The sequence below is a fragment of the Miniopterus natalensis genome, chromosome 19 (genome assembly GCF_054644295.1).
Source record: "Miniopterus natalensis isolate mMinNat1 chromosome 19, mMinNat1.hap1, whole genome shotgun sequence".
In the NCBI taxonomy this organism is placed as follows: Eukaryota; Metazoa; Chordata; class Mammalia; order Chiroptera; family Miniopteridae; genus Miniopterus; species Miniopterus natalensis.
In genome coordinates, this window is record NC_142099.1 from 5,793,748 (window position 1) to 5,854,695 (window position 60,948).

The following is a 60,948-nucleotide window of genomic DNA, read 5'->3' on the forward strand; positions in this document are numbered from 1 at the left end:
CTGGCTTAGCCCCTGGAAATGTGATTTGTGAAGTAGAAAAGAATAAACCATGGCATGGAAGGCGGTTTTTGAGGCAGGAGTTTAAACAGTAGGCGTAGGGCCAGGCTGTGTATGAGCAAGGATGTCCGTCCTGAAGCTGGCCACGGCCACTAAGCACATCGCGCCTACCCCTCGGGGTCCAGGTCGGCAAGGCCACGCCAGGTCTAAATCATCCAGTGCTTCAGGTGTGTGACGATCCAGCTTAGTGGGGAAAGGACAGCAATACCATACATTTTTAAACTGACTGGTGCCATGTCAAATTCAATCCCAAAATCATGGTCAGTTTCGGAAGCCTGAGAAGCTGGTGCCACGTGCCTCTGTCCTTGGTGCTGAAACAAAGCCCATTCATGGAAGCCCGTGTCCGGAAGATCCCAAGTCCCTGAGTCGAGGGGGTGGGTTGGGACAGTGGTGAGACACAGCACCCCACACCACCTTCACTGGGGATGGTGTGATCGATGTTAAAATGCCCAGATGTGTGTTAGATTGACACTGATGCCTGAGAGCGGCTGGAGAAGTCAGCCTTAGCTCTCAGGCCCCTTTATGCCCCTGAAATAGCCTGTGCTTAGCTCGAGAATGGCTCTTATTACATATAGTGAAACTACAAACACCCAACCTGACTCTAAGGCCACACGCTTTCTTCCATGCACCTTGCAGCTGCCACTCTGTTCTGACTGTGATTTATATTGGAAGGACTCAGGTTGACATGTTTATGGATCTTTCCTACAACGTAATGAGTCCTATTAGGATTTATTCATCTTGTCTCAATACCTAGTATAATATTGGCACTGGGGGGTGCTCAATAAATTCTTTTGGAAATAGAAATAAACAGTTTACACTGGATTCTCTGTGGGAAAGATCTAGAGAAAAGACCATTGACGGGCAAGATCCCATTTTCCTCCACACTGTCTTCTCTGCACAAAATGATGGACAGTGGTGAGTCACATCGGAGCTTTACCATATCCTCACCCCTCTCACCGCTCTATCGCCAGACTGAGGGTTTGGGCTGTGGAGAGAAGCCCAGGAAAGTCGGCCAATGCGCCTGAGAGAATGATGTTAATACTTCACGTTTGTGTTTTCCTTTAAACTCTTCTGAAGTGTCATCATATCCAACTCGTTTGTCATCCCAACATGCAGAGGAGTAGACAGACTGGGCATTAGGATCCCTATAAATATATAAGATGAGGCTCAGAGGCATTAAATGTCTTGGCCAAAAAAAAACAATGTAAGTTATAGCTGATCTTGAAAATAAAATTGAGGTCTCTGGAACTCCAACCCAGAGTCCTCTTCATGGCCTGATAGGGGGCCAAGGCAAGAGTAAGACAGAAGCCTCAGACTCTTAGCTGCTCTCCTTGGCAACCCTCATATGGTCAGTGGCAATTTGGGGACTTTTTGGGGGGTCTCCTGATAGAAACCATCCCCTCCCAGTTATATATATGCTCTTCCTTTCATGGGTGCTAACAGAATTACCTGTTTGTGCCTTTACTCTTCTTGGCAGGCTTAATTTATTCCAGGTAGGCCTTGCCTTCTGTCTCAAAGCCAGGTCACTTTATATATATATATATATTTTTAAAGTTTTAGTTATTTGCCTTGGTCATTCTTATATTCAGGACTATTGCTGTGGACTCTTTTAAAACTGGCCAAAAAATAAACAGACTGAATCTGTACTAAGTACCGAAATAATGACTGAGGGAAAAGTGTTAATGATATTTTTCCTTGTTAAGTGTGCATGATTTCTTGTGGGAAAGCTGTGAGGGGACCCAAGGATAATTAATTCTCAAAGGGACTTACAGTATTGTTGGGAGACACGCTATAAACCTGTGAGATGTTGACTAATAACAGGAGCAATTTAAGACAAGAGTACAAGAGCTATCACAAAGCAGCGCTTGATTGATTGCGAAATCAGTGGTGCAGACAAGAAGGCTCTGGTTCTGAGATATTAGTCATTGATTTCAGGAGATTGAATTGGACTGGGTATCGCTCAAGGGGTAAACTGGTATAGAGGAGGCACTAATGAACATTTCCACCAAAATGCAACGAGAAAACTCCCTTGTCAGGCAGGTATCGGGGAAAAAGAGTAAGGGAGAGGGGAAAATGCGAGTTTATCTTGAATTCAATCAAGAAGAAAGAAAAATTGTATGGTTATAAGACGGAAGTAAACTATAGTTATAGTCTCTCCAGGATTAAGTAGGAAAAAATCAGAGACACAGACATTTTTTAAAAAAATCTTTATTGTATTTATTTTGTTATTTTCTCCAGGGCCAGGAATCCCATGGTGACCCCAGTGCCTTGGCCCCTGCTCCCTTGGAGCTTACAGAATAAAGTGGGGATGCATAGGGTGCTATGGAGGCACAGAGGAGAGACTGTCCCGCTGTCTTGAAGGTTACTAAAGGTTTCCTAAAGAAAGTGACCTCTTTTTTTAATGTTTTTATTGATTTCAAAGAGAGGAAGGGAAAGAGAGAGATAGAAACACCGATGAGAGAGAAACATCGATTGGCTGCCTCTTGCACCCCCTTTCTGGGGATTGAGCCTGAAACCCTGGCGTGTGTCTTGACTGGGAATGGAACTGGCGACCTCCTGGGGCATGGGACGACACCCAGCCAACTGAGCCACACCAGCCGGGCCATGACGTTTTTGTCGAGACCTAAAGTTCAGGCAGGAAATAGCTAATTAAGGGGACTTAGAGGAGAGTTGGAAAGATTGTTGCAAGCAGAAAAAGCAACATGCGTCATGGCCCTAAATCGAAAGGGCATGTGGTCTGTTTTGCAAAAGAGACATTTAGGTGGCTGGAGAAAGAAGCAGGGGCCAGATTATGATGGATCTTGGGCTCTGGAGGTAGCAGCAGAGCCTGGGAGGCAGAGGAGGAGGGTACATTCTTGGGGTTCTATTGGGGGGAATGGCGTGAGGTTTGCTCTTATGAAAGGTCTGTGTGGATGCTGCGTGCAGACCAAACTGGAGGGGCAGGTAGCCAGCTTGGGAGGCCGTTGCAGTCAGCCAGGCAGAGACGACAGTGCTGAACTGCAGCAGCCGCCTGGGGATGGGGAGAAGCGGGCGGGTTTGAAGGTACTAAGAGGCAGGCCGTGTGACACTGATGGGCCGGAGGGGAGCGGCGAGCACGCGCCCGGCTCTCGGGCTCTCGCTGCTTCGCAGTTGCACTCGGCCCGTCATTGATTCATTGAGTGAATTCATCTGGGCGTGGGCTGGCTAAGTGGCTTTTTGTGCTGGGTGATCTACGAATGAGCACACACCTTTCCACCCCCGTCCCCTTCGCTGCTCTCGTCTCTGTGTGCCGTATCATTTCTCTCCCGAGACCTTACCCAAATCCCAGAAAAACGCAGATAGATGGGGCGGGGGGAGGCAGTGGAGGGAGGAATAACTAGATTAAAGTTGGCATTTTATCCCACTTGCTTTATTTTTTGTTTCCAAAGGACACATTTTTCCCCCTGCCTTTGGTCAGATCCCCAGTATGAACCCCCTTTTCCCTATTTGTCTGCTGCTCGCTGTGACAAGCCAGGGCTCCTCGGAGAAATCAACAGATAATTCCCCGCTCTGCGGCCGGCGAGGAGGACCTGACCCTCACTGCTCAGCGGCTGAGACAACGGGACCTCCTCCCTTGCTAAGTTGTGTCCGCGATCCTTCCTCTACCAGACTGGAGGAGGGAACCCCCGGGAGGCCGGAGCTGGCTCTGGGCAGGGGAGTTCCCCTCCCCCCACTCGGCTGAAAAACCTGTCAGAGGGAAAACAAATCAGCAGAGCCGGCAGCCCCCAAGCTAATGGAGTTGTGTAGGGGAGAGAGGAGCCAGGCTCCTGACAGATGGCTGCGCTTCCAAGGGACTGAGAGGGCACCTGGACCCCGGCGCAGAAGCCAGGGAAATTATGTAGGTAATTAGGCGGTGCTCAGCTCGGGCTCAGGTGGGCGCAGGCAGGGGGGAGCTTTGGGGACAGCTTTTTAAACAGCACCTTCAACCTACTCCAATTATTTTAGGGAAAGCCCCATTTCTCTGGCCTTTCCCTTCCTGCATTAGACGCCAGGGGATGTAGCCCTGAGCCTGCAGCAGAAACAGCAGCAGCTTTGTGCCTCTGAGACTGGCTGGCATCCCCCCACACGCTGGGGTGTGACGTGGGACAGAGTGTGACAGAGGCCCTTGTTTCCATCAGCTTCTCAAAACATTCCCCAGAAGCTGGCCCCTGCTCGGCAGGAGCGTCTTGCGGGCTGTGGTGATGCACGTAAGGAGGAGCCCCCATTTCTGAGCTGCTTTTGGTCTTGGTGGCGGGTCTCAGGTGTCCCACCGTTAGCCGGGCTGGGAGAGGTTTCCAGGTCCCTTTGCTCCAGCGGGCAGGCGGGGGGCAGAGAGGCTGCTGCTGGGGGACGACAGTGCCGGGCGACCGTGTCTGATGGGAAGGCTCAGCCCGTCCTCCTGTAACTGCGGTGAGCCCAGCGCTGGCCGGGGCGGGGCAGAGCCCTCAGGGTGTCCTGGGTCACTCGGCAGCGTGCTACGAAGGGCACGTCCGGGCCAGTGGGCCTGGGAAACAACCAAGGTCCTCTCCTCCCTGCAGCCACGGCCGGGCTGCAGAGCTCCATGAGGGTTAGCCTGTCCCTCCCCGCCTTACCTTGGGCCTCAGAGCAGAAACTGAGGATGGGGGGAGCTAGGCGCGCCCTTTATAGAGATTTTAAAGCCCAAACACCACTTTTCTCCAACTTTGGCTCATATCTCGATCATCTGGAAGATTTACTTTCAAAAAGTAGATTTTTGGGGCCTCTGAATCTGAGTCTCCAGGTCGGGGACAGACTGCCTGTATTTTAACGAGCACTTTGTGTGCATGAAATGCACACGGAGGTTTCAGAACCATTGTGTTTATTTTTATTTTTTGTTAATCCTTGGAGGATATTTTTTCAATTGATTTTTAGAGAAAGTGAAAGGCGGGGAGAAAGAGAGAGAAACATCAATGTGAGAGAGACAAGACACATGGGTAGGTTGTCCTCCCCACGTGCCCGGCCAGGGGTGGTATCGAATCTGCAACCCAGGTACATGCCCTTGACTGGGAATCAAACCGGTGACCCTTCAGTGTTCAGGCCGACTCTCGAACCACTGAACCACACCGGCCAGGGAGAGAACCATTGCACTGAAGCAGTAGGCTCCTGAGAATTCTGCATCCCTCAGGCGCAGGGGAGGCCACCAGCCTGGAGGGGGGGGAGGGCTCCTCTGCGGGCGGGGGGGGGGGGGGGGGGTTCATGCAGAGGCGCAGGGAGCCCAGGGCCCAGAACAAAGGGCGCCGCTGGGTGCCGCCAGGTCGCCGCTGGGGATGCGGAGGGAGCTGCCAGGCCGGCTCAGGCAGCCCGAGCGCAGCTCTGATTGTGAAATGTCATCGCCGCCCAGGAGAGCTCTCTGGAGAGCAGCCGGCTCCCAAAGCGTGAGATAATAATTGCGTTGAAAATTCCGGAGAAGCAGAAGGCTTGTAGAACACACTGGCAGTTTTAATCACTTTCTCCGAATGGCGGTGATTAACATTCTTTCTCGCCCTTCCTAGGTGTGTCCTGAGCCTCCCTCGCTCCAGCTGACAGGTCGTTAGTGCTCTGGTTTCGATGGAGGCACAGCTGCTCAGATCCAGGAACACAGTGCGTGCCAGACTCTGCACAGACTGAATTCTGCAAATGGAAGGGACCGATCCTGTCCCCGCGGCCCATGTCCCTGTCACTCAGGGCCCCTGGGAGCACCCTGTAATCAAGCACCTGCCATCCTCCCACCACCCAGGGTGCCCTGTGGTGACTTCTCCCCTGTGAACTCCTCTTTCAAGGCTGAGCTCAAACGATCCTGCTCCAGAGTGTCCCCAGCCCCCTGGCAGGATGACACCCTCTGTACTCACCTGTCAAGGCCACTTGCGAAAGGAGGCAACACCTCTGGCAGGTGGCAGCGGCTCGATGACTATCTGTCTCTTTAGCTCATCACTTCTCTATCTGTGCGCCTGTCTCCCCTTCGGGATGAGACATGAGGTCATTCTTGGTTTTCGCAATAACTGTACAAAGTCCAGGCTAGTAAGTGCTCAGTACATGTTTGTTGAATGAAAACAATACGATCCGTCAGAGACTGGAAGGGGGGAGCGGAAAGCAATGACCTGCCATGCCATCCTGGACCCCCCCAGGACCCCGAAGTGCTTCAGATTTAATCTAAGCACCCTGTGGTGGGAGGTGTTCTCATTTCAACAGACGCCACTAAGAAAACCCTGGTTTAAATGTTGCCCTTCACTTCGTATCTGTTTATGGTTCAGGCACTGGCCTCTTCATGCCTCAGTGTTTCCATCTGCAGTGTGGGCTGGGGCACATCATGAGCAAGGCCGCCTCCCCGCTTCTCTGACACAGCTTTAGAAGAAGACAGCTGTCACTGGGGGCGGGTGTGTATGGCTCTTTGGAAAACAGAGCCGTTTGTTACATGTGGCGAGGAGTGTGAAGGGCAGGGCTCGAGATGGAGAGCGAGCGAGAGAGAATCAGAATTGCTTTTTCCTTCATCTTTCTCTCATGCCACAGCCTGCATTAATTTCCCTCCCCTGCAAATAAAAGGAGAGAAATGGGAGAGCAGCCCCCGTGGCCCTGCTGGCGCATGACAGAGCGCCTTCTGCTTCCAGAGGGACCCCAGACCAACACGTGGGCCCCGCCTGGGAGCTTCTTAAAAATGCAGCCTCAGGCCCCACCCAGGTCCACTGAGGCAGCCTTGGGATCCTAATAAGATCCCTAGGTGACTCACCGGCATTAAAATTTGAGAAGCACAGGCATCGAGTAGTCTTAACATTTGTGCAAGTAAAATGAGACACTAGAAGAACAGATGCAGGCGACGTTAAAAAGATATTCTACCCATCAAGATATGGGGACACGGAGGAAAATTTCCCATGAAAGTAACTGGAAACCCGCTGTGGGGAGGTGAGGGGAAGGAGGGAAGGGGCTCATGTTTAGCCGCAGAATCGCTCAGGGCCTTGACAGAGAAGAGGGAAACATCCACGGGCGAGCTCAGACCTCGCAGGGCCCCTGGCAGAGGAGCCGAAACAGGGCGTGGGGGGGAGGTGGCAGCCCTCCTAGTCTTGCCACCTCCTCTGGTGTCTGTCCCCAGATTTGCCCAGTCGCTCACCTGCCACAGCGAGGAACCAGTGACCTCGCCCTGGGGACGATGGCGGTGGGGCGAGGGGGCCTTTGTTCCAGTTCTGTTTCACACTGAACCCTCCTGTTTTCATTTAGGCCGGGTTTTGGACTGAGTCTCCCTCCACACAGGCAGGCGGTGGGCCCACAGGCTGGGCCTGCGCCCTGGGGATCGAACCCACCGCCTCTTAGTGCACCGAGGGGACAGGAATTTTTAATATCTATAAAATACAATGATTTTTTAAAAACTATTTATGAAGTATCGTTTATGAAGTATCACTTTTTCTTATATGCCTAATGCTTCCTGTGTCCACAGTAACCTTTGCCCTCCCCAAGGTATAGAAGAATAGAGTTCTAACTGAATGGAAGGGGGTGTCCTACATCTGTACTTCCCAGCTCTGTAAACCTGGCCCGTTAATTAGCCTTTCTGTGCCTCTGTTTCCTCTCAAATCACAGACTGACAGAATATTGACAGGCTAAAATCAAATTTGTCTAACTCTGTCACCTCTTGGTTTTTAAGGAGTTCTAAAAGTAGCAGAATAATGACAGAGCCTTTAAAAACCACTTTGAATGGAATTCAGCTAAAGCTATTCAGAGACTTGAGTTTAAATCTTTTTTCCAAACACGTCATCTCAGAAAAATAAATTTATCATAGGTTCCAATGAAGAAGCGTTACTACTAAAAGCAGAAGTTGGATCTGCCTAGCGTTGGATACAATTCCAGTATTAAATGGTTTTAAACACCCTCGTTACTTACCACGTATTTTTGGCTTAATTATTAAAACAACTTGGCATAAATATTAGATAATCTGGCCGCACATTCCCTGTTTATAACAAACAGGAAAAACATTCTCTTCTATTCGAGGACGTGATTTTATAATTTTAAAATGAGCGTGGCTATATAAAGAGACTTTGGAAGCTGCTGGAACTTTTGGTTAATTATTTCAGGAAGATTAACAAACAGAATTAAAAACGGAAGAGTAGAAATTTATTCTGGGAAACTAGGAAGCAGGGGTACAGGGTAAAGAATTGAAGGATGAGTCATTCAATAATATTTATTGAGCACCTACTGTGCGCTAGCCACCATCCAAGTCCCTTGACACAGAGAGCCCTGCTCTGGCGGAGCTGACATTTAAGTTGGGGGGCATGCATTCAAAGAGGTTTTAATAATGCTGAACCTCAAAGAGAAGGATCTTCCCCCTTAGCTCCCTGGGGCTGCTCGGCCCTGAGCAAACGTCCTCAGCCTCTTTCTGCCTGAGCTCCAGGGGTGGAGGTAAATTAGGGGGGGATCGTAGTCAAGCACCGAGCAGGTGCTGCTCTTACTTTCTTAGGGCCTGGGGCGCCTGCTGCTCTTACATTTACATAAGCAAGAGGCTGCTTAAGTAACTCCTCCCTGGACAGAAAGGTACCTCTCGGGTGACTGTCTACCTGCACTGAGAACGGGCCGGCAGTTTTCCTGCTAAAACTGTAAGACAAATAATAATAGCGATAATAGATAAAGGAAAGCGAATACTTCCTGTGTCAGCAGGTATCTCTGTAACACATTTATCTCCAAAGGATCACAGTGAAAGTTAAAGAATAATGGGACACGCCTGGCATGAGGTCAGTATTCAAATCTGTCTCTCTGTCTCTCTCTGTCTCTGTCTCTCTGTCTCTGTCTCTCTCTCTGCCCCTATGGAAGAAGTACACTCGCTGCCCCTGCCTCCGCGAGAAAGTAGAAATCAGACCATCCCTCAGCACAGGCCGTCAGCCCCACCTCTTTCATCTCTGTGCAGAGCATGTGAATCCCTCTTTAATCAACTCACAATAAAGGCATTTCCGACCCTCGTCGCAGAATTCCACCAGGAATTGACTGCAGTGCAGCTCTTGCCAAAGGCTTGCTGGGGACAAGCAGGTATCTGAGAGAAACGGCCTAATGGAGATGCCATTTGCGTGCCTTCTTCCTCTGAGCTTTTCCTTGGAAATGAGAAGTCATCAGAACACCTAACTGGGCTACATTATTGCAGTTCTCTCTGAAATCCCTTGTTAACTTAAATTCTCTAAAAAGTGGATAAAGGAGCAGCACATTTTATCTTAAAAATACGTGCCTAGCATGGGACCTGGTCCACAGTAGGTCCTTAATAAGTATTTGAATTCAGTAACAGGAAGACGTGATGTGTCCAATGCATTTTTATTGAGCTTCTGCTTTATGCAAAACACTTTGCTGATATAATAGAGATCTTTGTGGTCCCTGCCACTAAGGAGTTCTCCATCAGGTGAGGGAGACAGGCATATTCGAGGTGATTTGGATCCCATGTTCTACTAGCTGTACAAAAAAAGTGCTCAGGGGAGTGTGGGCGGAGTAATTCCAACACGGAGAGAAAGGAGGCTTGTTGCTCGAGGTTCGCTTCCAGCGGGTAGAATGTTAACAAACGGGGGGGGGGGGGGGGGGGGCACAGATGTCAGTCTGAGAGAATGGCTGTCACCCGAGGGATGGAAATCACCCAAAGCAATAAGGACTAGAATAAAGTATTAATTCCTTTACTACTCTGTGACTGAGGTTTCTGGGTGCATGGCCTATGTTTTCATCTTTGTATCCACAAAGGCCTCGTATGCCCTGGCGTGTGGTAACCTTCCAATAGACGCTTGTTGAAAAATGAAGTGTATGGCTATAGGGGTAAATAAGACCCGAGAGGAAGGTTGAAACCAAGTTAGGAAGGACATAGTTCTGCTCGTTGTGGGTTGACGTGAAATGGCCTCGAGTTGGGAGGGATGCAATCAGATCAGGTGACCTGTGACGGGTGACAAATGAGACGAGGGGAGCAGCCGGCTGGTGCTTGACAGGCACAGGTGAGCTAGCACCGATGCGGACTGGACAGTGCGGCTGGAAGGGGCGAGGAAGGGCGCAGGGCCTTCTGGTTTTAGTTGGCGTTTCTGCTACTTCTGTTAAAAATCACCCAAGGCAGTAAGGACTAGAGTAAAGCACTACTTCCACCACTTGTTAAATTAGAAACCATACATAATCCCAAGCCACAAAGATATAAATACTGTACGGGATGTTGGGAACTGACTTAACAGAGCAGAGAGAGCTTAAAAATGTAAGGTAAGTGCCTGTGGGTGGGTTGGCAGCGAGACCAGGCCCACCCGACTCTGAAAGCCCAGGAGAGCCCGGAGCCCAGAGGTGCCAGGTGCGAGGAAGGTGGGCGTGGTGTGGCCAGGCCGGGGAGGGGGTCAGCCTGCAGAAGGGTTAGTTAGACCGTCGGGACCGACTGGTCAGGCAGTTAAGGTCCACCACGTGAAACACAGGGGAAAGAAACAAGAGCAAAAGAAAACTGGCTTTAAAGAAAACAATGAGCGTCCTCGGGGAGGGAGGGAGGGTGCTGCGGACAGGGGACAGTCCGAGAGCGAGCAGAAGCCCGCACACCAGCCACGGCCCTGAGACGCGGCGCTCGGAACTGGAAGCCGGGCACAGGGACAAAGACATGGGTGACAAGAGAGAAAACAATAAAACGGGAGGGGCCGCCCTCTGATATCAAACCAGTAGGGGCTGTAGAAAAAAACAGAAAATGGATGGGAAGAAATCCTCAAAGAAATAATTTGTGATGATATTTTGGAAAAGCAAAGTACAAAAGCATCTAGATTAAGAGCCCCTCCCAAAGTAATTTTTAAAAGCTGCACAAAGACACACCCTCGTGGGATTTCTGGGGTGAAGAATTAATAGAAAGACATTCCAGAGGGAACAGGCTATGTACAAAGGGTTAGTAATTAGCAGCTGCCCCGGAAGCCAGGGGACACTGGAGATCAACACTTAGTGTTAAGGAAAATCATTTTCACTCTAGGAATATACAATTAGCCAAACTGGCAAGATGATAGAATAAAGGTATTTTAGACATACAAAAAATCTCAACAAACCTACCACCAATTTATCATGTTTGAAGAAGCCAGTAGGTAATATACTCGCCCAAACAAGGAAAGACAAAGCATGAGGTCCAAGGACAGGAGAGGGGCGGCGGAAATTTCCAGGCTAGTGGAGAAGGGGCGTCCCAAGGTAAGAGCCGCGTGGCTGACCTAGGGAGTAACCAGTCCATAGAACTCCAAGAATAAAGGCTCAGGAGGTTTGAGTGTGTAGATGCTGCTCCCGAAGTTGAGGTTTACACAACCTGCCCGACCTGACGCAGCAGCTCTGCCTCCTGGGGGCAGGACCAGCTCTGGGGCAGGTTCACCGGGGACTGTTCTATTCAGTTATAAACATGTTGGCGCTATTTGCCTTTTAAAATTATGAGTTTGATTTTTTTAAAAACGTAAAATAAAGAAGGAAGAAGAGGCTAGATTGGAGACACGCTTCTGAAATGGCTCACTGGGATTCGGCAGCCTCTGAGGGGTAGGCAGGTGAGAGCTGACAATAATCAGTTAAATAAGAAAAACCAGAGGAATCTAGGACCCTAGAAGCCAAAGGCAAAGCGTTGCCGGGAGGTAGCGGCCAACAGCGCCACACGCTGGTGGAGCAGGAGATTATAAAGCCTTTGGCATCGGAAGTCCTGGGGCTGAGCTCCATCACCTTCTAGTTGGTAGTTTCCTCGTTTTAAAGAAGGTGGCGAGATACCAACCTGTCAACGCCCTTTTGCTGCTGCTTTCATGAAAGATAGAGCACAAGCTTGCTGGCGTCAGAAATCATTGTCAGCACCCAGTTTTACATCTTGGCGAGTCCCTTCTCAAGCTAATCTGAGGATTATCTGGGCAATGAGCGCTGTTATTGAAAATTAATTCTATTTTCAAAGTTATATTAACTAATCCCAAAGCCCTTGGGAAGATGCTGTTCGTTTAAACCTGCCTGGGGTTAGTCTCCATTTCCTTGTAGCTCGGAGCTGCAGCTGGGATTCCTGAGGCTCTTGGAGAAGCCCATGGAAGTCTCCTGCCCTGAGGAGTGGCTTTAGGGGACTGTCAGGCTCTGGCCAGGTGGGTAGGATGACTCCATTCTGCTGCACAGCTCTAGCTGCAAGGCGGGCTCCCCTTCCCCTGGGAGCAGACACACACAGAACGGGGACATCCAACTGGTGCTGTCTCAACTCAGTCCAGGCCTGGCTTTCAGAGGAGACAAGTTGGATCCCCCAGCCTGGAGACATCTAGCCCAGAGCCTGAACCCACAAAGGGACTAGGAATATCCCGGAGGAGGAGCAGCCTGGAGCGGAGCGCTGTTCCAAGCTCACCAGCACCCCTGTTCCCTCCCAGCTCCAGGAAGGGGCCCCTCCCGGGGACCAGACGCTGTCAAACCACACGGGGCTGTGGAGGAAGCCCCTGGCTGGCTGTCTCCCAGTATCTCTCAGCCCCGAGACAATGAATGCCTCTGGTTTCACCTGCTGTTTGGACCTTAACAACAGCAACGATAACTGTGGAGCACACTGTATGCCAGGCACTGTTTTCAGCTTTTGACTTACATTAACTTTTGTACAGATGAGGCACCAGGAGGCTAAGCAACTTGCCTAACGTTACAGACGAGCAAATATCAGAGGTCTGTCCTGGGTGTCCACTCTCTCTGTAGCTAAAAATAACAGAACTCTGACTTTTAGATGGACGGACACATTATTGATGATCTAAAAGATAATGCCTGTGGACAATCCTGGTGGAGCAGGTTCCCTCTCTTTAGATGCTACCTGAAGACCACGGCATTTCTCTCTGGGAACATTCCTGCCACCACAGATCAGCCGTACACACAGCTTCCCTCTCTGTCTCTGTCTTTGTCTTTCTCGGTCTTTCTGTCTGGCTCTGCCTCTCGTGCGCTCTTTGTGGGACTAAGAGACAAACATAGGGGACAGCGAGGAAGTGAAGCCGAGTGAAGCTTCTAGGGATGTCGGGCTCTAGAACTTTGCAACAGGCGGCATCTCAGCTGCTTAAATGGACCTCTCTGGGGATTCAGCCAGAGGACCGCTTGCTCTTTTTAGGTTCTCCAAGCACTTTCAGAATTCACCGACTTGTGCCAGTTTCTTCCCTTGACTGAAGTGCTCCCTTTTCCCTTATTTGCTAGGAAAACTTCTGCCCTTTCCTTCAAGGCTCAGCCTAAATGTCACCTTCTCTGAGATGCTCCCTCTGGCCCAGTTAGACGGTCACCCGTGCGGAGGCCAGCCTGGTACCCGCTGCGGCCGTGAGCAGCTTTCCTGGACGCGCGCCCAAGAGGAAGGCTGTTCTGATCAGCCAGGAGATGAGCCAAGGGAGCCTCTGCGGGGATGGCCGCAGCTCCCCCGCGCTCCCAACGGGGAGCCACTGGGGGGCCCATTGAGCCACCGACGGGATGACCAAGGACTCGGTGCCATTGAGTGTGGCCATTGTAAAGTTAGCGGAGAAAAACACGAAGCAGGCGAAACTCCAGCCTCGGCCGTAACAATTCTCAGTGGGATCTTCGTAGAGCATTCGCCCTCCAGCGACCCCTCCTGACGCGTCCTTCACGATAAGCCGATTATAACGGACGCGCTCCCGGAACTGGAGAATTAACTTGCTGCTCATGGTTGTTAGTAGGTGCAGCTGAAAGCTGGAGGATTCCTGCCCAAATCGGTGACCTGTAGAAATGGTGATCTTTTAGCCTGTAATTAGATACTAGACACAGTGATCAATCAAGGATATTCCTAATTCATGACATTAATGCTGTGTAAAAATTTAAAATTGTGGCATATGCATAACACAAGATTTACCACCGTAACTGTTTTCCAGTGTCCAGTTCATTGGCATTACGTACACTCACAGTCATACAAGCATCACCACCACGCACGTCCCTGACTCTCTCTATCCTGCCGAACGGAAATCTGTGCTCGTTAAAGAAAATCTCGTTTCCCCTCTACCCAGCCCCTGGCTACCACCATTCTGCTTGTTGTCTCGATGAAGTTGACGACTCCAAGTTCCTCAGAGAGGTAGAATCATGCAGTGTATGTCTCTATAACTGGCTTGTTTCACTTAGCACAATGCCTTCCAGGTTGGTCCGTGTCGCAGCCCGAGTGGGAACCCCCTTCCTTTCTGAGGCTGGGTAGGATGGTCTCTCTCACATCTTGCTCGCCCACCCACTCCTTCCTTGGGCTGCTTCCACGTTGCAGCCTTTGCGAACAGTGCTGCTGTGAACGTGGGATCGGGATCCTGCTTTCGATCCTTCTGGGCATAAGCCCAGCAGCGCAGTTGCTGGCTCCCCGGCAGTGCTACTTCCAGTTTCTCCGAGGCACCGCCATGGAGTTTTCCACAGCGCCTGCCCCATTTTACATGCTCACCAAGGGCTCCAGTTCTTCCAGTCCTCACCGACGCGTGTTTCTTTTATATAGCAACCATCCTAATGCGTGTGAGGTGGTATCTCATTGGGATTTGACTTTCGTGTCCCTGGAGATTGGTGACGCTGTGCGTCCTTTTGCCATTTTAACATAAAAGAATGCTCTCTTCGTGTTCTCTTTGTTGCGATTGGAATGCCTGGGTATCACACCAGTGTTATTAGTCACTTGTCAGTTTTTTTACAGCCCACAGCATAACCTCGTTTATCTCACTCCGTTTGGACGGCGCTATTAGATCCATCAGATCACCTTCCAACTCTTCCAGCTCTCACGGCAGCGAAAGGTGTGTTACGCACAGACGTCAATAACCAGGGGCCACCATCCGGATTGTGCAGCCTCTCTTGTGACCACGTCCTGTCCGCAGAGGATATGAGGTGCCCTTAGGTGCTCTCCTGTGGCTTTGGATGTTTTTAAGGCCGTGAGAAGTCTGTGATAAGTTAGTGTGACAAGTCCTGGACGGCCTCCTCCGACTCCTGCTTTACGTGGTTCTTCCTAGTCGAGCAAGGCGCCAGGTTGGTAAGTTCTGTATTTGCTAGAACCCAGTGCAAATAAAATTTTAAAGTGATGGCAATTCATTCAGAGGAGAAACCTCTCCTTTGAGGCATCTGAGGTTTAAAGATCTTTTGATTGTAACAGCTCAAACGGAGCTAGAAGAAAATGGGTGCATTTGTTGCTAGTCCCCTGACCCCCCCAGCAAGCTCCTAAGCACATATGGGCTCCAGGGAAACTGCAAGAAAGGGCCAGCACATCATATAATACGATATAGGCAGAAATGTAAGTTGCCCTGAATTTTATCCCACGTGCTGCCTAGCTTCAGTCCCGCTCGATTTCCAGGATAAAAAGTTCGGCAAGGGTTTTAGTTTTTCGTTGGGATTAATAAATCGGTCTCTGAAAAGAATTAGCCACAGGGAACACGCATCCTGGGCGGGCCGCCCCCCCTGGGAACTTCTCGGGCACCCCCCATAATCCATGTTGAGACGGGCGAGAGCGGCTGGGGCGGGCCTCACCCTCGCGGGGAGGGGGCCGCTCCTGGAGCAGGGGGGAGGGAAGAGGGGTGCTTGCCACCCCCCCCCTTACTTTAAACGCACGCTGCGGGGCAGCGGCTATTTTGAGCTGTGTCTGCAGGAAGTCATTCCATGGGCTGGGATGGAAGACTTGGCAGCTCTCGCCGTGGCTTCCTGACGATTGTCCCCTCTTTCCTGACATTCTTCCCGGTCCCCTAGCTCTAGCACTCGGACGCCTTCTCACTGGGAAACTTGGGCTGTGAAAACCCCCCCAGGAGGAAGCTGCTTTTCCGGGCCAGCGGGTCGGGATGTGCCTGGTTCTGTTCCCATGGGCACAGCTGTCCCCCCCCCCCCGCTGGGCCAGTGCCTGTTCTCTTCACCCCTCCAACTCCAGAGTTGCCAGGAAGCCATCCTAAACCAGTTCCATAGATGACGTTACGATTCAGTAATTTATCTGTGCATTTCCTAATTCGTTTCCTATTTCTTATTCTACAAATATCTACTTAGCGAATATTTATTGAGTGCCTACTATGCTAAGAATATGGCAGGAGGCTTAGAAAGGTTGCTTCTAGCATGAATGCTTCATTTTATAGGTGAAGGGGTGGGCCTAGAATTGCTCTCTCCAATACAATAGCCACTAGCCACATGTGGCCACTTAAAGTTAAATTAAAATTAAATGCCAGTTTTTGAATCACGTTGGTCACATCTCAGTTTATCAGTCGACTCATGAGTATGGCTACTATACCGGACAGTGCAGATCTAGGACTCTTCCAAAGGGCCTGTTGGACCATGAAGGTCTTGAGAGTTAAGCAAATTGCCCTGGATCACATCACCACTCAGTTGTTCAAATCAAACTCTGAACAGTCATAATTTTCCCACGTCTTATGTTTCTGCCCAAATATAAATGAGACTGAGAATTATTTCAGTCATAAATACAAAAATACTTGGGAGAAAACAGAACAAAAATAGAGATGCATATATAGAAATATCTTTTGAAAATTACCAGGTAGTTGACTCCAACTAGAGTAAAAAAATATCCAAGTGTCTGACTCAATGTTTTTATTCATAAAACAAGTCACTAAATACAATCTTGAGACTGAATTACTAGACAACATTTATGTTCCCCTTTCTAACATCGGTTAGTGCTTATGGAAAGCGGGTTATCAGTATCACCAAAGACAGTGATAGGGCTCCGTCTTGGGTCCTGGTCTCTGTCTGTCTACCCCGTGTAATTCCACGCCATTCCTGGGCTTTGAAATCCATCTATAGGCTGATGATTTCCAAATGCATTTCTCTCCAGGCCTGACATCTTCCCTGATCTCTAGATGACTTGGACTCTACCCCTGGAAGCCTAACAGGCGTCTCAAGTTGACTAGTCCAGGTAGAGTTTTTGATCCGATCCTGCACCCAGACCTTTGCCATCTCCCCTATTCCAGCAGATGGTATCACCCTGCAACAAGAAACTTCAGTCAAAACCTACAGATTAAGCCCAGTTCTATCTTCTCCCTGTCACACCCAATCCCGTCACCTCTACCCCCAAAACACCCCCCCCCAGTCTCTCCTTTCCGCCTTCCCGCCGGCTGCTCCACACCAAGGCCGCTCCACCTCTGCCCGGCGGCCCTGCGCGCTGCTTGGTCCCTGTGCGCCCACCCTGGCGAACTTCAAATCAGTGGGCAACGCATAATTCCTCGGCCTCCGCCTTTCAATTAAAAAAAGAGAGAGGGAGAAAGTGAACAGAAAGACGGGAGGAAGGGTTTAAGTTAGACTTAAAGATGAAACAGTCTCTTGTCAAAATAGTGATTTCTTGTGGGAGGGGGTGGGAGGGGTATTGACAGAGAAGCGCGACGGAAACTTCTGGGCTGCCAGGAATGTTCTCCGTCTTGATCCGAGTGGTGGTTATGTGGGTGCACACACAGATGCCTAGAAGTCAGACCTCCGTTTTCAAAAGTTAAAAAAAAAAAAAGGAAGGAAGGAAAGGAAAGGAAAGGCCTCCTTGCCAGGATTCTAGAGACGGTTTGGCAGCACATGAAGGGTGTTGTGGAATCTGCTTTCCTGGCTGCGTTTCAGGCGGGATGGAGTCCTGGCTGCCTGGGGCGCTCGGAGCCTCGAATTAAAGAGATGCAATCAGAAGTCACATTTGTTCTGCTTACTTCTACCCCTGGCCCCTTGCTAGGTGCATCCTGATGAATATTTAACGTGTCACCAAGCATTTCGTCACAGAAAAATATTTAAGGACACGATGAATAATAAATACGCGGAGTGGAGAGATGTTTGAGCGCCTCCAGCCTGGGCCAGTGTGGAACCAAATGACGGCGGGACTCCGCGAGGTCCGACAGCCGTCGGCGTCAGGCCTTTCCTGGATGAGCCCAGGTGCTAGTGTCCTTCCAGTTCAGAAGTGAACCGGCCCAGGGCCATCCAGGCTCTGGGGATAAAAGAACGTCTTGGAAATGGACACTTATGGGGGAACACGGTCTGTGCCCCCCAAAGGGGCCAGGTTGACAAATGGTCTTCCTGTTCTCAACGGGACGACTGACCAGCTCGCTGGCATGCAGCTGAGTAGACATGGCCCCGGTGTGTCACCGCCTGCGAGCAGGTGCTGTTCTTGCGGATTGGGGGGGTGGGTGCGCAGGAGGGGGAGTCCTGTGCATGTGCCCCAGAGCTTACGGCCCCCGGGGGCCACTTACGAGGTGAGCCAAGTTCTGAATCTCTGTGCCTAAGGTAACCAGGGGCAACAGAGCCAACCTCGCGGGATTGTGTGAATGGTTTGGGGTGTTAATACATTAATTAAAACAGTCCTTGGTACATAATACAGTTTGTACAGATATGGGAACGATGGATAAGCTGAATAATCTGGTAGGAACAGGTCACAGCCCCAGGCCCATTTGACCCCAAGCCTGTGTTTGTAACCTTCATGCTACCTACCCTCTGAAGGCGCTGGATCCCGACAGAGGAGCACTGGGGGTCAGGGCCAGGGCCAGGGCCAGGGCCAGGGCCAGGGTCAGGGTCAGGGTCAGGGTCGGGGCGGGCTGACACGTGGTCTGCAGGGAAGGAAAGGAGGCCTCCTGACATCGATCATAGGTGTATAATGTGACCCACGTTTGGGGGCATGGAAATGCCATCCAGAGACCTGAATTTATGTCCTGGCCCTGTCACCTCCCAGCTGTGTAACCTTGAGCCCAGCACACTCCCCCGTTGGCCTCGGACGCCTCAGCTGTGCAGTGGGAAGCTGGACCAGAGCCTCCGAGATGCCTCTGACCTTGACATTTCGAGGTCCTGAGCCCCTGCACTCAGCTCTGCCCACAGCGGGTGCTCTGGTTTGAGTAAGTGGCTGTGATGGGGAGACAGAGGCTGTGTGAGCACGTTTGAAGGCACCTCGAATGACAAACGTGTCTGAGCAGATCTTTCTCCTGTCCTCGGCAACATTGATTTTTTTCCAAGTGTGGGACCGACGTGCTGCCGAGATGGGCAGGGTAGAGCACCCGGTGTTCGTCCCTGGGACCAGAAGGCAGGCCCTGGCGGAGCTGCTGCGACAATCGCCGGCCTCCTGCCTCTTCCTGGGGCTTCTGAAGACACTGCCCCGACACCATCGTCTGGAGGGGGCGGGGGAAGAGGGTGAGGAGGCAGTTTCCCTGGCTTAGAGGCCAGGGACAGATGCCACCTGACTTCGAGTCGCAGCGTCACCACCTCTTGTCTCTGGAGCCCTGAGTCAGCCCCTCTCAGGGCTCGGCTTCCTAATCAGATCTGAAGCTAGTCTGGAATATTAAAGGGCACGCCGTCAACTTCACCAGATGGATGTGTCTCCCCTCTTCTTGGGAAGTTTCCAGGGCTCGACAGGGACCACTTACAAACACCTCCAGGCTTGGGGGTGGAGACTAAAGCTTTGGTTTCCCAGGAGCACAGTCCTGCCAGAGCAGCAGGGGGAGCCAAGAGCATGGCCGTGACTCTGCTCGCACCCAGAGCTGAGTCTAGGGGAAGCGCGTGTAGATACACGGCGGCCTGAGCCCAGCAGGGAGCGTGGGATGAGGGCCGGGCACTGGGCTTGGGGCTGGATGGGCCGGAAGGAAGGCAGGCTGGTTAGACAGGGACAGTGGGATGGGGGAGGGCAGGTGCTATGGGCGTGTGGGGCAGGGACAGCAAGCCCAGGAAGGCCAGCCGGAGGAGCACGGGATCTTCCCAGACAGGGAAGCCCTGAGGGATCAGGAGTCAGCGGGGAAATGCGCATTTTAAGAAAGGGAACTCAAAGCAGGCGTGGAGGGCAGGAAAGAGTGGCTACAGCTGTGCCGACAGGCCCTGGAGAATGGCTGGGGTGCAGAATCCCGATGCAGGGGGCACGGGGGGGGGGGCACGCGGGGGGAGAAAGGAGCACCAAGAGAAGCAAGGGAGCAGAATGGAACTTTCTTCTGACTTCCAATTTAAAAATACCATAAGCACCAATTGGGTAAATAATTTGCCCAAGATCGTATTGGAAAAAAGTGACCCAAAAGCGTGGTGAGTGTGAATGGGGCCGAGACACTGCTCTCGAGATCTCTGCCCGAGGTCTCCCCGTGCGTGGCTGCCCGAGGTGATGGTCACAACAGGAGGGGTCGGCAGCGGTGAGCAGAGCGCTGGTGTGAGGCGTTTCCTGCGCCAGGAGAAGCTAATTAAAGGCCGGGCGGGAAGCGCGAGCCCCTGCGCACAGAGAGCGAAATGGGCTAACCTGGCATCTCACCCTCTCCCCTGACCTTGGCAGTAACCCCCATTCGGTGAAACTCGGCTCCTCGTGACTCATTCACACCGACCTTCCTGAGGCCTGAGCAGCCATCACTTAGAAACGGAACAGCCAAATCCCAGACTTTAAAAAATCTCCCCTCCCCAGCAGTACTGCCCTTCAGAGCAAATGTCACTTTCATATGCAAGAAACAAAAGCCCGGGCCGGCTTAGTAATTTCCCCAGAAGGGAGCAGCAAGGCAGGGGCAAAACCGAGGCTGGAACCCAGCTCCCTGTTTCCTGGCCCAAGACGCTTTACCCAGGCCTCAGGCGCTCCCTTATCCTGCCTGTGTGTGGGGAAGCCAGAGGTTATGTCAGGTGGGTGGGACCACTCTGGGCCACCTATTCCTTCCCGATAGGGGCACTAGAGTCCAAAGACTTCTGTCACCTCCACCCCAAACCCCACTCTGCCCTGTTTTCATGATCAACATGACTTAAAGGTAGAGAGATGGGGGTCGGGACATGGGGGTGCTACTTTAGGAGTTACGCCCTTTCTGCCCACTAGTAAAGGAGAGCCCAAATGCGCTCCAACTAAATCCGCCCGGGCGAGAGCCCTCAGCCAGAGCCAAGGCTCCCAGGGGTCCAAGATGGGGAAATGTGGCAGCGACAGAGAGGGTCAAACTAGCCCCTCGTCTTGGTTTCCCTTCCTTTGCATCAAACGGACATGCTAAATATCCAGGAGGATCAGGGAGTGACATTCCCTGTCCTGGGACGATGCTGGGCTGATAGCACTGTCCCTCTGCCTAACCCCTACCCCCCCATCTCCTCCCTCACCCCCTTTCCCCTTTGTCAGGCAAGTGGCAGCTGGGACAGAAATGTCTGGACACATGCATGGACACGACCTCGGATGAGGGGCCTGAGCGGGCGGAACGTCTGTCATCATAAACTGATCCCCAAATTCTGGGCCGCGCCCCAGCGAAACTGAACAGGAGGAGCTGCAGCCGGGCTTTTCGGGGGATTCTCCCCAGAGCTTGGTCATTGCGACTCAAGATTTCTCGTGGTGACGCTCTGCCCCCTGGTGGCGGATCTGTGGAGACTGCGTCTCCTTGGATGCCTGACTTCAAGGGCATGTGCGACTGGAGCTCCAAACCAGGCCCGGGTTCTCTTGACACCCCCCCCCCCAGTGTTCCGGCAGGCAGGTGGGGGAGACGGAGCAGTGCTGCACTGGGCGCCTGGGCGCCTGGGCCCCTGGGCACGCGGCTCCGCTGGATGAACCACGGCTGGCCCTCTCTAGGGGAATGGTCTCCCCTAACTCCCACGGTGCCGCGGGGGGAGTGAATGTTCCCAGGGAATGGAGTTAGTGTGGCCTTTCCCTGCCCTTCCCACCTCCCCCGGTCCTCTCAGGCCTCTCTTCCGTCTCCTAGGACCAGGACCTGTCAAGGCGGCGCCAGCGAAAGCCATTGGTGGAGGGAAGAGCATGATTTTTAGCCACACTTGCCGGAGGATGGCTCCAGGCCGGTCAGGTGGACTCCATGCTACGCTGACCCTCTTTAAAGTTCGTAGTAATCATAACAGCAGATTCTCCTCTAGCGCTTATGCTGTGCCAGGCCACATTCCCGACTATTGCTACGGTTCCTCGTTTAATGCTCACAGCAGCCCTAGGAGGTGGGTACTGCCTTGTCCCCATTTCACAGATGAGGGGAGAGATTCAAAAGCTCGTCAGGGAACAAAAATAAAAAAAAAATTTAAAAAAAAAGCTTGTCAGGTAGAAGCAGCAGAGCTGGGGCTTGAACCTACAACAGTGTCTTGCCTACTGTACTGTAAGATGCTTCTCTTACTTCTCCTGACTCAAAAGAGCAGGTCCGTGGAGGCAGAGAGGCGATTGGAGTTGGAGACTGGAACCGCCTGAGGAAACAGTAGGATTCCTGAATCTTACAAAGGGAAGAAGCCAAACGTAGGGTGGCTTCTCTGAGACAGATTCTGCAGGGGAAGTGTCATCTGAGATGGACCTTCAAATAGGCTCATGACGACGGCGGCTTCCACAGGATGAACCAAGGGTCGAAAGAGTCTAACTTGGAGACTCCTAAGCACCTTTGGGGTCATTTTAATAGTGACCAGCGTCTAGCAATGCCTTGCGCTTGGCAGGCGGATAATAAACGTTGGCCAATATAGAATGAGTAACAATAAGAACAAACATTTAATAAGCAGTTGCAACATGCCAGGCAATCTCCTGAGGTCTTTACATGGATATTATCTTGAGTAACATTCACAACATCTCCACCGTTGTTATCATCACCATTCTCATGTCATAGGTGAGGAACCAAGGCACCGGAAGTTGAGTAACTTTCCTACAGTCGGTCACACCCCAAGGCTTTTAACCCAGATAATGTGTCTCCAGCGTCTGGTCCCCTCACCGCCACACTTGCTGTCTTCCTGGGTCAGAAGAGAAGAAATATGATAGGAATAAAAAAGTCCTCAGGATGCCCACCCTGGACCAGCAGTCTTCCCTAGAGGACTGCTAATGGAATTCGGGGATATGAAGTATGTTTTCTGGAAAGAAAGACATAATAATAGCAGATAGCCTTTATGCACTTGCCAACTGTTGAACTGAATACTTATTTTAGTATGTTTTTATTGATTTTAGAGAGAGGAAGGGAGAGGGAGAGAGAGAGATCAATGAGAAAAACATTGATCGGCTGCCTCCTGCACGCCCCCTACTGGGGATCGAGCCCGAAACCCAGGCCTGTGTCCTGACCGGGAATCAAACTGTGATCTCCTGGTTCCTGGGTGGACGCTCAATCCCTGAGCCACACCGGCCGGGCTGAACTGAGTACTTTTAAACCTCAAAGCTCCCTTATGTAGAAGGACCAGGTGGTTGGATTAATCCTTGTTGGGCAGATGTCCCAGGAAGACTATGAGACGAGAGCGCTGAGGATGCTGAAGAGAGAGGGTTAATTGTGACACAGTGGGTGTCTCAGCTGAAGGGAGGCGAAAGCAAAAATTAGAGGGCGCTGTTCAACTTTGAGGACAAGGGGGAGGCAAAGGCAAAGTGATGGAGTGTCATTATGAGACAAGAGAGCTAGAAGTTCACTGGCTTCCGTTCCCATCATTTCGGGGTGGGAGTCAGAATAATGTACGAGGTGAGGTCAGGAACGCAGAGGCTGAAAGGAAGTTGAGAAATTGGGATGCTAGGGTGTTTTGACATTGACGTTTTCATAAAAGTCAAAATCACATTGAGGAGTCAAGTATGAAAGCTTTGAACATGAGGTAGGCCCACTCCTGGCTGAGACATACGGAGTGTCTCCTGACGGAATTCCGGGGAAACCTTCCTTCCTGATGAAGGATTGTGGAGAAACCCTGGCCTCTCCCCATTATTGATTTTGTGTATATTTATTCAGGGGGTTTTAATGCTTGACGATACCACAGCAGTCTTGTGACTGTTGGAGAGAGAGAGCCCAAGAATGGCTGGGAAGGCATCTCAGATTCCTGACATGGTTGAGCTGCTGGAGAAACCCTGCAACTAACTACCTCTTCCACAGAAAAGTATAACTCGGGTAATCCTCCAGAACCTTCCTACCCCGTGCTTGTGAATGACAGAGGGGAGGTTGGTAAAAGGAGCACAGATAGAGGGGGAAATCTTTTCCAGACATCTCTGGATACAGCTTGGTCAAAGAGGAGAGCAGAGTTGACAGCTCTTAACAATTGATGACCTCAGAAAATGCTAGTAAAGAGGGGGCGGAGGATTAGGTAATTAATTATAATGAGTCCCATGAATCACTGCTTAAAATTTCATACTTTTCTCTTCATTTAAAAATTGACCTTAAAGCCCGAGGGACTTCATTAAAAGTTAAAGAGGGTTAAACACCAAGGGAATGTAGATTTGTTTTGGCTTAAATGATTGTAATGAGAAAACGGTCCAATGACTCTATAATTAAGATTTAGGAATCAGCTCCTCCCCTGCATATGACTGGAGCTACTGAATGTCACCCTCTGAGGGCAGGTTCTGCGTGTTACAAGACCGTGGGTCCCTGGGGGGCTGTGAGCGACGGAACAATTCCAGTTAAGGGCATTCCTTCTTTGCAGGGACGGTGTATTGCTCACATTTCAAGTGGACGTCCTGAGGAAGTGTAAAACTGAGACACGTGGAAGCAGGCCCCGCGGCCGATGCCTCCGACACGCGCGTGCCTGATGGTCTGAGGCCGCTGCAGAGTCACTCTCGGGGTTGGACTCCAGTCCTCGGGGACACGCGTCACTCACGCAGCCAATGCGTTGGTCGGTGGCTAGAATGGAATGTAGCTAGACAGGAGTTGTTTAGATCTCTGATGCTGACAGTCATTTCGGGAGAAAGCGACTTCAAATTGGCCCAGCACCGGAGTGGTGCTGCCGAAGCACAGCTGTTCCATGAAGTCTCCCCTGATCCACCCCATCTGTTCTCCCACCGCCCATCACAGTCCACGAGTCAGCCCTCCCCCTAATGCATGGGGGCGGTAACAACCGTTTTACGTTTCTGTTTAAATAATGATGATGATGATGATGCCTCCGATTCTGAGCACTCAGCCGGTGCCAGGGACACGCGCGAATGTTTTACGTCCGTTAGAGCGTTAATCCGCACAGCAGCTCTGAGGCAGGCGCTGCTGTTGTTCCCGTTTTACAGATGGAGAAGCTGAGGTTTAGAAGGCCAGCGTCTCCCTTGTTCGTTATGATTAGCCAACTTATTTTATAAGGAGAAACTATTTAAGTGGCCCCCTGACTTCTAAAAGATTTATAACCTTGAAAACACTAGTCAATATAAAACTCCATTCTTGTTTACCTTGGCTTCTTTTAGTATGATAACATAATTTCACCATTAGGGCAGTTTTAGTACAGAGTGCCTATCAAAAGGAAAAGGAAAGGAAAGAAAGGGAAGGAGGGAGGGAGGGAGGAAATATAGCTCTTTCTCAAGATTGCTACTGCAGCCTGAGTAACACACTAAGGCCATATAATCCAGGGTTTAGGCGGACTGGCCAATGACATCTGGAGCAGTCTCTGATTAAAACAAATCCGAACACTGGGCCGGGGCTAAGACAAGTGGGATAAATTCCGGCAACAGTTACCGTACGTCCCAAGAGGCTGTTTGATGTTTGCTAACAGTCTTCCTTTGGTTTAATCTCCTTGCTTCTGACCGTTAATCCGCAAAATTGGCCCCCGTTTCGAAGAAAACCTTGAAAATATGAAATTTATATCATAGCTCCAAGGGGAAAAGCTGGCAGGAAAAAAAAATTGGGCGGGAATGTGCCAATAATAAAGTTGTTTTAGTCGGATATAGCCAACTACGTAAATCTCTCATTCTTGGGATGAAAGCTGGGTTCCACGCAGCAGGGCCGCTGTGCTTCCGGAGCACTGTCCAGGGTACTGAAGTCCCTCTGCCTTTCTCTCTCTGCGGTCCTTGTGCCTGTCCTAGTTTGGCTATAAATACAGTATTGAATTCTATTTTTAGGAAAACTTTTAAGTTACGCTTTATCTTTTGATTGTAAGAGTAAAAAAAATAATAATAACCCATAAATCCATTACCTCCAAGCAACTATAACAATCTAATTTCCCTTTTTTTCTCCACATATTTTTACATAGTCGAGACCATTCTGAACATGCAATTCAGTTTTGTATGTTGCTCTTTTTCATAGTGGCACATGTGTTTCTTGTTACTATAAACTCTTTGAATCCATCTTTTTAAGCAGAATCGCAACATTTTGGCAAGTTCTGTTTCCTGACTGACCGAATCATGCTATGCAATTGGATATTATTTTTACTTAAAATGTCATTTCTAATAAACAGCTTTATAGTTTTGTCTGGGTGAATCTCCAGGGAACTAGTGAAAAAAATCAAAAGACATTAAGTATTGTCTGATGCCATTTATATAACATTCTTAAAATTATAAGAATGAAGATAAAACTAGAGAATTATAGAACAGGTTAGTGGTTGTCAGAAGTCTAGGATGCGGTGGAAGTAAAAGGGATGTGGGTATAGCTATAAAAAGGCCACATTAAACATCCTTGTGGCGATGTAAATATTCTTTATCTTGACTATCAATGGCAATATTATAGTTCTGATATTTTGCTCTAGTTTTGCAAGATGTGTTCATTGGAGGAAATGGGGAAAGGGTACATGGGGTCTCTATATTATTTCTTACAACTGCATGTGAATCTACAGTTATCTCAAGATAAATAAACTTTAAAAAAGGAAAATAAAATGAAACCTGACTTGCCCCTCTGGTGACGTGTTTGCTATCTAGTGGTGACCTTGAGTATGAAGGGCCTTGCTGGATTTCATCTACGGAGATCAGGCTCACTGAGGCAGCCAAGAGCGTTGTGGCCTCATGGCTCTACCAGGACAGAGCACTCAAGAAGGGGGCCAATTCCCAGCCCCAGCCCCTGGCTAGCACATACAATGAGCGGACTTCTCCTAGTGCTAATTTGCTGAGAGAGACAGAAAGAGAGAGACCACATGCACACAACTTGTATTACAGTATATTGTTATAGTCATTCTATTTCATTATTAGTTATTGTTAGTCTCTTACTGTGCCTAATTTATAAATTAAACTTTACCGTAGGTATGTAGGTATAGGAGAGTTCAGGACTACCTGTGTTTTCAGGCATCCACTGGGGGGTCTTGGAGGTGCCCCCATGGATGGGGGGACTACTGTACCCACAAAGTCATATTCCCGATCATGTCGAACAACTGAAGTTAACACATTAGGCTCAAAAATGCTTTTATTTTCACCCTGTTTTCTTTTTAGAATTTTTCACCTTTTTAAGGCTTGCGGTTGATAGACATTGTAAATTAAGTCTTCCTGAAGTAAAAAAAAAAAAAAATCAGTTATAATTGTTCCTCGTGCTGTGTTATATGGGTCGAGAATTGAAGTATTTAGCTGAATTGGTGCCAGCTGCAGAACATACTTGAAGCTGGTATTCTTGAGTAAATCTGTATCTGTGGCTTGGTTTCCAAAAAAATAAATATCTTTCCTTTAAGAGTAGAGAATGGTTTCACGACCTCTTAGAAATCGCCGAGTAGCCTTGCTACAGAATAATTGACAAATCCTGAAGCAAGCTCCTCTCAGATGGCCTTGCTCTAAATAAAATCATCTTTGCCGTTTTACCAGTGGTCTTTTACCTTTTCACGTGTAGTTTGCCATTAAAAAAAAAACAAAACAAAACATCAGCAGCCACTTCTACCATATATTCAGCTTCTACTCATGTTCTAGAGCCCTTCCTTCAACCCAACGGGTTAACTACCGTTTTGTGAATTGGAGAAAAAGGTTTGCTAAAATGGAGAGGACGTTGATTTGAAATCAGACATTTGCTCACATATTTATTCCTTCCCCTTTTGTATTTATTTAAAACTTCACCCTGTGCCAGGCTCTGAGGTAGACAGTGACTAAAATAGCCTCTATCCTCATGAGGCTCTTGGTCTGACCCCGGCTCCCGCACGCTCTGCTGCCTGGGTCATTTCGAACAAGTCCCTTTATCGCTCGGAGCCTGGGTCTCCTCATGTGTAAGGTGGGCAACCTGCGGGCAGGTCGTGAGAGTCACCGGCGACACGGGCTTCGCGCAGGCCTGACACGGCGGCTGCTTAGGTTTCAATCAGGACACTGCGCGGAGGCCTCGGGCACCCGCATGCTTGTTTGTGAATTCAACTGTGGCAAACGCCCAGGTCTCAGGGAGCCTAGGTACGAGATCAGAGAAAACAGTTTCCTACTAAAGAACAAATGAGGCAGTGTCCACTCGCTGACACTTTGTCATTGCTTCACTTGTGGCCCTTATTGGGCAGCTAAATGAATGTGTTACTTTGAGCACCTGTCTCTCCAGTTCCTTACCGCCTGGCAGTGAACGATAACTTTAATTCCCTATGTCGCCACGCACAAACTTATCCTGCCAAGAGCAGGACTAGCCTCAGGCGCTATTTTTAACCAATGACAACAATCCAGGAGTTCACAAAGTCTTTAAGAACCCTAATGAGTGGCTTTAACAATCAAGGTCTCGGCTCCTTTCCACACCTACACCGTAAGGAAACGAGCAGTAATGTTACTTCCTGGGGACAGAAACAAATCGAATACTTCCTTCAAAATATCACTCAATCCACCCTAAAATATAATGTGATCATGCATTTTTCAATCATTCAAGTTCTTTTGCAAAGGTCAGAATAAATATAGAGTCATCATTAAATTGGAAGCTTAACACAAGGGAAATCGAGAGGTGTCCTCTACGGCAAAGGTAACTAGGTTTCAGATAATTGGCAAGACAAACAGCAATTCCCCACCAGAGTCCTGTGGGAAACGCCCACAAACACCAGTGTCGGGGGAGGTTATGGCTGTGCCCACAGAGGGACTCAAGTTCACCCAGAGGAAGGGGGTTGAAAATTGGGGCCAGAACGCAACTGGCCTCCTAAATTCCCTGGTAAGACAGCCTTCACCTAGTTTTTGTCAAGCAGTCAGGGAGGTGTGTTTTTGGATAAAAGCAGGATTCCAGTGGTCTAGCCCAGATGTCCGAGTCCAGGAGAGATAGACATGCCCTTGTGCCTGTGACCTGGCTCCCCAAAGCAGGAGCGAGTCCCTGGGAGCGCTGGCAGGTAACATGTTCTGGGGGGTACCGCTCAGCTCTTCCCATTTTAACCCTATCCTTGGCTAGATGAGGCCAGGGGAGCAGGTTCCTAGCGTATTCCACTGATTATTAGTTTAGTGACCAAATCAAACGATTTGCCTATCTGGTTTACTGTTCACCTGGATTAACCAGCAGCTGGCAAGAGTCCACAGTTCTGACCCATAAGCTGAATTGCTTGGTTAATTCATTGAGCACTTAATTCAGTTAAGAGAACGGGTCCCGTTCAGACATCAGATAGCAGCTAAGTCCCTCATGCCCTCCCCTTGCTTTTATTTTTAGTGGGAGCAACAAGACCTGTGATTATTCACAGGCAATAGGCTGACCTGGTTTTGTTTAAGATGATAAAGTGTTTTTACTTTGCTTTGTGATCAGCCTGTTCTCTTTCCTACACTCTTGCTTGGTGCGTGTGTCCTGGGGAAATGGAATGCTTCCCAATTAGAGAAAGAAATTCAAGTTTATGATGTTAAAAATCATCCAGTCCGGGGCTTCGGTCTCCTTTCTTTGCCTTGACAGGCTGTTCTTGCTGGACCTCTGAAGGGGAGCAGATGCCTTCCAAGTCCCATCTACCTGTAAGCGGGGGGACGGAGGGAGTGGAAGGGGGAGAGGGGGGGAGCTCCGTCCACTGAGCACTGACAGGCCTGCGGCCTGGTGCGGGCTGGCGGCTCTCTCTCCGGTCCGGCACGGAGAGGATCCAAGTTAGCACAGGAGCACGTTAGCCAAAGCCCACACCCCAGCTTTTTCAATAATTTATTTTCAATCCCTCACATCTGCCAAGGAGACGGAAGAGGCGGTGGCTGCCGCCCGGCCGGGAGGCGAGGCTCTGCGCCCTGACAGCCTCGTTTGCACGGATCCGGGCTCTGGATGCAGCAGAGCAGCTCCGCCCTCGGGGTGACAAACGCCTTTGCTCACGGGCTTCGTGGGCGAGCAGGGATTTGAATCCAGGCCTGTTTCCTTGCAGAGCCTGGGCTCCTGCGCAGCTAGTCAGCTCCCTCCTGCCTGTCACCTGCTTTCCGTCTGGGCCACGTGTCTCTGCACAGCCCTGGCAGGAATGCGAGGCCCGGAGGCGCAAAGTGGCAACTCCTGTGCCTGTTCTCAGAAAGGGTTCCCCCGGTTTTTTGGTTTTTTTTTGTTTGTTTGTTTGTTTGTTTTTTTAGGTAGTAGGCTGACCTGGTTTTCTTTTAAGATGATAAAGGACTGACGTAGAAATAGCAGCGGGAAAGCCAGTCCAGGGGACGCGTGGAGAGGCTGAGAGCCTGTGAGTCTCTAGGGGCGGCTCTCTCATGAGCCAGGGAAGCGGGCCTCCCTCGCCCTGACCTGAGGCTCAAGCCTGGCTGAGAGGCTCCCCGGGGGGCCCTCCTCCCCTCTGCCCAGCTCTGTGACATCCCAAAGACGAGAGATGGACCCAGGCCCCGGCGGCAGTGTCAGTGTTTAGGAGCAGCTGATCAGGGCGAGCGGTCATCTCGCCTCTGCCATTTTCCAGCTGATGACCATGTTAAGTTAATTGACCTCTGTGACTCCATCTGAAAGTAAGGACACTAAGTGCACCCACCACACAGGGCTGTTGTGATGCTCAAGTGAGTTATACATTTTCAGCACTGAGGGCAGTGCCCGGGATCCAGGAGTATCATCATTAGCTGTGTTGGGGTACAGGGCAGGCAGCCCCCAAATATCCCACAATGGCATATTGATTTTGAATTAAAATTACTTGACAGGCACCTTGACCCTCCAATCTCCCCTGGGAAGGGTGCCCTCCTCACTGCTGGGGAGCTGAGAGCGACCCCCTGTTGCTAAAGTTAAGGAATCCAGAGCCTAAAAACTTCCACAACAAACCTTTACCCCTTTACTAATTCACTACCCGAGCCCAAAGTTTGTGTAGATTCTCAGTAACGAGCACACGAACCTAACTGTCTTTGTCCTGTGATTTCCTCACAAATTTCTTGTTTATCTAAAAAATACCAAAAGCTGGCTGCTTCATCATCTCGGAAGAGCATCATTTATGATCTCCCGTGTACGTGTATTACATTGCTATTCCTCCTGTTAATAAAATCGGCACAAGACCAGCTAGGTTATTAGTCCGGGGACAAGAACTCAGGAAGGGCCGAGGGGGAAACCCTCCCCCTCCCCCAGCAGCAGCAGCAGCAGAGGCGGCCAGGAGTCCGTCTGTGTCTGTCAGAACCGGGCCCTCCCTCTAGGGTCTCAGATTCTTAGCTGTGCTTTGCGGGGCAGTGGAGAGACCTCTCTGTGCCTCCCCCAGGCTCCACTCCGCGAGCTCAGAGTCTGGGCATCCCCTGGGCTCCAGGACTGTCGCTCAGTGCAGATTCCAGGTCAGCTCTGTGAGCCGCCTGGAAAGCTGAAACCAGGTGCCACAGAATGGTACCTAGGACACTGGATCAATTTTATTTCTTACTGAGTGTATTGGGGTGACATTGGTTAATAAAATTATATCGGTTTCAGGTGCACGATTCTAGAGCACATCGCCTGTACACCGCATCGTGTGCTCACCAACCAAGCCAAACCTCCTTCCACCTCCGTTTACCCCTTTACCCTGTTCAGCTCCCCCCAGCCCCCTTCCCCCTGCTAATCACCGAGTGCTGTCCGTGTCTACGAGTTTTGTGGGGTTTGTGCTTAATCCCTTCGCCCTTTTCACCCAGCCCCGCGGCACCCTCCCCTCTGACAGGTGTCAGCCTGCTCTGAGTCTGTTTCTATTTTGATTTATTTTGTCCATTCGAGTCCACACAGGGGTGGCATCATATGGTACTTGTCTTTCTCTGCCTGGCTTGCTTCACTCAGCATAATGCTCTCCAGGCCCCTCCTTGCTGCCGCAAAGGGTAAGATTGCCTTTTTCACAGCTGCGTAGTGTTCCCTGGTGTGAATGTCCCACAGCTTTTACCCATCAGCTACTGATGGGCACGTGAGCCGCTCCCAGATCTTGGCTTTTGTAAATAACGCTGCGATGCACACAGGGGCGCATATATTCTTTCACATTAATGTTTTGGGTTCCTTAGGATACATCCCTGGAGCAGTTTTTTAAAGATCTGTTTTGAAAGAGGGTCAGTGTATTGCCAAAGGTAGATAGTATGGTGAGGGAAAGCAGGAAGAGCGGAATCACGCCATCACATGCACAGGCGACGCAGGACAAGGCAGACGTTGGGATTTGCTGCCAACGGCCCCTTAAAAGCGCTGGGGGCAGCGAGCGGCACCGGGTGTCAGTCCGGTGGGGTCAGACCGGACCTGGGCTCAGCAACCTCGGCACTTGAGCTCTGGCTAGGAAAGAATTCAGGGCCAAGACCCAACTATAAGAGAACATTTATTTGGAAAAATCACAGAGGTAGAAGTAATTTGTAGAAGAAAAAGTGAGCTTAGGAAACAAGTTATAGAGACAAAGGAAGGGCCCTTGGAGCTTGGGAGAGAGGCAGCTAATGGTAGGGCGCCGGGAAAGGGAGAGGCCCGGGCTGTTCCATGCAGGAGCGAGCACTGAGTCCTATGGGTTTTAAGGGTAGAGATTTAGGGGCGGTCCCAGGGGAAAATCTCAATAGAATATTCAGCAGCTTTCCACGTGTCCTTTCAGGGCCGTGGTCTCCACGGATTGATTGGTGGGCGTGGGGGCAGGGGCAGGGGGTCATTATCCAGTGCAGCTGGTTCTGAGGTCAGCTGTGGCTGGTTTGGTGCTTTTCTGGGCCTGAAGCTGAAATACAATTGAGGCCTAGATGTCATCTCTAGGGAGGAAAGGTCAGGGGGTCCAAACCACATGACCAGGGATATGCTAGGTGAGGAAAGGCCACCCTGGGGGCGAGGTCCCACCCTACAATTGTCTGTTGCTAGGTACCGAGGGCTTTCCACCCTGGTGACCTTCTGTACCTGGTGCATGGTCCTTGCTCTGCTCGCGTCTATGACTGCCTATCACAAAAGTAAGAGCAATCAGTTCTGGGAGAACAAGTAATGCTGGCAGCCCGGAGTGGCAGTGACATCCCGATCTGTGTGTCTGTGTGCTTTCTGCACACGCTGGGCTCGTGTGAAGTTCTTCACCCACCCTGCATCCCATTTTACAGATGAGAAACTCTGTCTCAGAGAGGTTAAACAACTTGTTCAAGGTCTGACTCATGAAGCAGAGCCCCTGGCTTTGTTTAGGGCTATTGGCTGCCTGTGAAAATTGCCTCATTACACACCCACACGGGCTTTCGTGCCTACAGGTGGCTTCTTCCATCTCCACCTGCTTACCTGCAGCAGCCTGGTGCCTCCCTTGTTAGGAAGGAGCCGATCCAGTACACAGGGGCTGAGAATAACAAAGTGGCTTCAGCTCTGACTCTGCCCAGCGGTGCTTGAGGGCAGCTTCTGTCTGCCCTGAGCTTAGTGGGGGTGCAGATGGGGTGAACCCGGATGGAACTGAGGGGGAGACTTGGGCTTCTCTATCTCGCTGGAAAGAACCAGAGGCTCTTATACTCAATTGGTCAGTTGCACACAACGCCTTAGGCCGCCTGTTTCTGACTCTTTTCCCATTTCCTGGAGCTCTAGATAAAATCTTTGTAATGGTCTGATTTTACTGGGGTTTTTTTAAATTGTGAAAGAAAGCACTCCTGCCCTCGGGTGACACCAGCTTGGGCCATGACCTAAGAGTCGGGGAATCTCAGATCTCACGCTCACACAATTTTCTCTTGATAGGATCTTGGAAACCAAAACAGAAGTCATAGACTTGCCTCTCAACTCACTCAGAAGCGGAAAGGAGAGGAATACAGAATAGACCGGACAGGGACCATTTCCCTGAAGATAAACAGTGCTGGGGGGGGGGTCCCCTGCCTGACAGTCCCAGACCCTCTGGAATGGGCCTCCTGCCTTTTAGCTTGACTTCCTCCCCTTCCAGGACTCCCCAGGCTGCCGCAGTACGTTTGGGAAGGGCTTCGAGCAGGTGATTCTCCAGTCTCTTTTCTTCCTCCTGTCTCCCCTTTGTGTTCCTCTTCCCGGTCCTTCCATCTCCTGCTGACCTTGTTCCCGATGAAGATACAAAGCAGGTGGGAGAAGCTGAAATGTCACCAGTTCTTAGTCCAAATTCTTTTGTTTCCCACTTCAGGCCCTGAGAGAAAGATGCTGCTTCTCCACCCAAGTAGAAGTTGCAAACACCTGAGTGGGGCACGAGGCTCACCCACGCTCAGCCCACGCTCTGGGGGGGAGCCAGGGCTTCCTGCACGTGGACGGTTGTATCCCTGGGTGCTCGCTGCCGGGGCCGCCGAGGCATGGTGAGCCTGCCCTGGGCAAACCAGACGGAGGTCGTGGAATTCGTGCTCGGAGGCTTCTCTTCCAACCGACAGCTAAATGTTTTCCTCTTCATGATGTTCTCCGTTTTCTACGTCTTCATTGTTTCTGGAAACGTCCTCATTGTGCTCCTAGTCTTGCTCAGCCGTCACCTCCACACCCCCATGTACTTCTTCCTGGTGAACCTGTCCTTTCTGGAGATCTGGTATACCTCCAACCTTGTCCCCAAGATGTTGCTGATTATCGTAGCTGATCAGAAGACTGTGTCCGTGGCTGGCTGCCTGGCACAATTCTACTTCTTCGGGTCCCTGGCTGCAACAGAATGTCTCTTGCTTGCTGTGATGTCCTATGACCGCTACCTGGCCATCTGTCACCCCCTCCACTATCCCACCCTCATGACTGGCGCCCTCTGCACTCGGCTGGCTGCCAGCTCTTGGCTCTGTTCCTTCCTCCTGACGGCAGTCACTCTGGTCCTACTGTCTAGACTAACCTTCTGTGGACCCAATGAAATCGATCACTTCTTCTGCGACTTTACTCCTCTGGTTCACCTCTCCTGCGTGGACACCGCGCTGACCGAGACCATTGCTTACGCCACCTCTTCGGCAGTGACCCTGGTCCCGTTTCTCCTGATAGCGGCGTCTTACTCCTGCATTCTGGCTGCTCTCCTGAGGATTCCGTCTGGCACCGGCCGGCAGAAGGCCTTCTCCACCTGCTCCTCCCACCTCACCTTGGTCACGGTGTTTTATGGGACACTGATTGCCACGTACCTCGTGCCCTCGGCCAACTCGTCCCGGCTCTTGCGCAAAGGATCCTCTCTGCTCTACACCATCCTGACGCCCATGTTCAATCCCATCATCTACAGCCTGAGAAACAGAGACATTCATGACGCCCTGAAAAACTGCCTACGTAGGAGGCCAGCTTTCCGCCGATAAAGCGAAAGGGGAAAGAGCCATATTTCCCCAAGGGCTAGTGAGCAACTTTAACCGTTGGATTGAGTCATTTAGGTTCTACCTAAAAGGCAACTACCTAAACCAGAAGCTACCAAAGCCAGATAACCAGGTGCCTCTGGGTATGGCTGAGGACACTGTTGAATTCTGGCAGCTTTGGGTGAACTGATGTCCCAGAAATCATCTAAGTAGGTCAGATTCTGCTCCATCATCCTCAGTAGATCGGGATCCTTGTGTTAAAGCTCACATCCAAAGTGAGCTGGTAAGGCTGGTTACTCACTCATTCAAATATTCATTGGAGGTCAACTATGTCCAGGGCACTCTACCACATCTAAGTGATAAAATAAACAAAAACAGAGGCGGTTTTTGCTCTCACTGAACTCATAGTCTATAAAGGGAAGACAAACATACATCAAATAACTAATGTGAAACTACATGTATAAATATAAAATTACACTTGTAATTCAAAATTTAAGATGACCACTATACACTTAGAATGACAAAATTCCACAACACTGACCACACCAAATGCTGGCTAGGCTGTGGAGCAACGGGAACCCTTGCTCGTTGCTGGTGGGAATGTGAAATGACACGGACACTCTGGAAGACAGTTTCTAAGTTTCTTACAAAACTAAACATACTTTGACCATATGATTCAGCAACTGCACTCCTTGGTATTTACCCAAATAAGCTGAAAAGTTATGCCTGCACAAAAACTACGCATGGATGTTTATAACAACTTTATTTATAATGGACAAAACGTGGAAGCAACCAAGATGTTCTTCAGTAGAGGAATGGAAAAATAAACTGGTCCATCCAGACAATGAAATATTACTCAGCTCTAAAAAGAAGTGAGCTACTAAGCCATGAAAAGACATAGAGGAAGCTTAAATGCATATGACTAAGTGAAAGGAGCCAATCTGCAAAGGCTACATACTATATGATCCCAACTATATGACACTCTAGAAAAGGCAAAACTATGGAGACAGTAAAAAGATTAGTGGTTGCCAGAGGTTAGGGCTTAGGGGAAGATAAATAGGCAGAGCACAGAGGATTCTTAGGGCAGTGAAACTACTCTGTATGATACTATAATGGTAGATGTATGTCTTTATACATTTGTCAAAACCCATGGCATGTACAACATCAGGAGTGGACCCTAATGTAAACTATGGACTTTGGGTGATTATATGTGTCGGTGTGAATTCACCGATTCTAGCTAATGTACCACTCTGGTGGAGATGTTGATAGTGGGGGGGCTATGCAAGCGTGGGGGCAGAGAGTATATGGAAAATCTCTGCACTTTCCGCTCAATCTTGCTGAGAACCTAAAACGACTCTAAAAAAATAAACATATTTAAACATAACAGTAGTAATCATAATTATAAGATGTTAATTATACATCGAGACTATGGAGCTTCAGTTCCTTTCTCTGGCGAAGATTTGGCATTTTCTACCCTTTGCACTCTAGGACCTGGAGGTGGGAAGTGAAGATCTGGGGAAGTGAGATGGGGCAAAGGCCCTGCCTGTCTCTGCAAAGCTCCATCTCCCCACTGCTACCGGCAGCCGGGGCTTCGTTTTTATTGAGTGCCGCCTCCTGCCAGGCTCTCTGCCAGGACCTTGCCTGGACTCGCTCCCCCCGCTGCTGGCATAGGATGTGGCGGGCATGTGCTTGACTTCAGGGAGAGAAGCCGAGGTAGCATCAGGTTCTCAGAGGCCCCCCGCCCCCTTGTCCGGCTCCTGCAGAGTGTGCTCCCCTGGTGACCAGGTTAGGATGATCTCGTGCCTAAACTTTCCTATTAACACTCTCAGGCTTGGCCTTAGGACAAGACAGTTGCCCTGTTCTTGCTTCTCTTATAAATTAGGAAAATACTGTGAGATGAGCTTATGGTAGGTACCTGGTGAAAGTCAAAGTCAGCTCTCAGTTATCCGCTGTGACGCATCCGTGGCTAAGTGTTCATGTCCGGTTAGCTGGGTAGCCGGATAGGACAGCGGGCTTTGCGTCACAGGCAGATTTAAAATTCAGGCGCTGCCGCTTTCTAGCTGTGCGCTCTGGGCAAGTTACCCTAACGCAGCCTTTCTCATCTGCAAAGGAGGTAATGCCAAGCCGGTCGCACTGCCACCAAGTGAAAACACGGACGGCGCTGTCTGGCCCACGGGAGGAGCTCAATGAACAGTCGCTTTTCTATCTCTGCTTCTAAGTTGCACCTTCTGCACCGAGTTCCAGCCAAGCTATCATGCAGCAGGAATTCATGTTTTATATTATAAAGTAATAAATGTTCAGAATTTTTAAGGCCCAGAGGGAATGTATGCATTAGCTGGTCTATCTTTGTTCAGAGAGAGGGAAGTGATCCCTTGGTTAATTATAAAACAAAGACCAGAATCTGGTACTTCTGTTTCTGAGTCCAGGCCTCTCTCCCCTGTACCACATGGCCGACCAGCTCAATGGCCTTTCTCCCTGCGCAGGGACACGTAAGGAACTCCCCTTGTATGTGCCAGGATTGCCTGTAGGATCCTGTCTTGTTATACTTGGCCAGGAGGGAGTGTAGGGTATCATGGCACATGCCAGAGCCACTGACACCCCCTGCCAGCCCCAAGTGACCCATTGCACCTCCTACGAGCTCACAGACTCCAGTCAGGGGGCAAAGGCTCAGGATGACCGCGGCCAGCACAGCTGCAGCTGGGACACACAGTTCCCCACCGCCCCTCCCGCGGGAAGCCACAACCCCAGCCTCCCGAACGGGAACAGGGGCCGCTGGGTGCAGCCCTGGCTTCTTCCTTCCACTGCGACGTGGCGATGGAACGAACACAAAGCCTGGGAGGCTCACAGCTGAAGAACAGCCTGCCCCACAAGTGAAAATAAACCCAACGCTGGCAAAGAGCCAGGGGCCTGACCTCTTGGGCCAGTGGTTTTCTATCTTCAGAGTTGGGCAAAGGTGCCTAAGAAGTCACCAGGGAGGGGAAGGGGGCGAGCAGCCTCCGAGGCCCGCCCCTGCGCTCGCTGAGCAGTTCTGCTTTTATCTATCGTATGTGTTGCTGTTCTATTTACAGCTTTATTTGAATAAATACTTTTGCTGCTATATATGTAGATGCAAACATGCATATATTTTATTTCAATTAGACCTTTTATTATAGCTTCCCGTATTTTTCTTACTGGAATAATATACCCCGAGGCCCGCCCCTGCGCTCGCTGAGCAGTTCTGCTTTTATCTATCGTATGTGTTGCTGTTCTATTTACAGCTTTATTTGAATAAATACTTTTGCTGCTATATATGTAGATGCAAACATGCATATATTTTATTTCAATTAGACCTTTTATTATAGCTTCCCGTATTTTTCTTACTGGAATAATATACCCCCAGAAAAACAACAAAAACCCCCACAGAGGTCATGTTTGGATAAATGTGTCCTGTAAGGTCAAGAACGGTTGGTGCCCTAAGAGGAGAAAAAGGAGGAATGTTTCGAGAAGGCAGAGCTTCTGCGGGTGATCCTGTGTCACGGTTGCCTGCTTGTGCTGCCTTTTCTAAGTCTCTGAATCTCTGTACCCGATTTCTCTCCTGCAAGTTGAGTCTCGAAGCAACACTTGCCAAGGACTCCCCTGGGCTTACGAAGGATGCCCGTCCTTGTCGGGCACTGGATACCCCAGTTAGCAAGGCCACGCCCTGGCATGTTTGTTCTTTGAGGCTCAGGAGTAGGTGGCCAAACAAAAGGAGACTCTTGTCATCCAGACTTAGATCCCTTCTGAGGAGAAGCCAAGGGACGACGCCACGATGACCCAGAGCCCCTGATTCTTGTCCCAGGGCTGTGCAGTCCTTCGCTGATGGGCAGGAAGGGACAGACATGTACAGTCAAGGCTGGATCAGGGGGTAAGAGAGGAGATCATAGCCACTCTGTCATCACAGAGAGTAGCTGCGTTTGCAGAGACGCCTGTCACCCTGCCCTCTGAGCTCAGGCAAGAGGACAAGACAGCTCACTTAGTCTGGGCTACGGTGTCTCACAATCCTGGTGGTTTCTCACGGATCCACATGCACCTGAGCTCAATGAATACGGACCTTAATAAGAGTCACTTTTCATGCAGAGATCAAGAGTCTTCCTCACAGTAGGGCTGCTTCGTGGGCATCCTGCTGGGGTCTGACTGTTTCCCTACCCACCGAGTGAGTTCGGTTGTGTCCTGTCCAACCGGCAGGCCTGAAGCAAGTCTCTGAACCTCTTGAGGTCTCAGGCTCCAAGTCTGAAAAGTCTGGAAGACTAGCTAGGCGCTTTGTAAGGAATGATAACCAGCATTCGTATCACGCTTTAAGCCTTATAAAGCTTTTCACATTCTTTCTCCTTTGGTCCTTGTTTTGCTATAAAGTAGAAATTCTCCCCACAGCACAGATGAAGAGCCCGAGACGCAAAGATGCCCCCACGGCTTCTTGAAGTATCTCTGTGAATGCCTCTGGTTTCCAACCCTCTGTTGTTTCCATGGGTCATACTCCAAGCTCTAAGATTCTGGAATTCAGTTATTTTCTGAGTATGTGCTATAGACAATGTTTGCATCCCCTACATTCATATGTTGACACTAAATCCCTAGGGTGATGGCATCTGGGAGATAATGAGGCCATGAGGGTGGAGTCCTTGTGAGTGAGATTAGCGCCCTTCTAAAAGAGACTTCGCTTTGCAGCCTCCAAGTGGAGATAGCTCGCTTCATGAAGAGTTAAATAAAGTTTGCATCACCTAAATTGTCTTGTTTAATCATTTTTAAAGAATAGCCCGGGCTGGGTGGCTCAGTTGGTTGGAGCGTCATCCTGTACACCAAAATGTTGTGGGTTCGATTCCCGGTTGGAAGCTTACGGGAGGCAACAGATCGATGTTTCTCTCTCACATGGATGTGTGTGTGTGTCTCTCTCTTCCTCTCTCTCTAAAATCAATAAAAACATATCCTCAGGTGAGGATTAAAAAACAATAGTAATATGTGGTGGTGTGAGCGAGAGAGTAGCCTCAGAGAACGCCTGGTTTCGGGCTTGGGCAACGGGGAGGTTGGTTAGGTCTTCCCCTGAGATGGTCATGGGGGAGGGGCAGGGGGAAGGCAGGCTGGAGAGGGCGGGTGTCGGGCTTGCTGAGCTGGGTTTTGGACACTGGGCTTCAGGAACCTGTGTGGAGTTCAGATGAGAAATCGGGCGGCGGCACGTATAGACTTGTGAGTCTTTGGCACAGAGCTGTCGTAATCAAAGCCGTCGGATGGCCGAGATGAAAGGACGTGTGAGTGGAGCAAGAACCTTCCTTCATCTCCCCGCCCCAGGGGCGGCCTGTGCGGTGTGGGCGGGGAGAGGAGCGTCGGTAACAGCCTCTCCTAAGGGGCAGTTACACTGAAAATCGTCCCATGGGAAAACCACTCACACACACACACACACACACACACACACTGTTCTATGTCCAATAAGTTCGGGGCAATCTGCATATTTAGAGAATACTAACAGATTACCCGGGGCTGACAAGTCCTGCAGGCCAGAACCTGCCCACCTTGTTTAACAGCTTTCCCCGGAGCCAGCCGGGGTCAGAGGCTTTTCCAGAATCCGTCCCTCTGGGGCGACGAAGGAACAGACAGCGGAGCCCCAGCTTTCCCAGGGGCAGGTCCCAAGGGGCAGTGTCCGTCCCTTCACCCATCTGACGGAGCCACTGAAGCTCAGTGACTGAGTCCCAGCTCCCGGCTGGCTAGAGATACAGGCGGGTTATTACCTGGCCCCGGACTCTTTCCGTCTAAGAAAATTCCAGCTGACACAGCAGAATGGAAACTGGAAATGTATTTTTTAAAAATCTATCGATCATGATGTTTCTAGAACAGCATTCTCTGAGACCTTGAATTTGAGTCTCGGCTCTGCCATTTCTTAGTTGTATAATCTTGGAAAAATTAGCTAACTTCTTTGAGCCTCTATATTTTCATCGGTAAATGGGGACCTAACAGGAACTATTTAGTAGGATTATAATTAGATGTTACTGTTAACCTAAAAATAAAAGGCCAAGGTCAGAGGAAACAAGCGTTTACCTGAGATGCAAAAGGAGAGCTACTCGGGGAACACTGATTCAGGCAGAGTCCCAAATAGTGTTCCGATTAGGAGGTGAAGGCAAAGGGTATTCATGAGAAAGGGGAGGGCAACATTTACAGGAATAGAAAGAAGGAATTTCTATAGGTGCAGATTAGCCAACATAGTGATGCTATTTTTAAAAAATATGTTTTTTTAGAGGAGAGAGAGAGAAACAGCAATCGATTGCCTCCCATACACCCCACGCGGGGACCCAACACGAAACCTGGGCATGTGCCCTGACTGGGAATTGAACCGGCGACCTTTTGGTGCACAAGTCGCTGCTCACTAACTGAGCCACACCGGCCAGGAAGCAGTGATGTTTTGTCTAAAGAATGTCTTTAACTTCCAGTCGGGTGCTCATGGTACCTGTCCTGTTATCACTGCAGACAGTCTGTGGAAAACAAGGGTGCTTTAGGCCCAGTCCAAAGGCCACATTGCCAGTCCTAACATCCCAGAGGTGGAGGAGTAAGACGGGTCCTCTGGGACGGCAGCGTGGGCTCCTTTTCCAGGTGGCCCCTTCGTGTCATTTTTTGCGTTACTATTACTAACCGAAGCTGAGAGGCTGAGGTCTGCTTGGCACCACAGAGCTCACGCAGATGAAGCTGGGACTGACGCCCAGGTCCCTGGGCCCTAAATCTAGTGCCCTCTATCAACCCGATCACTTCGACCAGTGTCCCTTGGATTGTGCCTTAGGGTTTACCTCCAGCAATACCCCTACGTAAGGACAGTCCAGCTTCGGAGACGCAGAAGCCTGGGGATGGTGGCCCATCAGACTGGAGACCGGAGGTCTCCTGGAAGGCAGCCAGGGGGAGGCGGGGGGAAGGGGGCTTAACAGGCATCCCTAAGTCTCGGTCCTAGAGAATAGTTGAAAATATGGATTATTGGACTGCACCCCCGTCTCAGCCTCCCCGAATGGGGAGCGGCGGGGAGGGGCAGACACTCGTTCTTGAACAGATCCACAGGTCATCCTGAGGTGCCACCTTGACTGAGAGGCTCTGTCCTATTCCAGACAAAATAAGTAAAGCCCAAATCATCCGGGCACCCGCCGCACTCACACATGAGTGCCTGGGTGTCACAGAAATCAGTTTAGGCCTCTGGGCAGGTCATGGGAGCAAGCTCTAAGAAGCCACGGGGGCGGATCTGTCTCTGAGCCTGAGGAGGGTGGGCCGCCCTCGCTTCCTCCCTCGCCTCATCTGGGCTTCCTGTCGTCACAGGGTGATGACATTTATTCCCCTCCACTTCTCTTTTTACACAAATAACCCCGGACATCCTTGCTACCCCGCCGTGTGACGGCCACCTTGAGTACAACCATCAATTTTGCCCAAAGGACTAAGAAAGGTACCCGCAAAAGGTAAGACTGGGGACATTTTAATCCAGGTTGAGAGCAGAGACCTGGGCCAGGTGACGTGGGATAGGGTATCTTCTTGGGACTCTCCAGATACCTGTCTTGTCACCCTAACATCTCCTGCTTCTGTTTTACAAATACTGTGCAAGGAGTAAAAAGATCAGCAAGGTCCTAGTAGCCCTCAAAAGGCCAGAAAGACTTTTAATTAACCAGGTTCCCATGATCTGACACTGCTTTGGGTCAGGGTGTCCTGTGCTTGAACTGCTTCTGAACCTGAGTTTCTGGGGGGTCCTTCCTAAGGCCTAGAGCCTTCTGTGGGAGACGAGGCCGGGGAGATTTCCTGCGTGTTCTGGTCTTTAGAAGATGGGTGTTGTGATTTGCAAGTGGGGAGAGAACCAGCAGTCGGAGCCATCTAAAAAGGCAGCTGGGAGAGCAGGTCTCCTGCCTGTGAGAAAATTTCAAAAGTAAAGGCGGTGACTCCCACTGTGACTCCTCAGAGCCACTAAGTAAAAGGCCTTAGTAAAACCACAACAGCCACCTCGGGCAGGAGCACAGGACGTGCCCAGCACCTGTGTTTCACAGCTGAGAGGTAGATATCTCTAAGGGACGCTTAGATTGGTGGCTTTCAAATGGCAGGAAGGGCATTCTGACCCTCAGTTCCTCCAAATAAACGTATCCTTGGTGCGCAAAACATGAATCTGAGTAAATACATCATGCACCGACCAGTGAAACTCGATTGGCCATGATTCCTCATTCACGCCCCATAACTAATGATTGGGGTCTCGCGGACTCAGAAAGTCACCGCCACACTTTGGTCTTCGCCTTCTGTGACCACCATGCCGGCTGAGGGTCTGGTCACCCCAGGGAACTCTAGAGCAGAGCTTTCTCCTTCCAGGACCTGCCAGAATTTCTCCTGGAGGGGAGGGGAAAGCTCCCCAGGACCATCGCTACCCACCTGACAATGAGGGGTGGGCATTCCACATAGGGCTCTAGATTCCCAAAGCACCTCAGGGGCTACTGAACCCTGCATTTAAAAATCAAGACTAGACTTTTTAACAGAGTTACTTAATAATCAGGAGTTAAGCACCCTCTGGGGCCAGGCGCTGGTGGGGAGGGGGTGGCTGGCCAGGTGGGAGGGGATTTGTCCAGCAAATAACCCTGCTCTTGAGGAACTCACGGGGGAGACAAGAGAGATTAGATATGTACGTGAGCGCTTTGGAAGAGTTGAGCAAATGCAGAATCTTTGCTGCTGGCCACACAAGAAGTTTTGCTTTCTCAATTTCCACCCGAATCTGCCCTGTTTTGAAACTGTGGTTGAACTAGAGCAGAGGGTGAGCTAAAACTTGATTTCCTGTGGTGTTTCCTGTGTGGGCCAGTTAATAATATTTAGCCTTTAAATGAAAGGGTTGGGTACCTTTAAACCCACAGGGTGGGATTCAACGCCCATCTCTTCACAGCTACCACCACCTTAGGAACCTTACCTTTGGGGGCGAGGAGGGGCACCCCCTGGGAGGATCAAACTCTGTAGTCTTAGTTTCTTATGTCCTCAGTTTGACCTCTGGCTGCTCAGAAGGCTTCAGACTTCGGCCCCCAGGCCTGTTCCTCTGCCTCACTCCCAGTGGCCAGGCGTCGCGCTCAGAGCTGGAGACAACGATGACGGACGTAGCCCTCAAATTCAAGGCGATCGTAGAGTCTAGCATGGGGGACAGACAAATACAACACACAAACACAACACAATGTGATGTTTTCTGCAATCAATGGGACAGTGTGCACAAAAGGTAGTTTAGGAGCGTGCCAAAGACTCCCGGTGGGTGGGGCTGGGGGTGACTGCTTGGGTTCATTTTCAAAGAAGCATGAGTTTACTATGGAGACGGAGGTAGTGGCATTTCAGACCGAGCACAGGACATGCAAACTCAAAGAAGGGGGAGCCCCCGGGTATGTTAGAAAGGAGAGCAAGCAAGGCTGGGGTGTAACAGGCCACGGCTGCAGGGCCACAGGAAGTGGAAATCTCTTTCTCTTACTCACATTCTAGCATCCCAGCCCCTGGGGGTGGGAGGTAAGATCACTAACCAGGCGAGTGCCGGGCCCAGCCCTGCGAGGGGCTACACCTGAGACAGCCACACGGCACAACTGATGGGGCACGGCCTGAAATGAGCGCGGAGAGGCAGATATCTGCCTCCTCGGCCTAGATTTTGCGCTGTCAGGGCGGAGGGTGGAGCTCTGCGCGTGGTTATAGCTCCTTTCTCTCCCTCTCGGCTTCTGTTCCAGGAAACGCTGTGGTGCTTTATTTGCGGTGGTTCGGTTACGCTCCCACGTTAGTCAGTCCATGGCGCTTCCTGCACCGAGTGAGCATGCGGTGGGTGCCCACCACCCTGGGCCTAGACCCTGGGCACCTGCCCTCGGGAAGCTCCAGGACTCGGCTGCCACGGCAGGTGCAGAGCACCGAGGCAAAGTCGCGTGGAGACGCCAGAGATGTGCAGGGTGGGCCTCGGGGGGCTGCTGGGGCACAGGAGCAGAGCGTCACGGCTGGGCCTGGGTGGTCAGTTGGGTCAGGCCATGGGAAAGGGGAAGGTGGTGCATTGCGGTGCCAAAGCCGGTGGGTGAGGCCTCGGCGTGGAGCCATGCGTTGGGTCGGGCACGGAGGCAAGGCCCCTGTTCGCTCCCCGCTTCGCCGGCAGGCCGCCGGCTTCCTGCCCACAGCGCAGCAGCAACGCATCGTGGGCACGGGCCAAGAATTGTTGTAAAGAAAGATGCCACGAGGCTACAGTTCTAGAATTGTTTAAAATAAGGGTGTTATATTCCAAGTGTTAGAATGTTGTTACTTAAAGAGAACTTGGAGATTGTTTAGGTTCAAATAAAGCATCCAGCTCATGGTGAGAGCCCGGACGTCCTAGCTATTAGAACATTCCAGTCGGCTTACTTTTCAGTTAAGGTGACTTGTCTGAAGCCGTGAAATTACTTAACTATTTAGAATATTTCCCGGTTGTCCCTGGAATGCTCTTTCCTCCACTACACTCCCTTTTTTTTTATAGGCTGCTTATTAAATAGGCATTGCCAGACTGCGTTCCTTGCTCACATAAAGAAATTTCCAGTGCCTTTTAACATAAGCAACATATAACTTAATTACAAACCAAATTGATTTGAAATCAATATATTTAACACATTTAAGATCATATATTTAATATCTATTTAATTTGTCCAACTTTTGTTTGATGCTTTCTGTCTCAGAACTAGTTGAGGAACAGGGGGAATAAATGATTTTGACACCTCACATATTTGGAAATTTGTTCAAGTAAATTTGAACTCGTAGCTTAACATCCATTCTCTATCAGGAGCAAACAGAGGCATTAAAGAATTATCCCGGGGTTTGTTCTAAAGAAAAGTCTATGGTAGAATCTTAGTCTTTTATACCCTCGGGGACTTAAGTTGTCATGATTTTGGGACCAGAATCCCTTAGATCATTTACTTATGTTCAAGTCTTTAACTTTTTATTTTGACAAACATTCAGACTTACAGAAGAGTTACAAAAACAGTACCAAGAATTTCTGAACCCCTTTCACCCAGATTTCCCAAATTTTAACATTTTATCACATTTTCCTTATTTTTTCTCTGGCTTTCTTATTTGGGAGTAATTGCTGGCATGATCTCCTTGCCCCCCTAGGTGAATTGGTGTTTATTTTCTTTTTGAAAATTAATTTATCTTTATTGTTGAAAGTGTTACAGGTGCCCTCCCTTTTTCCCCTCCGTTGAATTGGTGTGTATTTTCTACAAACAGAAACATTCTCTTACACAAGCATTGTACAACGATCCGGACCAAGAAATGAACACTGACTCAGTGCTATTAACAATCTATAGATTTTATTCATTCTACCAACTGCCCCATTAACATTCTTTCTAGCAAAAGGAAATCACTGATCCCACGTTACTTTTAACTGTCATGTCTCTCTGGTTTCCTTTTACCTGGAACAGTCTTTCTTGGTATTTCATGACGTTACTATTCTTGCGGAGTACAAGCAAGTTACCTTCTAGAATGTTCCTTTATTTGGGTTCGTCTGATGCTTCCTCATGTCTAGATTCTGATTCACACTTTTTACAGAAATGCCACGAGAGTGGTTTCCATTATCCCGGAGAGAGCCTTGCCCACACCGGGCGCAGGCCTCTCGGACAGGAACCGTCCACCGCAGTCCTACATATTTTTAGTGAAGAAAGAGAACCTGCAGTCCACTGACTCTGTGACAGGAGTAACTGTTCCTGGTTTAGAGTGGCCTGTTACAAAGGTCCCTGTCTCGGCTCTGTCGTTAGTAGCATCTATGGTTTTCTGTTGAGCCGCTCTCTTGCTAAGCTTCCAAATGGAAGGGAGTGAGCCTCCAAGGTCATCTGGCTTTGCCTTTCTTCATTTTCGCTCTTCTCTTGGTGTCTTCCTTCTGTCTCTTCTCTACGAACCACCAATTCCTGTCCCCTGAGATCAGCCTCGAAGGGGGAAAATTTCACCAGACCACAAGGTCAGGGAGCAATCAGATGAGAGTCACATCCCTTTGACAAGGCGATGGAGAGATGAGAGAAAACGAATGCGTACAAGCTGATGGCTCTGTTTCATGTTAGTCTCACCTCTCCCCCCACAATTGCTCATTACCCCCTGAAAGAGACATACATGCATAACCCCCACCCCCTCAGCCACTGCCCACAGGAGCTCAAACCACGCGTGACGCATGGGGTCCTCCTAGAGGCTCATCGCTCCGCAGCGAGAGTTGACCTGGGTAGTGGGAGGCACAGAACTGGAGCCCGGGGCAGTGGAAGGAGTGTGGGCCTCGGGGGCCCAAACACCTTGGCCTGTGCCCCATCTTTGCTGATCACTAGCCTGGTGAGCCTGTGCCAAATATACAGCCGTCTGAGGCTTGGATTTCCTGTTTGCAAAGTGAGGCTCTTGACACCTAAGTTGTAGAGTTGACGTGAGGATTATAAATGTTTATGAAGAACTTGGCAGCTTTCAGGGCTCAGTGAACCCTGTCCTCTATCTAAATTTATTTTGACAAGAGGGCCTTAATGTGGGGGCCCTCATGGAGAACGGAGCTTCTTTCCTACTCAGAAAAAAACTTCTTCATCGAGGCTCCAATATCCTCCCCTGGTGAACCAAAGGCCTCCACAGGCTCCGTGTAGGAAGGGCTAGGAAGCCAGCGGTCACCTCGCGAACCCCACGCTCTTCTCCATAAATCGGCGAATAGATCAGTATAGAGAGAAGACTGTGTGTAGAGAACTGTCTGGAAAGATAGTCACCAAAAATATCAGTCGTTATTTCTGGCAGGTGGGGTTGCAGAAGATCTTATGCTTTCTTCTTTGTACTTTATTGTTTGAATTTTTATGCGAAGGACATACAAAACTTTTTTAAAAGGTATTTACAAAAAAATGAAACAAGCAAAGGATTATAAAAGACCTTCTGGTTCCTGATGGATTCTATTCCTGAAAATCTAGCAGGAAGCTGTGTCACCCTCAGACATGGGCTGGTAGGGAAGCTCTGAGCTTGACCTACATCTGTTTGATTCCATTACTTGTGTTTATCGAACTGAGTTCCGTGGAACACTATGTTCTCCGAGCTGTTAATAAGTCATCTTTAGTACAAGAATAGGTTTGTATAACTCCATAAGTAGACTTTCCTCTTTGAGACCCACAGTGTACATGAGCATATAACAAGTTTCTCAGAAGTCATTCATTTAAAAAGTTGTTCATTGTTTTGTGGTTTATTTTTATTTAATCCCATTTACTTCCAAAATTATTTGACCATGGATTCCTCTCACTCCGTACTGTTTGTTTGCTTGTGTTTGAGGGACATGTATTAACATCTCATGAATACCTCAGTCCGTGTAACACCAAAGCTGTCTTGCTGTGACTTCAGGCTGTTCTCTAAGATTAGATCAGATAAGGCTGAAGACCAAGGATGGAGTTTCTTGAAGCTTCTGTCCAACCTTAGCCACTACCAAACTGGGTTAAATTCAAGACTAGATGGAGCCAGTATGGGTCAAAGAAGAGAGATAGGTCGAGCTAGAAATCCACAAGACACTTCACCTGCCCAAGCTCTCTGCTTGGAGGAAATCAAAGGGTAACTTCATCTGTGGCCCCCACGTTGGGCCGTGGGAGGTGACCACAGCTAACTGCAGTTCAGTCGTGGAGGCTTCCTAGAAGCTGACATCAGGGAACTTTTTTACAGAGCCGTGAGTCATGGGGCTGGGTGTGGCGACTTTAACCGTGGAGGGCGTTGGGCCTTCCAGGCAGTGGGTTGGCGGGGGTGAAGGGATGGGAGCTCAACAACTGGCCACAGTGAAAAAAGGGGAGGGGGAATCGAGTGGCATTGCCTCTGGGTTTATATGAAAACTGGGGCCATCGCTGCATGTGATAAAATTAGTGACGATCTTCACCAAATAGGCAGCTTTTCTCCTTCAATTCGGGTGAGTCTGAGCAAGTAGAAAATCAGGGAAGGGGAAAGCAGAGGTTCTCCTCCCTGGCTATAAAGGAAAGAGTCAGTGGGGATATTCCCAGGTCTGTGGGCACTTCCTTAGTCGGGACTCTGGGCAGATAGATGACAGGGGCCTGAAGCAGTTGCCAAAGGATCCCAGGTTGTTGGGGAAGAGGTGACTTATTTTTATTACAAATAAAGCTGCCGTAAACATTTCTATACGAGTCTTTGTATGTGCATGTTTTCATTTCTCTTGGGTAAATACCTTGAGTGGGATGGCCAGGTCACATGGTAAGTGTTATGCTTCACCTTTTACAAAGCTGGCAAACGGTTGCTCGACGTGGACACACCCTCTTCCATTCTCACCAAGAGCATGAGAGTTCTAGGCCCACCCCCTCCTCAGCGCAGGATGCCTGGCTGCCTTTCTGTCCTCTCGCCAGTCACTCCAGGAGGTGGGCCCTGGCCGTCTCGCTGCCGTTTGCATTTACATTTCCTTAATGGCTGCCCAAGTAGGGTACTTTTTCATTTGCTTACTTGCCGTCCGTGTGTCTTCTTTGGTGAAGTATCTGTTCAGATCTTTTGCCTGTTTGTAAGTGGGAGTCTTTCCTTTCTTGCCACTGAGTGTTGAGAGTTGTCTGATGTTCTGTGTCTTGCAGGCACTCGTTTTATACTTCGTACCTTTTTTGGGTGTTTTGGGTGAGAGAGTTTCACTTTCCACGGTTTCAGTTACCTATGGCCCCACCACGGTGTGGAAATATTTTCTGGAAAATTCCAGAAATAAACAATTCATGAGTTTTAAAGTGCACGCTTTCCCGGCAGCATCCCCCTCTGTCCGCCTGGGGCGAGTCATTCCCTCGTCAGCGTCCTCACTAGTGCTGCCCTTAAGTGACCCTAACAGGCCCTCCGTCGTTAGCCTCGCTCCGTCTCATGTCATCACGTCGGTATTGTGCCATCTCCTACCATCACAAGAATAGGAAGGGCGAACACGGTACAATTAAGATACTTTCAGAAGGAGACCACTTCAACGTAACTTATTGCAATATATTGATATAACTGTTCTATTTTATTACTTTATTGTTGTTAGTCTCTTACTGTACCTAACTTTAAATTCAACTTCATCGTAGATATGTATGTGCAGAAAAAGCATAGTAATATATGAGGTTTAGTCCTGTCTGGGGTTCCAGGCGTCTGCTGAGATTCTCGGAACATGTCCCCTGAGGATAAGGGGGGACGACCGCTACGTATCCAAATACACTCATAATCTAATTGACTTTATTTTCACTTGGTTGAAATGATGACGAGGAATTAAGAATAATTTTGAGGGTCAAGGCAAGAAGGAAAGAAAAAAGACAAAGCAAAGCGAAGGAAACAGTGTGAAATAGGGATAAGCCTTTGGTCTTTCCCAGAGATTAGTCTACGTGGAGCAGGAGTAGCTCACCAGGCTCACCCACAGCCTGGGTTCACTGTGCCTCAGGACCACCTGATTTTGGGGACCCTGACACTGCAGAGAGGGTACAGTGGCTGTACAACTACTCAGGCACCAGAAGAGGCACAGTTCTAATGGGGGAAACACACACACAAAATTGACATTGTTTTATATACGAGTCTCATGTGTTTTTACAATATGAGTCACTCTATGAACCCCATTACCTCTGAGAGAAATTTAAAAGTATGTGTCTGGATCTCTAGAATTGAGGGCCAGGCTTTGGACATTGATGTCCTCATTGAGAAAAAAAAAACAAAACATCTATTTTTTTAAAAGTTCCAAGTTCTCATTGCTGTCTTGTTTCGTTTCTCCACTGGGTAGCTACGACTTAGTCACAGCCGCCTCTCCCCAGCGCCTTAGAATAGGAAACACCGGCAATGCCTTCAGAAGAGTAGACGAGGCGTGATTATGTGCCCCCTCCACGCGGAGAGGCGTGTAGGCCGCGCACCTCGGAGCCTGGAGGGACCGAGCCCCAGCTGGCTGACCAGCCCCCCGCCCCAGGACCCCGTGTTTGAGCACGAGCCCAGGCCCTAGTCCCCGAGCCTGGCTCGGTGCGTGTCACTGTGGCTCCCCCTCCTCTAAGAAGGGCTCTATTGCTTACTCCTAGAGTGCTTAATTCAGTGTTAAGCATCCTTGGCTTGCTGAGTTGACGAAAAGTGAGTGTCCAAGATGAGCCAATTGGGACCTCAGTTCAGAGGCTGAGAGAGAAGGGAGTTTGGGGGAATTTTCCAGAGGAGTCACGGCTCAAGCCCAAGGTAATGCTCGAGAGCCTTGAACGCTGAACATCTGTGGCCTCTGATCCTCGCAGCCACCTTGCAGAACCAGGTCACTTACATCCTCTTGATTTCCTTCCACTTTTTAGTGCAAGAATATCCCAGAATGGGCATGAGCAGCTTGAAAGTGCTGAAGTATGTCCTGTTTTTCTTCAACTTGCTCTTTTGGGTAAGTGAGTCTCTTCTGAGCATGGCTGAGTGCCCCCCCCCCCAGGTACGCTCTACCTCTCCCCCTAAGGAAGAGCATCGCATGGGGTGAGCCCACGCAAGCCTGGGGCATGTGCAGGTTACCTAGCCTAAGACAAAGGGAGTAATACTTTCCTCCCCGCTCCGCATCCTGCCGCAGTATAACTGCAAAATCGAAAGGTACCGGTTCAGTTATTTGAGGGGACGCTGTTTCTCTCTGGGGACTGTAGGCTATCACGGCTCACTGCTGACATCTATGGGTGAGAAACCTGAGAGTCTGTGTATTAAGCGCCTCTTTTGTCCCAGCTTTTACGTGCCCTCTGGACATCTTAGAAGAATAGCTGATTGACAGGGAAGCCACCTTTTCTGGGGAGGGATTCACTGTCCCAAATTTAGCAATCGAATTCCAGATATGGGATGAGTCGGTACTCATGAAAACATCCTTAGAAATTGGCTTCTCCAGTTTTCTGCCTAGCAAGATGAATTTCTGAAACAGGGTCTTCCTTCTACATGCTTGTGGATTCCGAGGGGAAGACCATGTGTGAGCAGTTGAGGGCAAGGAGGTGGGATATGAAGCGTGAAAATGCTGTGTTACCCACAGCAGTGAGCTCCCCCCGGTATCCGGTATGGGTAGGACGAGGCATGAGTGGGGCGTCACGGGAGGAAGCTGGGACCACCTCTCCCCTAGGTTCATGGGGGAAGCTGGGGAAGGGGGTTGTTCATCGGAGTCCTGGTAGAGCCAGCGGGAAAAGGTGATGCTAATCTCAAGGAAATGAGACTATGAGAGCTCTTCAAGAACCACGGCTTATCTCCGCACGTTGCGGGATTCTCCCTCCAGTTCTGCGGCTGCTGCATCCTGGGCTTCGGGATCTACTTCCTGGTCCACAACAACCTGGGGGTTCTCTTCCACAACCTCCCCTCCCTCACGCTGGGCAACGTGCTGATCATCGTGGGCTCCATCATCATGGTGGTTGCTTTCCTGGGGTGCATGGGCTCCATCAAGGAAAACAAGTGCCTGCTTATGTCGGTGAGTCCTCGCAGAGGCGGTGCCCTAAGTGGGGGGTGGGGGGAGGGCATCATGACTGAAGGCCCGGGCAGGATGGGTTTTGGCCGCTCACCCAGGGGCCCAGGGAGAGCAGAGGAACATGAGGTGGGCACCTCAGGCACATACGATTGGTATCTGCCTGAATCCTCCTCACCTCAGTCTATATTTTTGGAGACACTAATGGGAAATCTAGTCTCTAGAGTCTTCTAAGTGCTGTGACTCCCCGAAAATGGCAGCAGGTGCTTCCCAGTCTTATATCTGCTCAGGATCCGCCACAGTGTGAGTGACCCGGTTTGGCGAGGACCTAGGCTGCAGCCAGTGAAGTCTAACGTGTGGGGTGCTGGGGAGCCTTTAAGCTTAGGTTTTGCCTCTAAGCTCTATGAAAGAAGAGCTCCTCGTTTCTCTAGTGTGCCCAGGGCAGAGCTTGGTGTGGGTTCCCAACCACCTTGGTTCTTCTTAAGCCACTGGTTAATCTTCTTTCCCTTGAGGGTCAACTCTTAAGCCGGAGTCAAGGGATAGAATAAGAAAGGCACTGTCCTCAGAGAGTTCCCAGACTAATGGCAGAAGGTGGTAGATAACAGGCTTGGGGCGAAGGTTTTAAGTAGTCAAAATTCATGTTGCAGTAAAAAGGTAAAGGAGAGGGGATAAGTGAAAATGTGTTTTCTATTGTGTGTGATTAACGTAATGGGAACAGGCATCTGAAGTTGGATAGCAATACGAACTAGAACCATCTGTACAAAATGACCCTGCTCTTGCAGAAAGGACCAGGCCCCAAACTCAAAAGACACTGGTCTTTTGCTCAACTGCTTTTAATACGCTAATGCCAACGTTGTTTCATTGATTCAGCAAATGGTACTGCACACACATTACGCACACAGAGCTCGATAGACACGTGGGGACAAAAGAGCACAGAAGACCCCTGATCTGCCCTCTGGAGCCTTGGAGTCTAGTGGTGGGGAAAGAATACATACTCCTCACAAAACAAGAAGAGGCTTGGGAAGGCCAGCAGGAAGCACAGGAGCAAGAACCTCCTGCACACGTGCGGAGACGTGGCTAGATCCTCCCAGGATGCAGCGGGGACAGGGGACAGGGAGGGCCTGGGACCCGGGCTGTGACCGTGTCTCTGCTTTGTCCCAGTTCTTTGTCCTGCTGCTGATCATCCTGCTTGCTGAGGTGGCCCTGGCCATCCTGCTCTTCGTGTACGAACAGAAGGTGAGTTACACAGAACAGCTCATTGTCGCCTTGCAGAGAGTGGGGAGTGGGCTGTGGCGAAGTTGGCACAAAATAAGTCCTACAATTAGAGGCAGAAGCAAAGTGGAAGGGTGGACGCAAGAGATTAGACATATTTGGGAGGGGGAAAAAATGTCATGAAGGCCAGGCCGGGCGGGGCCCAGCGGCTGAGCATCGACCTAGGATCCAGGAGATCGCGGTGCAATTCCCGGTCAGGGCACATGCCCCGGTTGCGGGCTCGATCCCCAGTCGGGGGGGTGTAGGAGGCAGCCGGTCAATGACTCATCATTGATGTTTCTATCTCTCTCTCCCTCTCCCTTCCTTTCTCTAAAATAATAAAAACATTTAAAATGTTTTTTTCATGAAGGATATTGCACTTGCGTGGTTCTTCGAAGGATAAATGGGAAGAACAGTAAAAGCGAGTTTATGCTCCCCTACTGGCTCTTCTCCACGTGCCTGGCAATGCCGAGTATCTGTCTTGGTGCCTAGGAGAGCCCGGGCTTTGACTGTCCCTCTCCCTCCTTTGTGAACCAGGGTTCTAGAAGCACAAGAGGCCAGTGTGCCTCTCCCCTCAATGCCGTCTCGCCCTCAGCACTTTTTCCCCTATAGAAAAATGTCCAGGGCATCCGTCCCCCTCCTTAGCTCTGAAGAGACCATTTGGAAGGGAGGAGCAGACGGGCCCGGCCACCTGTGCTAGAAATTCCTTGTTCCTTGGAATCACCCGCTTTTCCCAATGTCCCCTCTGCCGGCCTGTGCCCTGCGCAGCTGAAGGAGTCTGTGCGCGAGGGCCTGACGGACAGCATCCAGCACTACTACTCGGACAACAGCACCAAGGCGGCGTGGGACTCCATCCAGAAATTCGTGAGTGCAGACGGGACCCCCCAGCTCAGCCCCGGCTCAGCTTCCCAGCCTCAGTCCCTGGGGCTAGAAGGGGCTTCCTTTCCTGAAGGTTCAGAATCTAAGGCCCGGAGCCCCTAGGTCCAGAACATGCTTGACTGTCGCACAACAGGAGACACAGGAATTGGTCTCATTGGTACCAACTTGTGTCTCGTCTCTCGTCCTTCACCAGCTCCGACAGGCTCATGGTTCAAGCCCTACTAAGGAAGACCCACACGTGCCATACTAGACTACTTTGTGTCTTTTCCAAATTTTTTCTGGAAACAGAAATTATATAAAAAATCTCTTTTGAATTCCTGGATAGCCCAAAGTCCTGCTTGACGCGTAGCCGACCAGCACCCCATTCCTCATGCCCCCTCTCCACCCACAAATATCTGTATTAACTCTGCGTCCCTGCCCTGGTGTGTTGGGAAATAAAGAAAGGCCAGGGAGCCAGCCTGGCACTGGCATAGTCTGTGTCACAGACAACACCATTATGACCATGTGGAGCCACCTGTGGCCCTGCCACGCCTGCTCAGTGTGGAGAAGAAATAGCACAGGAATTAGAGCCAGACCTTAGGTGGCCTTGGGGAAAGTAACTTAACCTCTCTGAATCCCCAATTCTTTATTTATTTTTCAATTCACTTTAGAAGCCTCTTTATTACAGAGTTTTCTGACATGTCTAAAAATAAACAGAATACTAGCAAAATGGATCTCTGGGTACGTAGCACCCAGCTTCAACAGCTAATATTTTGCCAGTGTTTCCGCTAGTCCCCTATGCTTTTTTGCTAGAATATATTAAAGCAAATACTAGATGTTATATCATCTCACCCATTAAATATAAAGATAACCTCCTTTTTTAATAACTTAATTTTTTAGAGCAGTTTTAGGTTTACGACAACAGAGAGAGGTACGGAGATTTCCCATCTACCCTCTGCCCCCATACATGCAGTCTCCCCCATTATCAATATCACTCACCAGAATGACACATTCTTTTTTTAACCAGGGATCAATCTGCATTGACACATCACTGTCACCCCAAGTCCATAGTTTACATTAGGGTTCACCCTCAGTGTAGTACATTCTATGGGTTTGGACAAGTGGATAATGACATATATCCATCATTACACCACCATACAGAGTAGTTTCACCACCCTGAAAATCCTCTGTGCTCTACCTGTTTAGCTTTCCTCCTACTCCCATCCTTGGCAGCCGGTGATCTTTTTACTGTCCCATAGTTTTGCCCTTTCCAGATGGTCATATAGTTGGAATCATACAGTAGGTAGCCTTTTCAGATTGGCTTCTTTGACTTAGCAATATGCATTTAAGTTTCCTCCATGTCTCTCCATGGCTTGATAGCTCATCTCTTTTTAGCACTGAATAATATTCCATTGTCTAGATATACCACAGGTTATTTATCCATTCCCCTACGAAAAGGCATCTTCATGGCTTCCAATGTCTGATTGTCCTACTTTCTGTGATCTCAAGACTGGTGGGTGGGTCTAGGTATGGTCAGCCTGATCCCTCCATTATAAAGTCCCCTGTGTGCTGAATTTTTGATCTGTAAAGTGTGAATAAACTAAATGTCCCCTCTCTACTTCAAGGAGTCTATGTGAATGAGATGTTATAATGGATTTGGAAGCACTTTGTTCTCAGAAGCTGTAGTAGTCAGGCCAACTCTGGATTTTCTGCTCTACAGTCAGATGTGAAGGGCCCACCTTTTCTCCAAGGCCCACCGTTTCCATTCTGTTGACTTGCTAACAATTGCATCTTTGGGGGGTTCGGTTTTCAGCTGCAATGTTGTGGAGTAAATGGCACAAGTGATTGGACCAACGGCCCACCAGCTAGTTGCCCTTCAGGTCCAGAAGTTGAGGTAATTTTTGGCAACTTTTCTGTTATTGGCCTCTTTAATTGAATGTTTAATTGCCTTAGAAACTCCTGTCATACAGGACCTAGTCCTCCCAGCCAGAAACAGGGAGCCTTGAACAAAAGAGAGACCAGGGTGACAATCCAGGTGACTAGACAGATTTGAAAACAAAACAACAAAAAACAAGCTCATTTGGACTAGAGACATCATTAAGTGTCCTGCTGCCCTAAACTATTACATTAGAGGGGGAAGGTTTATGTGATAGTGGCAGAGGATTATATCTAAATGTTTCTTGAGCAAGATGTGGGTCTCTTTAGGGTTGAAAGCGAAATTTGAAAAGTTGGGGTAGAAAAGCTGCTCTTTCGACCTGCTTCTCTGCTCTCCTTCCTTGGAGAGGGCAGAATCCAGCCCAGTGAAATGAGTCATCAAGGAAGGAGTGAGGAGTTGGGGAGGGAGAGTTGGTGGAACTGTTGAAACAACCTGCCCACTGCATTTAGACCTCCAGACTAGGCCCGGAGAAGAAGCCAAATTCATCTTCCAACTCAACCATCTTTAAGGTCCTATTACCCCATGTCACCCACTCTTGGGGTTGTTTGAAAATCTCTGGAATTTTTTAGGTGTCTGAAGAAAGACTGGGACACCTACCAATTGCCAACTGCCCTGGAGCTTGGTAGGGCCATGATAGGTATTGGCTTTTGAAGCAGAAGCTGAAATGCAACCAATCCTGGCATTGTGTTGCTTGTATTTCCATTTGTTAATACAAGTCAGCAGTTAATGTTCAAAGAACGTGAGGACATCTGTCGCTAACATACCTTTCAGGAGTTAGCTGAACTCAATGTGTAAGGGTTTAAGACTTTTACTTTAGGTGCCATTGTAATAGTGACACCACCAAAACCATCTCTAGTTTAATATTCTCTATTTTATGCCTGTTTCTTTTTTTATATAAAGAAAATCAAAATATAACACCTGGCTTAAGTCTCTTGGCATAAGGCAAAAGACTATCTTCCCAAACAAGCCTCTTGATAAAGTTGACTAATATAGTGGTATCATTTGTCCTTATTTTTTTCTAGGGTTGCTATATAAAAGTAAATATGTGGTTTCATTCCAACTTCCTGTATATCGGCATCATCACTATCTGTGTATGTGTGATCCAGGTAAGAGCTTAACCATAGGACTATTTTCTGGATTAAATGAGTTAAGTCATATAAGGTTTTAGAACAGTGCCAGTTACACAGTATGTATTCAATAAATGTGAGCTTCCCCAGTCAAGGAGCAAATAGTTATTACCAATTTAAGGCATACAGAAAATATGCTGTAAGATCTATCTGGTCAACGTATCCTTGAGAGAAAAGCTTGTGATAGACAAAACATTTCACTTGAAAAACTGGCCCTGTATGCTAAGCAGAAATTGGTGATGAAAATTATAATCAATTTCTTTGTTGTTTCTCTAATTAGTTTGACAAGTAAGGAATCGGTTGGGGGTAGTTTGTGTTTTTATATTATGTGATATTTCTACCATTTTTATACCCAAGTGTTTTGGGCATATCACAGATTAGCTAAGACCTATTCAAATAGCTCAAAGAAAAACAAATTTTCTCTGCTTGGAAACCAAGGAGGACTAGAGCATTGGTAGAGGTGACTCACTGCATAAGTGTTGACTTGTACAGGACATGACTGTACAAGCAGTAGGGCTTCTAAGCTTTCTTAAGGACTTAAGGAGGTGAGAGATGTCCCCATACTTCATACTCCTATGTCTTGCCATCGCCACTCCCACTTGTCTCCCACTGCCATTCTAAAGACAAAGGAGACAATACCTGAGAAGAAAATGGAAGTGATGGCAGGAAGGGTAGTCTCAGCGTAACGTACACTCTTTTACTTTGGGGTTGGTCCCAGAAGTGGGTGAGATGGTTCCTCCTGTAAAGATCTCATATTTTCCCAACTCTTCCAGGTGTTGGGGATGTCCTTTGCGCTGACTCTGAACTGCCAGATTGACAAAACCAGCCAGGCCCTAGGGCTGTGACCTGCTAGCTACTGCCTTTGCTGAAAAGACTTGTTTCACCTCTGGAAACCCAAAACCACCTACAACATGAAGGCCTAAATGATCACCTCCTGGACTGACATCTTTGTCCCCCTCTCATCTCTTCCCTGTTTTGTCCCTGTCTCATACAACCAGAGAAGAGGGTGTGGGACAGTCACTTCCCACCTCAGGAAGAAGGATATTCACCCACTCATGGTGGTAGCCATGTCACTCAAAATAGTGACACTAATACCTGGGCATTTTTCAGACATGAGAGGCCAAGAGAACCTGTGGCGCTAATGGCTCAAGATCGAAGGATGGGTCTAGGCCTAAAATTTTTGCGTCTTCCCATTGTCAGACACGTCTCTAGTCTCTAAATCATGCCCAGTTCACTCTCCAAAGTCAAGCAAGAGATAAGCTGAAGGGATGTCTAGGGCGAGACTTACTGGATCATTGTTACAGCCCTGTTTCCTTTAGACTGTGGGCCTTGACTACAGAAATGACAGAGTATTCTTTCTCCAAATAATGGGGTTTCATTTCAATTTCATATTCATTCATTCTGTCCTTCCAGAAGAAATTAACCAGTTATCCATATCCTGACTCTAGCCAAACTCTTAGCCTTTGATTTACATAACTGTAGAGGAATTCCACATTCAGATGACAGTCACATTCAGAAGAGTTCTGATATTTCTTCTTTATCCCATAAGGTTTTGTTAATGTGCTATTTTAAGTCTTTAATAAATAAAATAGCATATGATCTCAATCTCTATGTCCTCATTTCTATATCTCAAGTGTACATTCCAGGACTCAGACTGATGGGCTTGCCAGCAAGCCGGGAATACTAGTTATCTATTGCTGCACAACAAATTGCCCCAAAACTTAGCGGCTGAGAACAACAGATATTTACTAGCTCACAGTCTTTGTGGGTCATGAACCTGGAAGTAGCTTAGCTGGGTGATCCTAGTCCGTGATCTCTCCTATGACTACAATCAACATATGCCAGCCACGGCTGCGGTCATTTCAAGGCTCAGCTGGAAGAGGATTCACGTCCAAGTTCTGTCATATGGCTCTTGGCAGGCAACAGTTCTCTGCCACGTGTGTTCCACAGGGCTGCCTTTGGACTTGACAGTAGGGACACTCAGGAGAGAGCATGACATACACACCCTAACCAAGCCATAGTCCTTTCGCAATCTAACCCAGGCGTGCCATCCCATTGGTTCTGCCATATTCTACTCCTCAAAAGCAAATTAAAGAGTGCGACCCACCCTCAGGGGTAGGGGATTACAACATAATCAAGATACTTTTCTGCTTGAAACTTCAATAACTGTGTTTTTCTTAGGATAAAGCTCAGGCTCCTTATTATGTCTACCAGGTCATTCTCACTCTCATACTATGCTTTAGTTATATTAAAGTTTATTCACTCGTCCTTGGCCTTATCAATACTAATCGATTTTCCCCGCTCATGCACTGATACTCTTTCTCTGCACAATTCCTACCTCTCCTTTAGCTAAAGAAGGTTTCCCTAGTACTGTAAAGTTTAATATCTATTGAGGTCTTTCCAGGTGTAAGACAGCACACTGACAGCTTTACATAGATCTTCCCATTTAAATATTGATAAAATGTCTCCTGTGTGTACCTCCATAACTAACACACTCATAGAAACTTCATAGATCTTATCACATTTCATCTTAATCACCTATTTATTTGCTTTTATTAATCTTTGGCCTGATCAAGTTAGAAAAAGAGAAAGAAAAGAGGTAAATTAATTGTAAATAAAATTTGGGCCACAACCATAGATACAGTTAAGATTTTAAAGCCTATAGCAGAATATGATTTTTAAAATTTAGGTCAATCACTTTCTTAAAAAATGTAAGTGCTACAGATAATTCTCTAAAATAATAGAAATCATACAAATAGGTTAAAAAATAAAAGGATTTCTGTTTCCGGTAAGACAGCAGACAATATTACTAGACTAAACTTCCTACTATAAACAACTAAAATGCTAGATTAAAGCTTTGAAACATTTTATTAAGACCACTGTTGTGCTAGAGAGAAAATAAGGAATACACAAGCCAGAGACCTACTGATGATGTGAACCAGGGAGGTAGGAGAAATTTGAGGGCATTTGCCAAACTAGGTCAACTTGGGTATCAGTTTTCATGGCTCAAGGCACATAAAGTACAGGAGGCAAATTTCAGTGTCTGCTTAAGGTGGGGAGTTTAAGTAGAGATCTTTTCTCTTTTAAATCAGAGACCCCAAAGGGCTCTAACTTCAGTGTAAGGGTAAACTAGAAATACCACTCCTTTTCACCAAAGTTTACATGAAAATCTGTCTAAAACTTGGCAACTTAGCAGAGGAAGGCAATACCTTAAGAAGTTGAATCTATAATCTGGCTATCACGTTGACCTAAGTGTAAATGTATAGTGTCTATGTCATCCTCAAACTCTCAAACTAAAAATTTAGTTTAAAGTAGTCCCAAACAATAAGTTATCCCAGGTTCTGGCAAAAAGCTGTAGTAGCAATAATTATATCGGACAAAATAAACTTCAAAACAAAGGCCATGTCCTGGTCAGTATGGCTCAGTTGGTTGAGCATCCTACCATTCACCAAGAGGTTACTGGTTCAATTCCAGGTCAGGGCACATGCCCAGGTTGTGG

The 60,948-nt window shown here is 49.2% G+C and overlaps 2 protein-coding genes across 2 annotated transcripts; both read left to right on the plus strand.

Moving 5' to 3' along the window:
- The first annotated feature begins 33,991 nt into the window (after positions 1 to 33,991).
- On the plus strand, positions 33,992 to 34,942 carry LOC107545240 (olfactory receptor 11A1-like). The gene has a single exon (XM_016223280.2). The coding sequence runs from the start codon at positions 33,992 to 33,994 to the stop codon at positions 34,940 to 34,942; it is 951 nt and encodes a 316-aa protein (XP_016078766.2).
- A 7,363-nt stretch (positions 34,943 to 42,305) lies between these two features.
- On the plus strand, positions 42,306 to 59,014 carry CD53 (CD53 molecule). The gene is made up of 8 exons (XM_016223310.2): positions 42,306 to 42,369; positions 51,160 to 51,239; positions 52,095 to 52,283; positions 53,439 to 53,513; positions 54,297 to 54,392; positions 56,200 to 56,280; positions 57,345 to 57,428; positions 58,223 to 59,014. The coding sequence occupies exons 2-8, from the start codon at positions 51,177 to 51,179 to the stop codon at positions 58,292 to 58,294; spliced, it is 660 nt and encodes a 219-aa protein (XP_016078796.1). The 5' UTR covers positions 42,306 to 42,369; positions 51,160 to 51,176; the 3' UTR covers positions 58,295 to 59,014.
- Positions 59,015 to 60,948: the final 1,934 nt, after the last annotated feature.

What these genes read in the sequence shown, in the direction of transcription:
- LOC107545240 (XM_016223280.2), top strand. Translation starts at nt 33,992, where the DNA reads ATGGTGAGCCTGCCCTGGGCAAACCAGACGGAGGTCGTGGAATTCGTG.
- CD53 (XM_016223310.2), top strand. Translation starts at nt 51,177, where the DNA reads ATGGGCATGAGCAGCTTGAAAGTGCTGAAGTATGTCCTGTTTTTCTTC. An exon ending in TCTTCAACTTGCTCTTTTGG is followed by an intron (nt 51,240 to 52,094) that starts GTAAGTGAGTCT and finishes TTCTCCCTCCAG; the next exon opens with TTCTGCGGCTGCTGCATCCT. An exon ending in CTTCAGGTCCAGAAGTTGAG is followed by an intron (nt 56,281 to 57,344) that starts GTAATTTTTGGC and finishes ATTTTTTTCTAG; the next exon opens with GGTTGCTATATAAAAGTAAA.